This window comes from Heterodontus francisci, chromosome 6 (assembly GCF_036365525.1).
Source record: "Heterodontus francisci isolate sHetFra1 chromosome 6, sHetFra1.hap1, whole genome shotgun sequence".
NCBI lineage: Eukaryota > Metazoa > Chordata > Chondrichthyes > Heterodontiformes > Heterodontidae > Heterodontus > Heterodontus francisci.
In genome coordinates, this window is record NC_090376.1 from 56033677 (window position 1) to 56094624 (window position 60948).

A 60948-nucleotide genomic window follows, 5' to 3' on the forward strand; every position below is an offset into this window, starting at 1 on the left:
ACTTTTAAAATTGTTTTAATTGTAATTTTTTTTATCACACATATATACAGAAGGTCATGTTCATGATTTCAGCAAGATTGCATTAACTTCTTAAAGGGCACAGAAAGATCAACACTTTAAAGTTGATTCTTTCTTGGATAGTAGGCTGGTTAGATCACTCTGTTTTTAAAATATCTAATGCATAGTTATTAAACTTAAATGTTCAGTCATGAGTTTGGCATTAAGTTCTGCTTTCTAGATTGTGATCCAGAATATCTGAAGTTGTTGAACTGATTGTTATGGACATCAGCAATTGTACTTTTCCACCAAACGTTTTGCTATATTTCTGGACGATTTTTCTTTTCATTATTCTTTCCCATTATGAAATCAACATGAAGTTATAATTTTGCAAGTGGCATAAATAATAAATGAGTAATTTGAGACATGATACTTGGCACGTGTAGCATGCTGGGGAGGATCAGATGACTTTGGACCAATGGTTCCCCAAGCTCTTCACCACTGGGATTTTCCTTGCATCATGACTGGGTCTGTTGTAGACTAATTGATAGAGATTGATTACTATGATTCATCAACAACTCAATTATCATTGTATTGTGCGACTACCAGGAATGTAGAAGGTGAACGAGATGGACATTTATTTTCATCCAGCAATTCCTATTTCCTAAGCATCAACTTGAAATCCTAAATTTGAGAACACTCCTAGAAAATGATAACCAAGAAGCTCTTATGATACAAACTGCAAGTCCAATCTCCAGGTTAGAAAATGTTGTGGTTTCTTTAGTTATCTGAAGGGCAGGGCCCCAATTGAAAATTAACTTTTTTTGGAGGGGAAGAAAGTAGGCTGAAGTTCCAAATACTGAGAATTTTATCAGAAATGCACTAAGGGGATACTGTGGGCTAGATTTACTGAAGGTCTACTCCTGCCTGGAACAGCTACTATGAACAAATACGAGGCGGGTCAGGAGAAGTGACTTTAAAATCGGGCTTGAGAAAGTTTTTAAAGAAAAAAATGGAGAGGTGGAAAAAAACTTTTTAAGTAAACAGAGGTTGGAACCAAAAGCATATCATTTGTGTTTCCTCCTTTATTTACACTTTGTAAATAGAGCAGAGCAATTACACAAATAATGTGCAGTGCATATCAAATGTGTAGAATTCTGAATGGAATGCTTTCTTGTTACAATACTCGCCAGATTACTATATAGATGTCTAGTTCTCACAAAGTGCCCCTCCCAAAAAAACACTGTACAAATATGTTGATACTGTACTTATGACTACAAAAGTATTCCGTTAAAGCTAGTACAATGTGAGGAAATATTGCCGATAGGTCTCCCTTAAATGTAGGGAGCCTTAGCTCCCTTTAACTAGAATCTATTACAAGAACACAAGTGCACAAGAAATAGGAGCAGGAGGAGACCATATGGCCCATAGAGCCTGCTCTGCCATTCAATAAGATCATGGCTGAACCTTAGGCTTCAACTACACTTTCCGCCCGCTTGCCATATTCCTTGATCCCCTGAGAGACCAGAAATCTGTCTATCCCAGCCTTAAATATATTCAATGATGGAGCATCCACAACCCTCTGGGATAGAGAATTGCAAAGATTCACAACTCTGAGTAAAATAATTTCTCCTCATCTCAGTCCTAAATGATCGGTTCCTTGTCCTGAGACTGTGCCTCTGTGTTTTAGATTCCCTGACCAGCAGAATCAATCTGTCAGTGTCTACCCGATCCAACCTCTTCAGAATCTTGCATGTTTCATTGAGATCGCCTCTCATTCTTCTGAACTCCAGAGAATATAGGCCCAATTTACTCAGCATCTCATCATAGGACAACCCCATGATCCCAGGGACCAATTTAGTGAACCTTCGCTGTACCCCCTCCAATGCAAATATATCCTTTCTTAAATGTGGTTACCAAAACTGCATACAGTACTCCAGATGTGGTCTCACCAAAATCCTTTACAATTGTAGCAAGACTTCTTTATTCCCGTACTCCAATTCCCTTGCAATAAAGGCCAACGTGCCATTTGCCTTCCTAATTGCTTGCTGTACCAGCATGCTTACTTTCTGCATTCCTTGTACAAGCACACCTAAGTCACTTTGAACATCAACACTTACAAATTTCACACCTTTTAAAAGATATTCTGCTTTGCTATTTTTATGGCCAAAGTGAATAACTTCACACTTCCCTACATTTTACTCCATTTGCTATCTTGCTGCCCACTCACTTAACCTGTCTATATCTCTTTGCAGCCTCTCTATGTCCTCCCCACAGCTTACCTTTCCACCTAGCTTCATATCATCAGTAAACATAGGTACATTACTCTCTGCCTCTCCATCTAAGTCATTCGTATAGATTGTAAATAGCTGAGGCTCTGGCACTGATCCATGTGGCACTCCACTATTCACAGTCTGCCAACTTGAAAATGCCCCATTTATGCCCACTCTTTGCTTTCTGTCTGTTAACCAATCCTATATCCATGCTAATATATATTACCTCTAACTCCATGAGCCCTTATCTTATGCATTAACCTTTTGTGTGGCGCCTTATTGAATGCCTTTTGGAAATCCAGGTATACTACATCTACCGGTTCCCCTTTATCTACACTACTAGTTACATTCTCAAAAAACTCTAATGAATTTGCCAAACAGGATTTCCCTTTAGTAAAACCATGTTGACTTGTTCTAACCATACTGTACTTTTCTAAGTGCATTGTTAAGACTTTATTAATAATAGATTCCAGCTCTTTCCAGACGACTGATGTCAGGCTAACTGGCCTGTAGTTCCCTGTTTTCTCTCTTTTCCCCCTTTCTTGAAAAGCGGTGTAAAATTTGCCAACTTACAATCTGATGGGACCGTTCCTGAATCTAAGGAATTTTGGAAAAGTTCCAAAAAGATCCAAATAATAGTCAAAAAGCCCTTACTTAAAAAGGAAAATTGAAGTAACAATGATTTTATAAATTGTGAGCTACTTGGAGCCAAGTTTAATGATGTAAGTCGCAGGCACTTCTGACAAATGAAGCCGCCTTGCACCATAATTGGCCAGATAAGACTCACCAGTTTGTTTTAAATTTCCTTAAAATACATCATCTTAGAACAGTGAAAACTAACAGGTAACGACAGTGGCAGAAATATTGACTATTTTGCCTTTTTTTTTCACAGAGACACTCTAACAGGGTGACATTAGAAGAAGAGATCAAAAAAGATATCAAGACATTTAAGATAGATGGGAGGGAAATAATTGATAAAATGAACAAACTTAGAGAGGATAAAACCCTTTGCCTAGGTGGATTGCATCCACATGTACTCAAAGAATAGCAGAGGCACTACTATATATAAATCTAATAGAAAAGGAAATAGTACCAGAGGAATTGAAGTCAGTTAATGTTATTCCTGTATCCAAAAATGGAAATAAAACAAATCCAGGGAACTACAGACCTGTTAGCTTAATTTCAGTGGTAGGAAAATATTGGAATCTTCACTCAAAGATGCAATAGGAAAACATCAAGAAGCCAAAAATTATAGCAATGAACAGTCAGCACCAATTAAAAAGGGAAGGTCACGATTGACCAACCTTACTGAGTTCTTTGAAGAAATAACAGAGAAAACTAGCAAAGGACAATGCAGCGGATGTAAAATACATGCAAAGGATGGGTAAGGTCACATTGCCGCGGAACACTCCATCCAGTTGGACTGTGCCGTACCACCTATCCTTCGTGGAAAAGTTTGTGCAGGAAAACACCTTTGACCACCAATCCATCAGGCAGTGGTCTGCACGGAATGTCCTCAAGGCCGTATGGGAAAAGGAGATGGTGGATCCTATCGGATGGTTCCCCGAGCAGACTGCGAAAGTTGTTTGGCAGAATGCCTCATCACCAGAACTTTCCAACAAGCACCAAGACGTAGCTTGGCTGGTGGTGAGAAGGGCCCTCCCTGTCAGATCCTTCCTGCATGGTCGGAATCTCACCGCCTTCGCACGTTGCCCTCGAGGTGGCTGTGGTGGGGAAGAGACTGTTGCCCACCTCCTTCTGAAATGTTCCTTTGCCAAGCAGGTGTGGAAAGAGATGCAGTGGTTTTTGTCGCAGTTCATCCCAAGCAGCTCTGTAACACAGGAGTCTGTGCTCTACAGGCTGTTCCCAGGGATGCACACCGAGATAAACATCACCTGCTGCTGGAGGACCATCCATTCGGTGAAAGACGCTCTTTGGTCTGCCTGAAACTTGCTGGTCGTCCAGTGCAAAGAGTTGTCCACAACTGAGTATTGTAGACTGGCACATTCCAAGGTCCAGGACTACGTGCTGAGGGACGCACTGAAGCTTGGGGCAGCCGCCACAACGGCTCAATGGGGAAAGACCACTGTGTAAGGTCCTCCCACCATAGTGAACTGAGGGGCTGGACCCATGGGAAATCCCTCAGTCTGTATACACCAAATATGGTTTTGCTGTAAAATGTACATGGCAGGTAAAATGGAATGGAAGGGTTATGAGGCAACTCACTCCTGTATTGAAGAAAATTGATTTCCTTTGCACTTTCTGGAATGTCAACTTGGCACTGTTTTGTAATGTATTTTTGTTTTACAGATTTTTATGAATAAAGTATTTTTTTGGAAAAAAAGAATGTAAAATACATGGACTTTCAAAAGGCCTTTGATAAAGTACTGCATAGTTGAGTCACAATTTATGTCAGAGAATGTGAGATCGGGGGCAAGTAGCATAATGAATAGTAAACTGGTTACAAAACAGAAAACAGAGAGTAAGGTTTAAAGGTAAACTCAGAGTAGAGGGAAGTGGTATTCCGCAGGGACCACTGTTGTTCACCATCTATATGAATAATTTTGACTCAGGAATTGAAGTACAATATCAACATTTGCGGATGACACCATATTGGGGGGTTATATTTCATACTGAGGAAGATTGCAACAAAATACACAAAGACATTAACAGACATGCAGAATGGGTGTGGCTGTAGCAAATAAATTTCAATATATGTAAGTGTGAGGTGGTGCATTTTGGTAGGAGGAATCAGAAGGCTACCTGCTCAGAAAGCAAATGTGGTAGAGCTGCAAAGAGTTCTTGGCGTGCAGATTCACAAAGCAATAAAAGTAATAATCCTGTTTAACAAAGCAATAAAAAGTGTAAACAATGCACTAGGGTTCATTTCTAGAGGAATAGGATACAAAAGTAAAGAGGTCATGTAAAACATATAGAACCTTGGTTAGACTACACTTAAGAGCACTGTGCACAGTTCTGGTCTCCATATTACAAAAAGCATATAAAAGCACAAGAAGCTTTGGGAGAAAGTACTTAAAATATTACAAGTTTATATCAGAAATGAGTGGGCAAAACTATCAGGAATGACTGAATAGGGTGTTCTATTTTCTGTAGAAAAGAAAAGTCTGAGAGGTGACCTGACAGAGGTCTTTAAAATTATGAAGCAGTTCAATAGGGTAGAGGTGGAGAAGATGTTTCCATTTGTGGGGGAGTTCAAAGCTAGGGGCCATGTGGTTGGCATCTTCCATCTATGAAAGATGATGGGCACACAGCAAACAATCCATTTAGGTGGGGTGTCTTCTCTTGATGCACCTTTGCTGATAGCTGTGAAGGCCAGTCCTTGAGAGCCAGGTTCCACCACAAGTGCCGCACATGAAGCTGCCAAACGACACTGTGAGTTGTTATTTTCGGTGTTGGCACCTGTTGCCAAGCTTCTGTAGCCACTGATCATTGTGGTAGTGCACACTAGTCCACAGGATGTGTCGCCATTTTCCTCTTTCACCAGCTAGTGACTCCCAGGTGCGATAGTTGACAGTTAGGGCCTTCATGTCACACTTGCAAGTATCCTTGAAGTGGAGCTTTGGGTGCCCCACTGATCATCTGGCCCCAGCTACCTCACCATACAGAATGTCCTTGGGTATGCGACCATCTTCCATCCTGCAGACATGTCCAATCCACCGAAGCTGCCAATGTTTGATTAGTGCCAATACAGTTGGGAGCTCTCCCTTTGAGAAGACTGCCACATTTGTGATTTTTGTCCTGCCAGGATATACCCATAATGCATTGCAGACAGCAAAGATGGAAATAATTGAGTTTCTTTCCCTGGTAGCTGTAAGTCACCCATGTTTCACAGCCTTACAGCAAGGTGCTGAGAGGACAGGCTGAATAAACTATCAGCTTAGTCCTAAGGGTCAGCTTGGTGTTATCCCATGTGGGTTTCATGAATTGGCCAAAGGTGGTTGCTGCTTTCCCTATGCATGTAAAAGCTCTGCATCAAGGGACAGATTGTCTGTCACTGTGGACCCAAGGTAGCAGAATTTGCTAACCACTTCCAGTGGGGTGTTATTTAGTGTGATCAGGGGTGGAGATGCAACACTTTGTCCCATGACCACAGTGTACTTGAAGCTTATAGTCAAGTTACAGGTATGGGAGAGACAGTCCATGAGTCTTTTGTAACTGAGCAACTAGCACAGCATCACCACCGTAGAGGAGTTCTCTGATCAGGACATGATGTGTTTTTGTTTTCACTTTCAGCCTTGATAGATTATAGAGCTTGCTTTCTGAACCAGTGTGCAAGTAGACTCCTTCCATATATGCAGGGAAAGCGAAGGTCAGGAACATGGAGAAGAAGATGCCAAACAGACTGGGGGCTAGGACACAACCCTGTTTCACTCCATTCTTCACTCTGAAACTGTCAGAAGTGGAGCCATCAAACTGTACAGTGCAACCTATGTTGTCATGGAAGGAACAGATCAGACTGAGGATCTTCAGTGGACAGCCAATTTTTCCCAAAATCTTGTAGAGCCCTGCTCTGCTGATGGTGTTGAATTCCTTAGTGAGATCTATGAAAGCAAGGTAAAGGGGTATACTCTGTTCCCTACACTTGTCTTGTAGCTAGCACATGGAGAAGATCATATCCACAGTAGATCTGCCAGCACGGAAACCACACTGTGCTTCCAGGTACACTCGGTCTGCAAGTTGTCAGGCAAGCCCCCACCTGCCAAGAATGAGGAAAATTAATTTTGCCACATAAACATTGATTTTAAACAGTTGTTGATGAAGAAATAACTTGCTTTAAAAATACAATTGGAGACTTTGTCTGGAGAGAGACATTAGCATATCCACAAACAGTACTTCAAAGAACAATAGACTTTTGATTACCAGACAATGAAGGTGGAAAGGCTAGCATTCCAAGTTAATTGCTAAGGTGGCCGAAAAGACAAACAGACGTGCTCTGACCAGTTTGGTCACATGGCTGGCTGATTGTTGGAGTTTTTTGAATTTGAACTCCCAACAAGGTGTTTGAAAGGCAAAAAGCTGTTTTCTCCTGGACTGAGAACATCTCTCTCCTGTCTGCTCTCATCTCGCTCTCACCAGCTTTGGAAACCATTGAAGACATATGAACCCCAAGAGAGCAAAATCCCCCACAGTGAAGAAGGTTTAAGAAGAATACTGGGCCCCAACAAAAAGCAAGACTACCTACAAACAAGGATCCTACAGCGAGCTCGAAGCACAATAAAAAAACCCTCTTCAGAGATTGCATCAAACCTCTCCATTTTATTTTTCTTCTCTTTTCTGTCTGTATTTGCATGTGCATATCACGTGTGCATGTTAGAGTGGGGCGTGGCATGTATCTGTAGGCGTTAACCAAATTAGAGTTTAAGTTTAAGGTTCAATAAATTTCACTTTTCTTCTTAAAACCTAAGAAAACCTGGTGTGCTCATTTCTTTGCCTTATAATTGGAAAGTGGTGAACAAGGATTCACCAAGGGGAGCATTAAACACAGGGTGTCTAAAAAGCATAACCCCTGTTACAATAAGACCAGATGCAGACAGCAAAAGACCCCTCGACACCTTTTTCACTTGATTGTAACAAAGTAAATTGAGTCTTTTAAGTATGACCCTAGAAAATGTCTTCCCTGTGACGCTAAGGAATGAGATGCCCCTGTAGTTCTTGCAGTCTCCTCTGTCACCTTAGGTTTTGTATAATGTGATGATTTTGGCATCATGCATCTCCTTTGGAACAGAGCCTACTTTCCAGCAGAGAAAGAGGTCATAAGGATGGTGCAATAGATGGGACTTCCCGTGCTTGAGCAGTTCGGCTGGGATTCCATCCTTGCTGGGTGCCCTTCTGTTTGCAAGGTGGTTTATGGCCTTTTCGAAATCCATTGATGAGGGTCCTTCATCTAATTCATCCATGACAGGAAGCTGTGGGACAGTGTCCAGCGCAGACTGGGAGATGTCCGATTCACAGGAGTACAGCACAGAGTACTGTTCAGCCCAGTGGGACATCTGTTTACTTCTGTCAGTGAGTACTTCACCATCTGCTGACTTCAGGGGAGCAACGTTGGTGATGACAGGGCCAAGTGCCCTCTTGATCGCTTCATACATAGCTTGTAGATTTCCTTTGTCACATGCAATTTGGATTTCTTGACATAGGTTAATCCAGTGTTTGTTTGTGCAGTATCTCCCTCTCTTTTGCACGGCTGTCTTGGCTAATTTCAGGTCCGTGCACTGTCTTAGCTTGGGTTTACGTTCTGCATCATGTAGGCTTTGTTTTTTTGCATCAATGACACACATCATCTCAGCTGAGCAGGTCTCAAACTAGTCCTTGTTGTGGGTTCCACCTTTACCAAATGATGCTTCTGCTGGGTCATAGATGATTGATGACTTCCAAGCTTCATCGGTGCCAGCATCGGTGCTGCCCATTAAGATTTTCTTGGGTAGCAAGCATTCTAGAGACAGTTATTACGGCCAGGGGAGGAGGGGGTCTCAGGCTCCCCTTTTGCCCTTCCTCTTGTTTGATCACAACAGGGTTTATTCCTTTTTAAAAACAGTGGTTATGCTTACCACCTCAGTGAGTGTTTTACCTTTTTCCTCTAAGGTGATTGAAAAAGAACCAATCGGATAGGTTTTCTTGAGTTTAAACAAGGAAGAGGTAAGTTTATTATAATTAACACCCTAAGCCGATTTAAAAATACTAAAAATATGCTACACATTCACGTACACATTCACAAGAGAATCACACACACGCAAATAGATTACAAAGGGAAACAGATATGGTGGTTGGATTAAAGTCCAGAATAAATGGAACTTAATACAGTCTGTAAATCCAGTAGTCCTCAGCTGAAGCTGTATTCTTTAAGTCCTTGCTGGTCAAAGTACACTTTGGCTGGCTTGCTTTGCTCAGAGTTTTCCTGAAGGCAGGGTTTGTAGTTGATTCTCTTCCCCTGGTTCCTGGCAGTAGCAGTCTATAGCTTGGAGGGTTCCCCAGTCACGGCCGGTTCTTCCCTTGATATTTTTTGGGGGGGAAAGAGAGAGAGAGAGAGGGAGGCAAGGGGAGGGGGGCAGCCGCCTGCTTCACTGCTGTAGACTCAATTACTGCCTGTCTGCTGTCTGTGTGACAAAACTTCCAGTTTCTTCAGAGATGAGCAAGCAGTTACATGGTTCTATCAATCCCCTTTGTTTTTTTGAGGTCCAAAGTCTAAAAACCAAAACTCCTCCTCGGTGGTGTTGCTAGTTTTTACCCCCCGGAGGGATGTCTCCACTTGTGAATGCCTCAGGATGACAATGAATGGCTTGCTAACGAGGATCATCTGGCTAATCTACTCAGTTAGCCAAAGCATTACTCTGGCTGGGCTTCTTGTTAGAATTTTTGTCTCCAGTCCAATCTTCTGGTGTTTCAAACGTAAATTGCAGTGGCCATTTTGGCTGCTAGTTTTTTAAAAAGTTAACTTGTAGGATTTTTTCCCATTAAAAGTCTAAGGCAAGTTTCCAACCGATGAAATTGATATTCCTCTTTTGACATATAGGGTTTTTTCCTGACAGTGTAAAGTGCTGGAATTTGGCATCATTGCTTGTGCAAAGGATGTTGATATGTGGCAGACTGTCAGGTTTGGAGCTGTGTAATATTGAGAGTGCACCTTCACTCTGCTGTTGAAGAGAGACTTGTCAGTGTTGCAGCCTGCGCTGTGGTAGGTGTGGGTATGAAGAACACTGGGCAGATCACGCCTCCTCATGATGTCTCAGTCTCATTGTGGCAATGTCTGCCCTGGAAGAAGGTGTTGGTGGTGCAGAGTTCATTCAAGGCATGAAGCTCAAGAAGGCATTGTCTGTTATCATTGATCTTGTCCACCCCATGACGACTGAGGCACGTTGACCATGAATCACTGTCTGCCCCAACACGTGTTGAATAGCCTCTCGCCATTTGGGGTGCTCCTCAGAACATCACCTAGGGAGTTATAGAAATGCTCTTTATCTGAGGGGCCATAAATATAACACTAATAAATCCAACAAGGGATTCTGGAGAAACATCTTTACTTAGAAAAATGTTTAAAAATCTTGGAAAAATTAGACAATCCGGAACTAGTTAAATACTTGAGGAACAAAAGAATGGTTGATGTGGACAGGGTGAGATGGAGTCAGGCGAAAGCAGGTTCCTGTGGAGAATAAACATTAGTACGAAGCTGTTGGGACGAATGGCCTGTTTCTGTGCTGTAAAATTCCATTTAGTTCTATGTATCCTTGGGTAATATGCACAGCGCTGCTTTATGTACATCTGCCGTCTGAAAGGAACAGTAGAAAGGGCTGTTTAAACATTTTATTTAGCATTAATTTTGTATTTTCTCCCAACACAAGACGAAGTGTTACATCTGTAACTTCCTACTTTTGTACCATCGAACTCACCTTGTGAAGGTGAGCGAAGCCCCGGCTTTTCTTAGAACTGATTGGCGGCTGTCCGAGAGCTTTATCAATCGATTGGTCGGGGCCGCGTCAATCACAGCGCGTTTCCCTGGTAACGGCGATGTCAGTGGCAGTGAGGGAAGTGCTGTCATTCAGTGTGACTGAACCCGGAGAGCTGAGCAATTTCACCTGGGACTGAGCACCTCCGGCACTAGGTCTGCACTAGAGGGGCAATGTTTTACCGAAGGAACTCAAAGTCAAAGGATTCAGTGGATCTGAGCTTTTTAAACAATGAGGAAATGAGTGCGGTCCTGGACGTGCTGGAGCGGGATAAGGAGATTCAGAGGATGAATAATGAGAGGTTGAAGTATGTAGTTCCTGTGCTGCTTGTTCCATTACTTGTCAGTGTTCGGGAAATGTTGCAGAGCTGACATTGATAGCGCTGTCTGAAATTCCAGGCTTGTTGAACTGTGGAGCCAGGGCTGTTATGGTTCCCTCATAAATGTTTATGATCGTAGCTGTGTAAAGGAAAGTAGTGGATGGTTTATTTCAGCATGCTGTAAAGACTGGAACAATGCAATAACATATTAACTTTTACCTGAGAAGGGATTTTTAATATTTCCAGACTCTCATTTCTAAATGACTGATCTTGTCCACTTCGATGCACGAAATGTATAGAGCCAAAATTTACCGATAAAGTACAAACCAGCTTGGAAAGGAACTGTGTAAATCTACCATACAAAACCGCCGAAAGCATAGAGCAGAATTACCCATAACCGATGAAAGTTAGCGTGAGTAAACGTTGTAGGGAAGATTCTTATCTATGATTCAGACCAATACAGTACAAAATGATAAAGGAAATTTAATCTTGGGGCATCGCCAAACTAAAAAACATTGTTATAAAAATTACATGAATACAGGCAATATTACCAATGTGAATAATTTCACCAATCTGACCAATCTTCAGCCTGAGTAATGTACGTGTTAACAAATACCGAAGAAGGGTCACTGACCCGAAACGTTAACTCTGCTTCTCTTTCCACAGATGCTGCCAGACCTGCTGAGTGAATCCAGCATTTCTTGTTTTTGTAACAAATACCTGGCCGGTCTCCAAATATTTTCAGTTGTGTGGGGGCGTGGGCGGGGCGAGTCTCCACACCGAGAATGGCAGCTGCTGGATGCATTCAATTCTTTCAGTTCACTAACTCCTCCAGTGAGTGATCTCCCCACACCAGCACCATAAGATAAATGAAACAGCATTACAGCCACTGTTTCCAGAAAGCGAGTCCTGAATCTTTAAAAAAAAGTAATCGTTACGTAATTTGATTTTGGAAAACATTTCTCTCCCAATCGGAACTTATCGACAGTTGAGTGACAGTTTGTCGACTGATCCTTCCCTATACTGAGTTCTGTTGCTGTGCTAAAAGGTCAATTACTTCCATGTATGGCACAACGTTGGATACCAGGAATATTTTTTTAAATATCCAAAATATACTTTATTCATAAAAATCTGTAAAAAAAAATACATTCCCAAACAGTTTAAAACAGCATCAAGTCAAAAAATACAAACAGTGCAAAGGTGATCAGTTTCCTTCAATACAATCATGAGTTGCCTCACAACCTTTCCATTTCATTTGTCATGCCATTAACATTTTTACATTTTACAGCAAATGAAAATTTTTCCGATACAGTTCGAGGGGTTTCCCATGGATCGAGCTTGGTGGGGGGACCTTACACTGTGGTCTTTCCCCATTGAGCCTTTGCTGCGGCTGCCCCAACCTTTAGTCCTGGACCTTGGAATGTGCCAGTCTGCAACATTCGGTCGTGGACAACTCTTTGCGCTGGAAGACCAGCAAGTTTCGGGCAGACCAAAGGGCGTCTTTCACCGAATTAATAGTCGTCCAGCAGCAGTTGATGTTTGTCTCAATGTGCGTCCCTGGGAACAGCCCGTAGAGCACAGACTCCTGTGTTACAGAGCTGCTTGGGATGAACCTCGACAAAAACCACTGCATCTCTTTACCAGGAATATACTGATGTTCGTTACACCCATTGTTGCTGGGTTGCAAATGATGGGAAATACATAACATGCCATGATTCTGTCATTTGAGTCCGATGATAGTACACCTGCCCATGTTTGGACCCAATATCACCCTCAGCAGAAAAAGAGACTTGCATTTATGTAGCACTTTTCACGACCACCGGACATCTCAAAGCACTTTATAACCAATGTATTTTTGAATTGTAGTCACTGTAGCCTGGTGTTGCTGGAGGTGGGGGCACCTGGTGGAATGGCTCCATGTCTGATTTTTATCCTCTCCCCCCACCCCACAACCCCTCAGGTTGCAGCAGTTAAAAACATGAGGAAAATTGACCCCATTACATTTTGTAAGCAAATGTCTTTAATTGTGAGTGGTGTTTTAATTGCATCTTTTATGATGTATTTTGATTTCCAGGATATATGATAAAATACGCTAGGCTTTCAGTGCCCAGTTGTTTAAAAGTGATGCTTAAAGATAGCCAGCATGGATTTGTGAAAGGAAGATCATGCTTGACTATTTGAATTCCTTGATGAAGTAACAGAGAGGGTTGATGAAGAGAATGCAGTGGATGTTGTTTATGTGGATTTTAAGAAAGCATTTGATAAGGTACCACATAAAAGGCTGGTTAACAAAATTGAGGCTCATGGAATAGGAGGATCAGTGTCCAACTGGATAGAAAATTGGCTTAAGGACAGAAAACAGCAAGTTGTAATAAATGGTTACTTTTCAGACTGGAGGATGGTAGACAGTGGTGTTCCCCAAGGGTCAGTGCTGGGAACACTGCTTTTTTTGCTACATATAAATGACTTGTGTATTGGAATACAGAGTGGAATCTCAAAATTTGCTAATGACACCAAATTTGGAGGTGCAGTGAACAGTGAGGATGATAGGAACTGTCTGCAACAGAACATAGATAGTTTAGCGGAGTGGGCAGGGAGGTGGCAGATGGAATTTAATACTGGCAAGTGTGAGGTGATGCATTTTGGCAGACGAATAGGGAGAGGCGATATATACTTAATCATACAGTTCTAAAGAGTGTGGAGGAACAGAGGGACCTGGGTGCATGTTCATAGATCTTTGAAGGTGGCAGGACATATTGAGAGAGTGGTTAATAAAGTATATGGGATCTTGGGCTTCATAAATAGAGGCATTGAGTACAAAAGCAGGAAAGTTATGCTGAACCTTTATAAAACTCTGGTTAGGCCCCAATTGGAGTATTGGGTCCAGTTCTGGTCATCGCACTTCAGGAGGAATGTAAGGGTCCATGAGTGGGTGCACAGGAGATTTACCAGAATGGTTCCAGGGATGGAGTATTTTAGTTACAAGGTTAGGTTGGAAAATCTGGGTTTGTTCTCCTTAGAGCAAAGGAGATTGAGGGGAGATTTAATAAAAGTGTACAAGATTATAAGAGGCTTAGATAAGTTAGAGAAGGAAAAACTGTTCCCGTTAACAAATGATACAAGGAATAGGGGAGACAGTTTGAAAGTTTTAGGCAAAAGACACAGGGGAATATGAGGAAGCACTTTCTTACGCAGTGGGTGGTAATGACCTGGAGCTCACTGCCCACCAGGGTGGTGGAAACGGAGACGATCAATGACTTTAAGAGGAAGTTGGATGGCCACCTGAGAGAAATAGGCTTGCAGGGCAATGGGGATCGAGCCGAGGAGTGAGACTGACTGCATAGCTTCATTGAGAGCTGGCATGGACTTGATGGGCTGAATAGCCTTCTTCTGTGCCCTAAATGACTCTATGACTCTATAACATCACTTCTGACTGTCAGTCCTCAATAGCCAAGGAAAATTCATACAGTCCAATGATTGAAAAGCTGCAATGCTTGTGTAGAGGCCTGAAAATGACAGCCTGCATTGCTGGAGGCATTGTTTATCTTTTTACCACAGTGCAGCTGCCTCCTGAGGTGCTGATCTAAGCCATTTCATTTGGTGCATCTGAGCACCTTAGGAGACAGTCATGTTGCTTCATTGATCCTATGGTGCTCGTGCTGACGTCAAGCCATAAGAAACCAATAAAGTTTGAGGGTGTGAACCTTCTCAAATTTTTTTGTTGATCTTTGCTTTGTGTTTATCTTGAAGGTGTGCCAAGTCCTATTCCAGTACTTTGGTATTGACTGATAAGTCCAACATGCATTCTATTTATTTCCTAGAACAGAATCTGCAAATAATGAGTTCAGAAGTTCAGATATTGATAAACATTTTGTGTATAAACATGCTGAAAGCCTAATGGGAACCGAATAGTTCAACATTTCAGCCAATGAAATTTTGAATGCTACTCCTTGATTGTTTATTTCTTCAAGACCAATGGAAACCAGTGCTTTCTTTCCCAAAGTATTTATGTTCATTCATTGAAATGGCGCTTTAAAAAGTGTTTCCCTGAAAACTGGACACACATGAATAACCAGCCCCATGACTGCAATCCTTTTGTAAAGTAAGTAATCAACGGCTAAAGGCAAAGCTAAAGAAACAAAATGGCTGGTTCCATGGTGGAAATTGATTAAGGTGTTTCCTACGGTAAACATGGCTTCAAACAGTTGCTTTATATGGGCAGATTGGCTTATTTGAGTGGTATATTTTGAGGTGGCCTGGATGGATCCTGTTACAGAAATCAATGCCATGTGATCTTCACAGGTAGAGAAAGAGCCATCTCAGTCAGTAAATCTGTCCTCAGCAGTTGGCACAGCTCAGTCACTGTCTCTGAGTTAGGAATTCTGACATATACAGGTAGGAGTTTGTAAACACTGGTCCTTAGTTATTAATAGCAGCAAACATACAATCTGACCTGCAGATGTTGTTACCTTATGCATTGATCCTCCATATGAAATCACTAAAGCGATTCCCATACTGTCAGTTTTGTTCGGTAGACCTTTACTGCAGTAGCAAGTGGGAAGATTTCAGGAAAATGCGGTTTTGCAAACTGAAGACTTCAACATAAAGGCAGATGGATAAAAGGAATTAAAAGTATTAAAATATTTACTGCAGAAGTAAAGAAATATTTGCCAGCAAAAAGTATACAAACAAAACCACTTTAACATTTATATAGTGCATTTAACTTAGTAAAATGTCCCTAGGTACTTCACAGGAACATTATCAAACAAAATTTGACACTGAACCACATAAGGAGATATTAAGATCGATGACCAATAGTTTGGTCAAAGAGGTAGGTTTTAAGGAGCAGCTTAAAGGAAGAGAGAGAAGCACAGCAATTTAGGGAGGAAATTCCAGAAATTAGGGCCCAGACAGCTAAAAGTACAGCTGCCAATGGTTGAGTGATTAAAATTGGGAATGCGAAAGAGGCCTGAACTGGACAAATGCAGATATCTTGGAGGGTTGCAGGGCTGCGAGAGATTATAAAGATGGGGAGGGGTGAGGCTATGGACGGATTTGAAAACAAAGATGAGTATTTTAAACTTGAGGTGTTGTCGGAACGGGTGCCAATGTAAGTCAGTGAGCTCAGGGGTGATGGGTGAATGGCAGTGCTGCAAGTTGGGATACAGGCAGCAGAGTTTTGGATGAACTCAAATTTATGGAGGGTACAAGATGGAAAGCTGGCAAGGAGAGCATTGGAATAGTCAAGTCTAGAAGTAACAAAGAGATGAATTAGGGTTTCAGCAGCAGATGAGCTGAGCCAGCAGCGAAGATGGGTAACGTTACAGAGGTCGAAGTAGGCGGTCTGGGTGATGGCTTGGATCTGTGGTCAGAAGCTCATCTCAGGGTCAAATAAGACACCAAGTGTTGTGAATGGCCTGATTCAGTCTCAGACAGTTTTGAGAGAAAGGGATGGAGTCAGTGGATAGGTAACAAAATTGGTGTTGGGACCAAAGACAATGGTGTCAGTCTTCCCAGTATTTAGTTGCAGGAAATTTCTGCCCATTCAGTACTGGCAGTGTGACAATTTAGAGACAGTGGAGGAGTCAAGAGAGGTGATACCAAATTAGAGCTGGGTGTCGTTGGTATCCATGTGGAAACTGATGTGTTTATGGATGATGTCGCTGAGGGGTAGTATGTAGATGAGAAATAGGAGGGGGCCCGAGGATAGATCCTTAGGGGTCTCCAGGGGTAACAGCAAAGGAGCACATAAGGAAGCCATTGCAACTGATTCTCTAGCTATGACAGGATAGATAAGAATGGAACCAAGCAAGTGCAGTCTCATCCAGCTGGACGGTGAAGGAGAAGCATTGGAGGAGGATTAAATTCACCAATTTTAATCACTCCATTCGTGGCTGTGCTTCCAGCTACTAAGGACCCAGGACCTGGAATTCCCTCCCTAAGCCTCTCCGCCTCTCTTCGCCTTTAAGATTCTCCTTAAAATCTGCCTCTTTGACCACGTTTTTGGTCATCTGTCCTAGTACCTCCTTGTGTGCCTTAGTGTCACATTTTGTTTGATAATGCTTCGGTGAAGTAGCTTGGGACATTCAACTATGTTAAAGGCGCAACATAAATACAAGTAGTTATTGTTGTTTTGTTGTTGGAGTGCCTCAGGGTGGAGAGAAATTTGAATCCTACTCATTCTGTACTTCATTATGTTAATTAATTTTCTTGTGTGTCATTCCTGGACAAAGTATACTTCATGTGGTGGCTTTAAAAATCAAATTTAGGAGATTTCTTTCTGGAGAATGAATGAAGAATTGAGTTTATTTTGCTTTCTCTGTGTCTAATGGGACTGGGTGGGAACTTTATCTCCTTTTTAGCCTTTTGTCTTTTTTGCTTCGTTCAGGTTGCCTTTTATATTTTGGCACAGTGTTCTTTATTTGTACAATATGACAGCGTCCGGAGTATTGATTACCTTGAGAATGATTTTCTTGGAGTATTGATTACCATGAGAATGATTTTCTTGGAGTATTGATTACCATGAGAATGATTTCCTCAATTTAAAATGTTAAGAATACATATTTTGCAAGATAAAATAACTGTCAAATTAGAAAATGTGGCAGAATTGTCATTTTGCAAAGTTCTGCCTGTAAATTACATTAAACTTGCTGTAAAAAGTAATTTTTACATTTGAGAAAATGATAGCGAAGGTGAAAAGCACACCAGTCCAGCTGGTCACAGCACAATGCTGGGCAAGATGGAAAACATATTCTTCCCTTGCAGGTGGTTACTCTCTACTGTTAACCCTGCAGTGGTGTAGAGCAGTGCCACAGAACTCGTCGGACACAAGAAAACAAATCAGTGACGGAGATGCAAATGCAGAGGAATGCATGAAACAGATTGTGCACTGTAGGGTAGATTTACATTTAATTATTGCTCAATTTTTTTTTACACACAGTTTCATAGGTGGTGACAGAAAATGGGGTGGGGACCCATTAAACTGGATTGCCATGCATTCCTGTGGCTGTCTTACCACCGTCACTTCTGTGGCACATTGGGCGAGCACATGAGGCTGTAATGACATAGTGACATCATACACCCTCTTGCCATCACTAGCATCTGTTTTACGCTGGAAGTTAATCAGCCCATATAAAACAGGCATCCAGCATTGCTTAATTTGAAAGCATAAGTGAATTTAAAGGGCCACAGCAGGTATAGTAAAAAACATGGTAAAATCCTAATACCTAAAGACTCCTTTCTCTACTGGCTGCTGACAACTGAATTTGAGGCTTTTATTTTTGCCCCACTCCCACCTTAAGGAGGCCACAATGCTAATTATTTACTCAAAGGGAAATTCAGCACTGCAATTCCTAATTGTCATTGCCTTACTAAAAGTAGCTGCTACGTTTTAAAATTTAGCTTTATATACAGAGTCCTCATTTCACTTTGGAGGAAATCCTGGAACAGAGCTAAATAAACATGAGCTGTATATTTACACTTGACTCTGGGAATGCCTTCTTTTTTAACCCATTCTTCTCTCTGTACCTGGAAATGAGAATTGGTTTAAATATGAAGGCTCAAATTTGTTAACTTGACAGTTGTGCATAAACCATATCTGGTAACAATAATAATTCAGATCAGAATTTAATCTTATTCAGGTATGAACTTTTCTTCTGGCTGCTCTGCGAGACAAAGGGAAAAGTTGGTTATGGTGCTTAGATGATAATGAGACTCTTCGCAATGGGTTGCTTGATGCTGCTTCACTTCGTTTTCCTACAACTCATTGCTTGCTTTATCTTGTGTCTGGCAATGTCTGTTAACTCTCACATCCTGCCATTAAAAGCCAGCAATAGTGGTAGAATATAAAACCCCAAGTGACAAAACATAGCAATTTTAATCTAAGGTAGGGATAATTTTTTTAACTCCCAGCAGCATCCCATTGTGCCGATTCTGCCCAGACACACTTCTCCCTATCTCTGTAATCTCCAGCTCCATAACCCTCCAAGATATCTGCACTCCTCTAATTCTGGTCTCTAGAGCATCCCAATTTTAATCGCTCCACCATTGGTGGCCGCACCTTCAGTGGTCTCGGCCCCAAGCTCTGGAATTCACTCCCTACACCTCTCCGCCTCTCGACCTCACTTTCCTCCTATTTAAAAAACTCCTTAAAACCTACTTCTTTGACCAGGCTTTTGGTCATCTGACCTAAAATTGCCTTACGTGGCTCAGTGTCATATTTTGTTTTATATTGCTTTTGTGAAGCGCCTTGGGATGTTGAGGTGGAAATAGGCAGTCTTAGTGATGGCCTGAATGTGGTACTATCTGGATGTTATGAAAATGAGCTCTTCTGTTCTGATGTCCTACATCCACAGCAAGATGAAGAATTATTGAAACACATAATGAAGGTGACATGGATGATAGAAACTGTTCACATTTCTGGAAAGAACATTTAGCTTAAGTGGCAGGTCTAACCTTTTTTCTCTGTATTACTACTAATGGCTGATTTCATTTTTAGGGAAATCAAGAAGACAAATCAAGACAAATTATGGTTGAAAGGAGTAACAGGTCAATGGTTTGAAGAAATAAGGAAAGAAAAATTTAAAGATCAGATTGACTTAACCAAGATACTTAAAGTGTCCCATACCTGGAGTTTGAGAAAGAAAAGCAGGACAGGTTAGTAAATAATTTGTTATTGCCAAAAACTGATAAAGACCGAGAATAGTTTCTGGTTTAATCGAAGCATGAACATTTAATGTAAGGTAACATTTTCAATATTTGCCAGTCATCAAAAACTGTGTTTTTACAATCTTAATAAACTAGATTGTTCATTAAACATTTTTTTTAATTCATTCGTGGGATATGGGCGTTGCCCATATCCCACAAGGCCAGCATTTATTGCCCATACCTAATTGCCCTTGAGAAGGTGGTGGTGAGCTGCCTTCTTGAACCACTGCAGGCCATGTGGGATAGGTACACCCACAGTGCTGTTAGGAAGGGAGTTCCAGGATTTTGTCCCAGTGACAGTGAAGGAACGGCGATATAGTTCTAAGTCAAGATGGTGTATGGTTTGGAAGGGAACTTGCAGGTGGTTGTGTTCCCATGCATTTTCTGCCCTTGTCCTTCTAGGTGGTAGAGTTCGTGGGTTTGGAAGGTGCTGTGTAAGGAGCCTTTGTGCGTTGCTGCACTGCATCCTGTAGATGGTACACGGTGCTGTCACTGTGCGTTGGTGGTGAAGGGAGTGAATGTTTGTGGATGGGATGCCAATCAAGTAGGCTGCCTTGTCCTGGATGGTGTCAAGCTTCTTAAGTGTTGTTGGAGCTGCACCCATCCAGGCAAGTGGAGAGTATTCCATCACACTCCTGACTTGTGCCTTGTAGATGGTGGACAGACACTGGGGAGACAGGAGGTGAATTTCTCATAGAAACATAGAAACGTAGAAAATAGGAGCAGGAGTAGGCCATTTGGCCCTTTGGGCCTGCTCCGCCATTCAAAAAAGATCATGGCTGATCGTCTAATTCAGTACCCTGTTCCTGCTTTCTTCCCATATCCCTTGATCCATTAGGCATTAAGAAATATAACTATCTCTTTCTTGAATATATTTAATGACCTGGCCTCCACTGCCTTCTGGGGTAGAGAATTCCACAGGTTCACCATCGTCTGAGTGAAGAAATGTCTCCTCATTTCGGTTCTAAATGGCAAACCCCGTATCCTGAGACTGTGACCACTGGTTCTGGACTCCCCAGCCATCGGGAACATCCTCCCTGCATCTAGCCTGTCTAGTCCTGTTAGAATTTTATAGGTTTCTATGAGATCCCCTCTCATTCTTCTAAACTCTAGTGTATATAGGCCTAGCCGACCCAATCTCTCCTCATACGTCAATCCTGCCATCCCAGGAATCAGCCTAGTAAATCTTCTTTGCACTCCCTCCTTGGCAAGAACATCCTTCCTCAGATAAGGAGACAAAAACTGCACACAATACTCCAGATGTGGTCTCACCAAGGTCCTGTATAACTGCAGTAAGACGTCCTTGCTCCTGTACGCAAATCCTCTTGCAATGAAGGCCAACATACCATTCGCCTTCCTAATTGCTTGCTGCTCCTGAATGCTTGCTTTCAGCGACTGGTGTACAAGGACAGCCAGGTCTCATTGCACCTCCCCCTTTTCCAATCTATCACTATTCAGATAATAATCTGCCTTTCTGTTTTTCAAACCAAAGTGGATAACCTCACATTTATCCACATTATACTGCATCTGGCATGAATTTGCCCACTCACCCAACTTGCCCAAATCACATTGGAGCCTCTTTGCATCCTCCTCACAGCTGACATTCCCCCCCCTCCTCCAGCTTTGTGTCATCTGCAAACTTGGAAATGTTACATTTAGTTCCCTCACCCAAGTCATTAATATATATTGTGAATAGCTGGGGCCCTGCGGTACCCCACTAGTCACTGCCTGCCACCCAGAAAAAGACCCATTTATTCCTACTCTCTGTTTCCTGTCTGTCAACCAATTCTCAATCCATGCCAGTATATTACCCCCAATCCAATGTGCGTTAATTTTGCACACTAACCTCTTATGTGGGACCTTATCAAAAGCCTTCTGAAAATCTAAATACACCACATCCACTGGTTCTCCCTTATTTATTCTACTAGATACATCCTCAAAAAACTCCAGTAGATTTGTTAAGCATAATTTCCATTTCATAAACCCATGCTGACTTTGTCCAATCCCGTTTATGCTTTCCAGGTGTTCTACCACATCCTATATAATAGACTCTAGCATTTTCTCCACTACTGATGTAAGACTAACTGGTCTGTAATTCCCTGTTTTTTTCTCCCCCTCTTTTAAATAGTGGGGTTACATTTGCCACCCTCCAATCTGTAGGAACTGCTCCAGAATTTATAGAATTTTGGAAGACGACCACCAATGCATCCACTATTTCCAAGGCCACTTCCTTTAGTACTCTGGGATGTAGATTATCAGACAGGAATGAATAATTGTTGTAATTCATGCACACGTTCTTTAAATATTATCCATTGCCTATCCACCGTCAACCCTTTTAGTAAAGTTCCCCAATCTACCATAGCCAACTCGTACCTCATACCTCCGTAGTTTCATTTATTTAGATTCAGGACCCTAGTTTCAGATTCAACTACTTCACTCACCATCTTAATGAAGAATTCTATCATGTTATGGTCACTCCTTCCCAAGGGACCCCGCTCAACAAGATTGTTAATTAATCCTTTCTCATTGCACAATACCCAGTCTAGGATAGCCTGCTCTCGAGTTGGTTCCTCAACGTATTGGTCTAAAAAAACATCACATACACACTCCAGGAAATCCTCCTCCACAGTATTATTGCTAATTTGGTTTGACCAATCTATATATAGATTAAAGTCACCCATGATTACAGTTGTACCCTTATTGCATGCATCTCTAATTTCCTGTTTAATGCCAGCCCGTACATCTCCACTATTGTTTGGGGGCCTATGGACAACCCCCACCAACGTTTTCTGCCCCTAGGTGTTTCTTAGCTCCACCCATACAGATTCCACATCATGATTTTCCGAGCCAATATTCTTCCTCACTATTGCATTGATTTCCTCCCTTACTAACAACGCTACCCCTCCTTCTTTCCCTTTTTGCCTGTCCTTCCTAAATATTGAATACCCCTGGATATAAAGTTCCCATCCTTTGTCACCCTGCAGCCAAGTCTCCGTAATCGCAACTATATCATAACCATTTATATCTATTTGTGCTGTTAATTCATCTATCTTATTGTGAATGTTCCATGCATTAAGACACAATGCCTTTAGATTTGTCTTTTTAACATTGTTAGTCATCTTAGTTTTATTTTGCACTAAGGCCCCATTTGTTTCTCACCCTTGTTTTCTCTGCCTTCCAATTTTGCTTCTTACCTTTCTGTCTTTCATTTCTATCCTTGTTTCCCCCTCCTCTGTCTCCCTGCTCAGATTCCCATCCCCCTGCCATTCTAGTTTAAACCCTCCCTGACAGCACTGGCAAACACCCCTCCAAGGAAATTGGTCCCGGTCCTGCCCAGATGCAACCCATCCATCTTGTACTGGTCCCACCTTCCCCAGAACTAGTCCCAGTGTCCCAGGAATCTGAATCCCTCCCTCCTACACCATTTCTCCAGCCACATATTCATCTGATATATCCTGCTATGTCTGCTCTCGCTAGCACGTGGCACTGGTAGTACTCCTGAAATTCCTAACTTTGAGGTCCTACTTTATAATTTACGTCCTAACTCCCTATATTCAGCTTGTAGGACCTCATCCCTTTTTTTACCTATATTGTTGATACCAATATGTACAACGACAACTGGCTCTCCTCAGAATGCCCTGCAGCTGCGCAGAGACATCCTTGACCCTAGCACCAGGGAGGCAACATACCACCCTGGAGTCTCTTTTGCAGCCGCAGAAACGCCTGTCTGTTCCCTTTATGATTGAATCCCCTATCACTATAGCCCTGCCACTCTTCTTCCTCCCCTCCTGTGCAGCAGAACCACCCTAGTGCCATGAACTTGGCTCTTGCTGCTTTCCCTTGAGCCATCTCATCCAACAATATCCAAAGCGGTATATCTGTTAGAGAGGGGGATGGCCACAGGGGACTCCTGCACTACCTGCCTTCCTCTACTCTGCCTGGTGGTCACCCATTCCTTTTCTGCCTTTGCACCATTTGCCTGCGGTGTGACCACCTTGCTAAATGTGCTATCCACGACAATCTCAGCATCGCGGATGCTCCACAGTGAATCCACCCGCAGCTCCAGCTCCGTAATGCAGGTAACCAGTAGCTGCAGATGGATACACTTCCTGCACACATGGTCATCAGGACACGGAAGCGTCCCTGATTTCCCACATTGCGCAGGAGATGCATATCACGGGTGCGAGTTCTCCTGCCATGACTTACCTTTAGATTACTTAGTTATTCCCTTTAATTAAAAATATTAATTACGCTAGGGGCCTTGTTCCACTCCAAACACTACCCAATACAGTCTAACGTCCTTACCTTTACTTTTGAAGCTACTGATAAATCCTACTAAAAATCAATACAGTTCACTAGTTAAAATAAACCTTACTCAAAAAAAAGCGACTCACTTGTTCCTTATTATTAAGCTATTTGCACACGCACCCTAACACTGGTGTACTATCTCAGCTATTTAGAGTTATTCCCTAACAGCAGTTACTCACCAACCAATCACCTTGCAGCTTTCCTGTGACGTCACTGCTCACTTTGTTTTCAAACTCCGGCGCTCCTGGACTCCTCTCCATTGCTCTCCCAGAAGGTAAGTGCTCTAGGCTGCGATCCTTGGGCTCTATTTTTTCGCTGCTCGCTCTGTGTTCTTTCCGCAGGTCCACTCCTCTCCGCTGCTCTCCCGGAAGGTAAGTGCTCTAGGCCACGATCCTCTGGCTCTGTTTATCCGCTCCTCACTCCGTGTTCTTCCTGCAGGTCTGCTCCTCTCCACTGCTTTCCCGGAAGGTAAGGATTCCTAGCCTCTGACCTGCTCTTGTAGCCACGGTATTTATATATGGCTACTCCAGTTCAGTTTCTGGTCAATGGTAACCCCCAGGATGTTGATAGTGGGGGATTCAGTGATCGTAATGCCATTGAAAACAGAGTGCAGATTGCAAGCTGAGTGTGGAGATTCGAGTTTGGTGAGTGGGGATTTTAAGTGTTGTTATGTCCAAAAAATTCTGGTCTGCAGTTTCTGGGATTTACCCTCTAGTTAAAGTAGGGTTAAGAAAGTAAAGTATGTTTCTTACAGTTTTAGGCAGGGATAACAGGCTTGACTGCAGAGTAGCTGATTAGTTAAATAGCTGACCAGTCTAATCTGGTTGCTGCAGTTTTAGCTTCAAAAGGTATAAATACAGAGATAAAATCAAAATACTGGAAATCTGAAATAAAAACTGAAAAAGTTGGAAATACTCAGCAGGTCTGGCAGTATCTGTGGAGAGAGAAGCAGAGTTAACGTTTCAGGTCAGTGACCTTTCATCAGAACTGGCAACGGTTAGAAATGTAATAGGTTTTGAGCAAATAAAATGGGGGTGGGGCAAAAGATAACAAAAGGGAGGGTGTTGATAGGATGGAAGGTCAGAGAATAACTGACCAGAAGGTCATGGAGCAAAGGCAAAGAGTGTGTTAATGGTATGGTGAAAGACAAACGTTTGTGCAAAGAGAGTGTTAAATGACAGAATAATGAACAGCCCTGGCCAAAAGCACAAACATGAAAAAAAAAACAGTGGGCAGGCACATGGTAAAAAATTGTATGATGGAACAAACTAAAATAAAATAAAAATAATAAAAAATAAAACTAAAAATAAAAAAGGGGGGCCAATCATGCTCTGGAATTATTGAACTCAATGTTCAGTCCGGTAGCCTGTAGTGTGCCTAATCGGTAAATGAGATGCTGTTCCTCGAGCTTGCATTGATGTTCACTGGAACACTGCAGCAATTCCAGGACAGAGACATGGGCAAGAAAGCAGGGGGGGTGGGGTGTTGAAATGGCAAGCGACAGGAAGTTGGGGGTCATGTTTTCGGACTGAGCAAAGGTGTTCCGCAAAGCGGTCACCCAATCTGTGTTTCGTTCCCCAATATAGAAGAGACCGCATTGTGAGCAGCGAATACAGTATACTAAATTGAAAGAAGTACAAGTAAATCGCTGCTTCACCTGAAAGGAGTGTTTGGGGCCTAGGATAGTGAGGAGAGAGGAGGTAAATGGGCAGGTATTACACCTCCTGCGATTGCATGGGAAGGCACCCTTGGAAGGGGACGAGATGTTGGCTAATGGAGGAGTGGACCCGGGTGACACGGAGGGAGCAATCCCTTCAGAATGCTGAAAGGGGTGGGGAGGGGAAGATGCGTTTGGTAGTGGCATCACGCTGGACGTGGCAGAAATAGCAGAGGGTGATCCTTTGGATTTGGAGGCTGGTGGGGTGGAAAGTGAGGACAAGGAGAACCCTGTCGCGGTTTTGGAGGGATGGGAAGGGGTGAGGGTAGAGGTGCGGAAAATGGGCCGGACACGGTTGAGGGCCCTGTCAACCACAGTGGGGGGGAATCCTCGGTTGAGGAAAAGGGAAGACATATCAGAAGCACTGTTGTGGAAGGTTGCATCATCAGAGCAGATGCGTTGGAGATGGAGAAATTATATAGTATAAATACAGAGGTGTGGGTGCAGCCTGCAACCATGTGCAGATTGCAAGCTGAGTGTGGAGATTCGAGTTTGGTGAGTGGCGAGTTCGGTGAAGGGGAGGAGGTGCTCCATTTTTCTAGTTTTTTTTCTACTTTTTAAACCCTCCAGTATTTGGTTCTTGCTTTGGTGAAGTGGAAGGAGCTGTTTGGTGAGTAGCTGGTAAACTATTCTACTTATAATAAATAGTCTGTAAAGTTAAGGTATGGCAGGGTAGCTTTGCCGAGTGGAATGTACAGCCTGTGGCATGTGGTAAGTCATGGACACACCATGAGTCCTAGGCAAACACATCTGCAGCAAGTGTCACCGGCTGCACAAGCATGAGCTCTGGGTTCTGGAACTCGAATGGCAGCTAGAGTCACTGTTGTGCATCTGCGAGGCAGAGGACTACATGGATAGCATGTTTAGGGAGGTGGTCACACTGCAGGTTAGGAGCATTTAGGCAGCTAGGGAATGGGTGACTGCCAAGCAGTCTAAGAGAACCAGGCAAGTAGTACAAGAGTCCCCTGATATGATCTCACTTGCTAATCGGTTTTCCATTTTGGATACTGGTGAGGGTGATGGTTCTTCAGAGGAGTGCAGTCAGAGCCAAGTTTGTGGCACCACAGGTGGCTCAGCTGCACAGGAGGGGAGGAAGAAGAGTAGAAGAGCAGTAGTAATAGGGGATTCATTAGTTAGGGGAACGGACAGGCATTTCTGCGGCTGTAAACGTGACTCCAGGATGGTGTGTTGCCTCCCTGGTGCCAGGGTCAAGGATGTCACGGAGTGGCTGCAGGACATTCTTCTGGGGAAGGGTGAACAGCCAGAGCTAGTGGTCCACATTGGTACCAATGACATAGGTAGGAAGGGGGATGAGGTCCTGAAAGCAGATTTTAGGGAGCTAGGAAGGAGATTAAAAAGCAAGACCTCAAAAGCAGTAATCTCAGGATTACTCCCAGTCCCACATGTAAGTGAGCATAGGAATAGGAGAACTGAATGATTGAACATATGGCTGGAGAACTGGTGTAGGAATGAGGGCACCAGATTTCTGAGACATTGGAACTGGTTCTGGGGCAGGTGGGACCTGTACAAGATGGACGGCTGCATCTTAGCAGGACTGGGATGAATATCCTCGTAGGGAAATTTGCTAGAGCTGTTGTGGGGGGGGGGGGGGTTTAAACTAAATTGTCAGGGGGGTGGGAACCTGAGAGGGAGCTCAGATTGGAGGGGAGCAAAACTGGAAACTTGTCAGGGGTGTGGGAACCAGGAGCAAGTATCAGAGAGGAATACCAAGGAACACAGAATACTGGGGGAGATAGATAGCATGACAGTAGGGAATAGTAAGTTATTAAGTGGGGTCAGAGTAAGGGAGAAAGTAATAAAGTCTGAATCAAGGTTAATGTGCATGTAAGTGAATGCATGGAGTGTGGTTAATAATACTGGTGAGGTACAGGCGCAGATTGCCATGTGGAAATATGATGTTGTGGCTATAACAGAGACCTGGATCATAGAAGGGCAGGACTGGGTATTAAATATTCCTGGATACAAGGTGTTCAGGAAAGATAGGAAAGGGAAAAATGGGGGAGGAGTGGCGGTATTGATTAAGGAGAGCATTGCAGTGCTGGAGAAAAAGGATGTCCCAGAGGAGTCGAAGACAGAATCAATTCAGCTAGAGCTAAGGGACAAAAAAGATGCAGTTACATTGCTCGGTGTTGTCTATAGGCTACCAGCTAGTGGGAAGGACGTGGAGAAACAAATTTGCAAGGAAATTACAGAGAGGTGCTAATATTATAGGCTAGTTATAATGGGGGACTTTAATTATGCAAACATAGACTGGGATAATAGTAGTGTAAAGGGCAGTGAGGGGCAAGAGTTCCTAGGGTGTGTTCAGGAAAATTTTCTACAACAGTATGTTGCTAGTCTAACGAGAAAGGAGGCACTGCTAGACCTGGTTCTTGGGAATGAGGTCGGCCAAGTGGATCAAATATCAGTAGGAGAGAATTTAGGGGACAGTGATCATTGTATCATAAGGTTTAGGCTGAAAAGGACAAAGAGCAATCCAGGGTAAGAATAATTAACTGGGGGAAGGCCAACTTCAATGGGGTAAGAATGGAGCTGGGGCGAATAAATTGGAGTCAAAAGCTGGCAGGAAAACCGAATGATGAACAATAAGCTACCTTCAAAGAAGAGATTGTTCGGGCACAGTCAAGGTATGTTCCCTCGAAGGGGAAAAGGAAGGCAAACAAATCCAGAGCTCCCTGGATGACAAACAGGTAGAGATTAAAATAAAGAAGAAAAAGTGTGCTTATGACAGATGCCAGGTAGAAAAGACTATTGAGAATCAGGCTGAATATAGAAGGCTTTGCTAAGGGCATGGCTAGTTCTGGAGCACGAGTCTTCAGTACGATTGCTGGAATGTTGTCAGGGCCCATAGCCTTTGTAGCATCCGGTATCTTGACCCTCCCTCCATTGGAGGCACCGCATCATACCACGGAGTTCTACAAAGACAGGATATATGAGACCCGTGCCAGGTGACCAGCGGGCCTACAGAGCACTATCGATGCAAAGATGACCCTGCCTTGGCAACTGTGCCTTTCCTATTTCTTCTAGCAGACTCCCTGCTGGCCCTCAGTGCCCATCCTTGCCAATAGCCGACCCTCTCAACCAGCAGTCTGGAAACCTAAACCTCTCACCTAACAGTTTGAACACCCGATACAGCCCCCCAAAACCAAGCCCCACTTGCAGACCACCTGAGACCCTGCTCAGCTGGCACTCCCACCTGAGACCCTGCTCAGCGGGCACTCCCACCCGAGATCCTGCTCAGCTGGCACTCCCACCGGAGACCCTGCTCAGCTGGCACTCTGCTAGATGCTAGAACAATTGTAAATGTTAAATCTGAGATTTGTAGATTTTTGTTATTCAAAGGTACTAAGGGGAAAAGGTGGATATATGGAGTTAGGTTACAGATCAGACATGATCTCATCCATTGGCGGTACAGACTTGAGGGGCTGAATGGCCTATTCTTGTTCCTATATTCCTCTCCTCACTCAGACCAATACATTGACATCACTGTACTCTATGGCAGTTTCTTGCCTATTCCAACATTGTCATCATTACAAAATTCACAGACAAACTTTAAGAACCCAACAAAACTTTCAGCAGCTCCATATCATTGGCAGATCAAGGTTCATGAACTCTGACCGTACTATTCCGTTGGCTGGTTCCTAGGGTACAGCAACTGTGATTTGTTGTTGCTTGGTCTAGCTAGGGATTACTGAGGATCCAGTTTGGGGCTGTCACATAACTTTAGGAGCTGCCTCATAATGATCAGTTAGTCACATCATGTTCAATTCATCGGACCATCTTCACTTGCAATAAATTTAGAATCATGAGGTCCCACCATTTTTAAATCTATAATAGATATATAATTCTCATTGGTAATGAATAATTCTCAAATGTTAACTATTATACAAAACTTTATCCAAAGATTATGCAGTTTTGCTAATAGCTTTGTTTAGTCACTGGTCATAATAGTTTGTTTAAACTGTAATTTAATTGAATTTTATGCCCAGTTACATGTGAAGGATATTTCACATTTACAGAAAACAAATGAAAGCAGTTTTGTAATCCACTAATGCAGAGAGGCCTGTCTTTCCCTGAATTTCCACTTGCTTGTTTCTCTTCCAGCTTTAAGTGACTTGGAGCTTACACAATCAAAAAGCTGTCCACAGAGCAAAAATGGGATCAGTCATATAAATTTTTCAGATAATTCCAAGGGAGACAACGGTCAAGATCCTGTTTCCAGGCCCACTGCTTCTTCTGAATCTGCAAACCAAAACACAGAGCCTCCTTCAGAACAAAACCAGTAAGTTTACCTGATGGACTGTGTAGTTCTGGATCAGTGTGTTTGAAGTAGAGCCATAACTTTAAATAATAATTGTGAGTGCTGAAAGTCTAAAATAAAACTAGAAATCATAGGAATACACAACAGGTCAATCAGCATCTGAAAGAAAAAGACCAGCGTTTCAGGTGTAACTCATCTTTGTCTTCCAGATGCTGACTTACCTGCTGTGCATTTCGATCTACAGATTGATACTGGATCCAACCTTTCTGCTGCTGGACTGACCACCACTGCAGACACTTCCTGAAATTTATCCTTACTTTTGACTCCAATCCAGAACTAGGTCCTAAGAACATAAGAACTAGGAGCAGGAGTAGGCCATTCAGCCCCTCGAGCCTGCTCTGCCATTCAATAAGGTAATGATTGATCTGATTGTGGCCTTAATTCCACTTTCCTGCCTGCCCCTCATAACCCTTGACTTCCTTGTAAATATTTTTTTATTTTATTTATTTATTTAGAGATACAGCACTGAAACAGGCCCTTCGGCCCACCGAGTCTGTGCCGACCAACAACCACCCATTTATACTAATCCTGCATTAATCCCATATTCTCTACCACATCCCCACCATTCTCCTACCACCTACCTACACTAGGGGCAATTTACAATGGCCAATTTACCTATCAACCTGCAAGTCTTTGGAGGTGGGAGGAAACCGGAGCACCCGGAGGAAACCCACGCAGACACAGGGAGAACTTGCAAACTCCGCACAGGCAGTACCCAGAACTGAACCCAGGTCGCTGGAGCTATGAGGCTGCAGTGCTAACCACTGCGCCACTGTGCCGCCCAAATCAAAAATCTAACTCAGCCTTGAACATATTCAGTGACCCAGCCTCCACTGCTCTCTGGAGAAGAGAATTCTAAAGATTAACAATCCTCTGACAGATGAAATTCCTCTTCATTTCCGTCTTAAATGGGATACCCCTTATTTTGAAACTGTGCCCCCTAGTTCTAGATTCCCCCACGAGGGGTAACATCAACATCTAACCTGTCAAGCCCCCTCAGAATCTTATACGTTTCAATAAGATCACCTCTCAATCTTCTAAACTCCAATGAGCCTAGTGAACCTTCTCTGAATTGCTTCCAATACAAATATATCCCTCCTTAAGTAAGGAGACCAAAACTGTAAGCAATACTCTAGATGCAATCTCACCAATGTCCTGTACAGTTGTAGAAAGATTTCCGTACCTTTATACCCCCCCTCCCCCTTACAATAAATGCCAACATTCCATTTGCCTTCCTAATTATTACTTGCTGTAACTGCATGCTAACTTTTCGCAATTCATGTACAAGGGCTCCCAAGTCCCTATATACCGCAGCATTCTGCATTCTTTTCATGTAATTGTTACGACCGAGGCAGGATGAGTGCACTGTCAATTTAGTCCCACTTCTCCACAGGTCACAACACATCAATAAATTTTCCCACTTACTGAAAGAGCCAATTCGATACTCTATTTGTCCCCATAATAAAGTACACCAACCAGGTTTCTTTAATAAGCAACAAAATCATCTGTTTATTATAAAACCAAGTCTTAACCAATAATGAAGTAAATATATTCAGAAATTGAAATATTAAAGCTCCATATTATTTATATCCTAGTCCTCACACACACTCACATTCATCAGTTAACTGGGAAAAAAGGGACTTTTGTTTACAGCTGTTTCAAAGAAATAAAAAAAACTTTTACTGAAGATATAGAAGGAAGTCCTTTGCTTTGGTGAGGTGTCCCGAAGTCGAATAGTTGGATGCCACTCGGCGTCTTTCCAGGCGAGGTTGATAAACGGTCTGTTTGGGTAGGCAATCAGAGAAATTCAACTACAGAAGGCTTCACCTGGGTCTTCCATCAGATATCAGCAACAAGGATCTTCTTAAGTCTTACACATTGATGCAAAGTCCTTTTTTTTTAAGATGCAAGATTTCTGCAACCATTCAGGATTTCTTAAAATACAGGAGGCAACAGTAAAGCTTGATGCAGGGATTCTTCAGAGACAGGAGGCAATAGGAATCTGCCACATTTGAAATACATGGTTTCTTCTCAAGAGATGCAGGATTCCTTTTCGAAGAGAAAGGTGGGCAGGTTTTCTCCTCTCCAGGCAGACACAACAACTGACTTTTGCACAATCCAAAAGTGAAACTAAACTTCAACAATCAAGTCACATGACAATCATGAATCTTGGCCTGTCACTCCCTTGCTGAGTTGTTTGGATACAGGTACTTTGCAGTCTGTGTACATTTCCACTCAGTCCAAAACCACAAAGTTCAGCAATTTCTCCAAAATTGCAGATATATTGCAATATAACTGAAATCCTTTACAGTTTAAAAAAGTTTTAACAAAAATTGGAAATCCTCGTAATTTAATAATATTCTGCTTTTCTATTCTTCCTGCCAAAGTGGACAAGCTCGCATTTTCCCACATTATACTCCATCTACCAAATTTTTGCCCACTCACTTGACCTATCTACATTGCTTTGCAGACACTTTGTGTCCTCCTCACAGCTTGCTTTCCTACCCATCTTTGTATCGTCCACAAAATTGGCTACAATACACTCGGTCCCTTCATCCAAGTCATTAATATCGATCGTAATGGTTGAGGCCTCCGCACTGATCCCTGTGGCACTCCACCAGTTATGGTTTGCCAACCTGAAGATGCCCCATTTATCCCGACTCTCTGTTTCCTGTTAGTTAGCCAATCCTCAATCCATGCTAATATATTACCCCCAACACTATGAGCTCTTATCTTGAGTAGTAACCTTTTATGTGGCACTTTATCGAATGCCTTTTGGCACTACATCTATTGTGTTCCCCTTTATCCACCTTACTTGTTACATCCTCAAAGAACTCGAATAAATTTGTCAAACATGATTTCCCTTTCATAAAACCATGTTGACTCTGCTTGATTGCATTATGATTTTCTAAATTTCCTGCTACTACTTGTTTTATAATAGATTCCAGCATTTTCCCAATGACAGATGTTAGACTAACTGGCCTAGAGTTTCCAGCTTTCTGTCAACCCCCACCACCACCTCCCGGCAACCTCCCCCCACAAACCCCCCCCCCCCCCCCCCCACCTTTCTCGAGTAGAGGTGTTACATTTGCTGTTTTCCAATCCACTAGGACCTCTCCAGAATCTAGGGAATTTTGGAAAATCACAACCAATGCATCCACTATCTCTGCAGCCACTTCTTTTAAGACCCTAGAATGCTGGCTATCAGGTCCTAGAGTCATAGTCATTTACAGCACAGAAGGAGGACATTCGGTCCATCAAATCCATGCTGGCTCTCCACAGAGCTATGCTGTCAGTCCCACTCCCCGGCTTAATCCCCTAGCCCTGCAAGTCGATTTCTCTCAGGTGGCCATCCAACTTCCTGTTGAAGTCATTAATCATCTCTGCTTCCAGGGCTTGTGGGCACCAAGTTCAAGGTCATTACCACCCGCTGTATAAAAAAGTACTTCCTCATATTCCCCCTGCAGCTTTTGTCCAAAACTTTCAATCTGTATCCCCTAGACCTTGTACCATTTGTTAATGGGAACAGCTTCTCCATGTCTCACTTATCTAATCCTGTCATAATCTTGTACACTTTTATTAAATCTCCCCTCAAACTCCTTTGTTCTAAGCAGAACAAACCCAGCTTTTCCAACATAACCTTGTAACTAAAATAAATAAGTTGAGAGGGGAGGTGAAGAGGAAAATAAGACTGGCAAAGAGAGAATATGCAAATAGAATGGCAGTCAACATAAAAGGGAACCCAAAGATCTTCTACCAGCAGGTAAATCGTAAGCGAGTAGTACGAGAAGTGGGACCTATTAGGGACAGAGAGAGTAATATACGCTCAGAGGCATAGGGCAAGGCTAATATGCTTAATGAATACTTTGTATCAGTGTTCACTAAGGAAATGGAGGCTGACAAAATATCAGTGGAAGCAGAGAAAGTAGAGGCAATGGACAGGATAAAAATTGAGAGGGGGAAGGTACTAAAAAGGCTGGCTATGCTTAGGGTAGATAAGTCACCTAGTCTGGATGGCTTGCATCCCAGGTTGCTAAAGGAAGTGGGGATGGAGTCGTTATTAATGTATGACCTATTGATGTCTTTGATGTAAAGGAATAAGATTCCTTCTATTTCTCCGTATATAACCTTCTTGAGTTCGTACTAGATAAGATTGCTGTTGATTCTCGTCTTTCTGGAGAATTACCTCTTTCTATTTTGATCTTGTACCCATACCTTTTGCCCTTCTGACAACTTTGGTAGGTTTCTTGTACAGTACCTTCTGTAATAATTATAGTCTGTTTGTTTCGATACGACTTTTCTTTGTCTTGTACCTTCTGATAATCCTTGCTTTGCAATCCTTTAATTTCTTGGGTAGAATTGGAAGTTGCTTTCGAAGTTTTCTTCCCATTAAGAGTTCTGATGGCGATAATCTGCACAATAATGGAGTAGTTCTGTATGTCAGTAGTGTTAATTGGAAATCTTGACTTTTCATCAACATAGTTTTAATGGTTCTGACTGCTCATTCAGCTTCTCCATTTGATTGTGGAATCTTAGGAGATCTTATTAGGTGAACAAATCCACATTCTTCTGCAAAGTGCGTGAAGTAATCATTTGCAAATTGTGGTCCATTATCAGATACTATCTGATCAGGTATACCATGTGTTGCGAAAACTTCTTGTAAAACTCTGATGACTGCTTCAGTTGTTGTTGTTGTGTACATCCAATTGAGAAGTAATCAACTATAATTAGATAGAATCTTCCCTCAAAGAAGAATAAATCCATCGCCAACCATTCCAGGGTCTAGTTGGGAATTGGGTTGAAATTAGTGGTTCTCTTTGACCTTGTCTGTGTACCTGACAATTTTGTTGGACTTGCTTCTTCCCAAGTTTTCGGTCTGTAGCACTCCTGTAGGAATTCGCTGCATTTCTCTTTCTCGCTCTTGTAGTCTTTAAGCGGCATGGCGGTCTCTGCTGTGTTGTGCGGGCTCTCTGGTGGAATCCGGATGCTCTGCAGTGCTCAGGTCAGGTTGGGGGGCTTTCCTGCTGTTCCAGCTCCTGGATTATTCTTCTTCAACTTTCTTCAACCAATATGAAGGTCAATACAAGCTCTTCTACTTAAGAGTGAGAACTCCTGATTGCTTAGGACATACAGTGTTTCTAATATCTGCTTTCCCTTAAATTGAAGTGTTACTTGTAACTTCCCCTTTACTTCAATACCTCCAGAGCCATGTAACTGAGATTATGTTGGTTGCAATACGTGTGTTGAAAGCCACGGCTCTTTATCTGACAGGACCGTCACACTTGCTCCAGTGTCGAGTTTGTAATTCGTAATATGTCCATTGACATATATGTCTGCTGAGCAAAATGTTTGTTTCAGGTCATTGATCTCGCCCAGAAAATATTTTGATTGGTCTGCTGCAGGAGATTGCTTAACTTCATTTACCTCTATATTCTTAACTACTTTTCCTTTAGAGGTTGAGGTAGTTGAGATTTTATTTTAGCACATCTTACTGAAATGCTCTATTTTTCTGCATCACTGGCAGGGTTTAAAGGTGTCTTTTGCTCTCTCCCCATGGTGCCCCCTCCACCCCCAGTGTATCTTTTTTCCTGGTGCCTTTTGTTCTGGTGAAAGAACTGAACTGTTGCCGGAGGTTTCCTGTACCAAGGTCTTTCCTCACATCGCTGGATTGGTCTGTTATTCTAAGCCAATTGAAGTAGGAATCACAGGCTTTCAAGATTTCACCATATTTTGCTGATGTTTCATCAACACGTTGTCTTGCTATAATATTATTAGTTACAGTACCAATTAAATATAATGTATATTCACTTGCTCTGTTTCGGACCTGCTGTCCAATTTCAATGCAGTTCTATACCTTTTCCTCCATCGTACCCAGTTTTGAGTCTGATTGGATCTCTCATGACTTTTGAAACTCTCTGGCAGTCCCAAATTTTGATCCATTTAAAAAAAAAATGTTTTAGAGTGTTCCCCTTTAAGAAATTCTTCTTTTCAAGCTAGCTTGCTTTAATGGAATGTTGCAGGTGCTTGGAAGTGTAGCAGGTGCTTAAGAGCATTCTCACTTTTTTATAGGTTCTCTAGGGGTTTCCCCCTTGCTTAAGCAGTTCACTGAAATGTTTACACAGCTACCTATTGGAATTGGAGATGCTTTTTGAGAGATAGAGTTTATATATCTTCTTCAAGCTTGACTGTTTAATGTTTTTTTTCAACTGCTTTAAAGGCGACTCTGTTGTGTTCTGGGGTTTCCAGCTCTTTTATTTTGTTCTTCACTGTTGGACTTTTTTTCAGTTCACACACTTTTCAGGGTTTTTTCCCCTTTTTTTCTCTCTCTTGCTCACTTACAGCCTTTAGAAAATTAATTTTTTAAGCTCTTCAAAGGCTTTTGAACTCACAATTTCTCGATCATCGCACAATGACTCACCTAATCACTTGCTTTTCAGCCATGCTTCCGTTCTATGGAGTTTTACTCCGCCTTCTAAGGTCTGTAGTTTGTTTTTTCTCTTCAGCCACTTGTTTTAAAGTTTCTTCTCTTCTAGCTGAAGGATGATTGTTGCTTCATATTTTCTCTTCTGGGTAAAGGACTTTGATCCCAGCACTGTTCACCATGTTACAAATTTGGTTCTTTATGCTGCCACTGTATAGAGTCTAGCCAGAGAGGTTCTTAGACTGTAGTGTTTAAACATTATTCTTTATTATATAGTAACTATATACGCTCCACACTCGCCTGTGTATCTCCTTCAAAAGCCACGGTGTAACGGTTTGAGTCTCTCCCACATGATCTCTTACCTCATCCTGGTGGGCAGTAATCTTTACATTCTCTCAAGATTAACCCTTTGACACCTTTGTACTACAGATAGTTCTTGCACATCTCTGTATTTCGCTGCAGATTTATTCTTCTATCTCCCTGTTACTATTTGGAGGACTATAGAATATCCCTAGTAGTGTGATCATACCTTTTTTTGCTCCTCAACGCTAACCAAATGGATTCTGTCCTTGCCCCTTCAAGGACATCTGGACATCCCCCATTTCCAGCCTTCCCTAATCAAGACTGTTACCTCACCTCCCTTTTTTCCTTCTTTATCTTTTCTGAACACTTTATATCCTTGTATATTAAGCACCCAGTCCTTACCATTTTTAAGCCACATTTCTGTTATTGCCACGATATCATATTCCCACATTGCTATTTGTGTTTGTAGCTCACCAGCCATATTCACCACACTTTGTGCATTTACACACTTGCATTGTAATCCTGTCTTTGCATTCCTCGTAGTCCTTCTTAGTCCACTCCCATCTAATACGGAACTACTCCCTTCTCTAGGACTGTCTAACACTCTCACTCTGACCCCACCTAATACTTTGCTACTTCCTACTCTAGTCCAGGCCCTTTATCCTGTTAGTTTTCCTGGTACATTTTCTCTAGTGATAAATTTGTTAAAAGTACCTCCCTCACTTTTTCGTCTTGATTTTCTACTATTCTTGGGATGCTTTTTGTGTCTTCTCCTGTGAAGACAGATACAAAATACTGATTCAACGTCTTTGCCATTTCCTTGTTTCCTATTTTTAATTCCCCAGTCTCATCCTCTAAGGAACCAACACTTACTTTAGCTACTCTCTTCCTTTTTATATATTTGTAAAAGCTTTTACTGTCTGTTTTTATATTTCTTGCAGGTTTACTCTCATACACTAATTTCTCCCTCTTTTTTTTTAAAAGTCATCACCTGCTGGTTTCTAAAATCTTCCCAAACTTCTGGCCTACCACTAATCTTTGCAGCATTGTAAGCTTTTTCTTTCAATTTGATACCATCCTTAACTACCTTAATTAGCCTTGAATGGTACATCCTTCTCAGAGTCTTTCTCAATGGAATATGTTTGTTGACAATTATGAAATATCTCCTTAAATGTCTGTCACTGCTTCTCTACTGTCTTACCTTTTGATTTATTTTCCCAGTTCACTTTAGCCAACTCTATCTTCATACCCTTGTATTTGCCTCTATTTAAGTTTAAAACCCTGGTTTCAGACTCAAACTTCTCATTCTCAAACTGAATGCAAAATTCTATCATGTTGTGATCACTTTTGCCTAGAAGTTACTTTACTTTGAGGTCATTTATTAATCCTGTTTGACTACATATTACCAGGTCCAAAACAGCCTGCTCCTGGGTTGTTCCAAGAAACTGTCCCTAATACGCTCTAGGAACTCATCTTCCAGGCTACCTTTGCCAATTTAATTAATCCAATCTATATGAAGATTAAAATCACCCACGATTATTGCAGTACCTTTCCTACAAGCCCCCATTATTTCTTGATTTATACTCTGTCCGATAGTGTAGCTACTGTTAGGGAGCCAATGAACTACTCCACCAATGACTTCTTTCCTTTTTTATTTCTCATCACCACCCAAACTGATTCTACATCTTAATTTTCCAAACCAAGATCATTTCTCACTATTGTACTGATCTCACCCTTTATTAACAGAGTTACCCCACCTACTTTTCCTTTCTTCCTATCCTTCCTATATATCAACTACCCTTGAATATTTAGTTCCCAGCCTTGGTCACCTTGAAACCACATCTCTGTAATGGCGATCATATCATACCCATTTATTTCTATTTGTGCTATTAATTCATCCATCTTGTTATAAATGCCGTGCGCATTCAAACAAAAAGCCTTTAATTCTGTCTTTACCATTTTTCCCTATTCAGACCTTATTTTCTGGCGAACTCTTATTTTTGTACGCTCTGGTCCTTCCTGTCACACTCTGATTATCATTATCTTTATTGCTGTCCTGCACCGTTGTCCTTTCTCATTAACTTGCTAAATTTCCCCTCACCTGAATCTTCCCCCTGACTATTTAATTTAAAGCCCTAGCTACAGTCTTAGTTATATAATTTTCCAGGACACTGGTCACAACTAAAAAAAAAAACACAGTTCAGATGAAAGCCATCCCAGTACTGGTGACAGTGCCCCATGAATCAAGACCCATGAATCGAAACCCATTTCTCCCACACCAATCTTTGAGCCACACATTCAACTCTCTGATCTTATTGACCCTATGCTAATTTGCTTGTGGCTCAGGTAGTAATCCAGAGATTATTGCCTTTGTGGTTCTGCTTTTAATTTAGCCCCTAACTGCTCATACTTCATCAGTGGAACCTCTTTCTTAGTCCTATCTATGTTGTTAGTACCCACATGGACCCTCCCACTCCAAGTTCCTCTCCATCCCCAAGGAGATGTCCTTCACTCTGGCTCCGGGCAGGCAACACAGCCTTAAGGACTCACACTCTCGGCTGCAGAGAACTATATCCGAGGAGCCGTTCCTCCCCCAAGAATAGTCAAACCTACACTTCCAGCCTCTGTCTGGACCTACATCCAAGTTAGAAGTTGGCAGAAGTGCAAGCCTCATTTATTGCAAATCATAGCTGGCATTTAACAAGGAGGCAGTCGCCCTGCCCACCAGCTAGAAAACCAAGGTGAGCCTGCCTCCAGGGTCCAGGGCCTACTGCAATCCCAGCAGTGGCCATCGCTCCTAGCAGTGCTGCTGGGACTGAAGAGGTACCGGCCCTCTGATTGGCTGGGAGCTCTTAGAGGCAGGCCATCCTGTTGGGATTGCAGTAGGCCCTGGACCCAGCCAGCAATGGAGGTCGGAGAATGAGCTAATTGTGGTCTCGGCTTGCTGGGGCCAATCAGCCAGGCCCTGGTGAGGGGGATCGATCATGAGGGCATGGTGGGGTGGTATTCTAACAGGAGTGGCCTGTACAACTGGGAGGCCTTCTGTGGGGCTCAAGCTGTCCTATCAGGTGGGACCCCCTCTCTCCACCCCCCCCACCCCCCCACCGAGCATGCAAGGAGGCTGCCAGGTTTTACTGGACAGCCCAGCCAGATTTTACTGGGCGGTCCAGCCAGGTATCAAAGTGCCAATCTGCCGCTAGCAAAATACCAGCACCGGCAGGAAGAGGCCCTTAAGTGGCCATTAATTGGACACTTGAGGACCACAATTGGCCTATGGGCAGGCAGGCTGCTTGCCTCCTCCCCTGCTGCTGGTAAAATACCAGTGGAGGTGGGTAGGCAACTGGGATGGCACCCCTGCTATCCTACCTGATTTTATGCCTCCTGCTTCCCAGCTTGCTTCAGAGGGTGGGGGACAGGGAGTGCAGGGTGACGTAAAATTCTAGCTCATGGGTCAGACAAGAATGTTCCAGGGAGGGTAGCTATGAGGGTGTCATAGCGACTGTGGGATTGTAATGGCTCCTGCCTTTGTGAAGATGTAATGGGGGTAGAGCCGCCTGCTTGCTGTATGGTGGCACAGCAGCAGAACCAAGAACAGAGCCTACACAAAGAGGAGATTCCTGACACATCCTCTTGTTGGCTGTCGCAGCCCACAGCCTCATCTACAAATGACATTCTGGACTGGGTCTCATTGCTAAAGGTCTATAATCAAATTACAGGCCTGTAGCTTTCTTTTTGTTTACTTTTGGCTGAGTTTCCTGACCATGCAACCACTTGGTGGCGCAGTACTTGCACGTGCAGATGCAGCCTCATGCACTGAAACGTCACTGTCTGTGACGTTTTAGGCAGCTGCCAGGATTAAAGATGGCACTGCCCAGTTTATCACAAAAAAAAATTCAATCGCTGCAATCCACTCCACCTCTAACAATATCCCGCTTCCCGTCCCCGTCGCTGCCTCCTGTGCCAGTCTGCCTGCCGCTTGCTCCCAGCCTCACTGCTGCCTTCCCTCAGCCACACAATCTCTGCTTCAACACCATCACCCCCCACCTGTCGGCCACTCGCTCCCCCTTGCCGCTTCCTCCCCGTCAGCCGCTCACTTGGCTCACCGATTCAATCGCATCCCACCCCGCCCTTCGTCAGCCACTCTCTCCAGACCTTGCCGTTTCTGCCCACCGCCCCCCCCCCACCCCCACCGTCCTCCCACTTCTCCACCCCCCCCCCAATCCCCGCTCCTGCTCCCCATGGGGGATGTGGGGGGTGGGGGGGGAGAGAGAGAATGGCAAGATAGGGATAGGCAGAGGAGGGGAAGGAGACTGCGAGTGAGAGACTGGGGGAAGAGGGGGAAGTGGGAAGAAGCTGGGGGGGAAGTTTGGGAGGTGGGAGTGGGGTGGGTGGAATAAAGAGGCGAGCTGGAGCGGGTGGATGACGGGGGTGGGGTTCGAAGCAGTGAGCAAATCGAGGGGGAGCGAATGGCCGACAGGTGGTGGGGGGGTGGGGGGGGGGTGGGTGGCTGTTGCAGCGGGGAGCGTGTGGCTGAGGGGAGGCAGCGGCAAGTCTGTGAGGGAGTGGCGAGTAGACAGGCGCAGGAGGTAGTGCCGGGGAAGAGAAGCGGGATGACGTTCCAGTATGCGATGACGTTTTTGCTCGCATGCACAACTATTCCTGGAAAGAACAGAGGCTGCACATGCGCAGCACCTTACTGACAGCAAGAGACTGTTCTGCACATGTGCACAGCTGGGAGCGCTCTGATGACGTCAGGGCGCTGGATGCATTGTCAGGAATCACTTTGTTTTCTTTTCGTGTTCAATAAACATTGCAAATTGAAAGACTGGCAAGGAGAGGTGGTGAAAAAAAAGTTGAATTTTGAACCTTACTAATTATCTGTAACTCTATTTTGTTGACATGTTAATGCTGATCGCTTACACCCGTGATGCAAATTCTAAAGGGGAGAGAGAGAAAAAATTCAGTTAAGACGAAGGCAGAAAGGCAATTTGTTTCCTTATTCGAAGTTGATTTCTCTTGAAAGAAAAATGTTGAATTTTGAAAGCAAAGAATGACTTCTTCAGGGAAACAGATAGATGAGGACAGAACTGCAAGGGAGTTTCTAGCTGGTCACCAGGTGCGTTAGTGGGAGTGAGTGAAGAGTGGATGGAGGACTGCTTCAGACAAGTGACAGTCAAGCAAGGGAGAGGATACAGAGTTCAAGAGGGAAAGGATGCATGTGCAGATGTGGTAAGAAGGGAAATGCGTAGTGAGATAAGGAATGGGGAAGGAAGGCACTGAAGGCCACATTTTCTCTATAAACACCACTCCAAATGCTGCCTGCAGCCAATTGGTGACTGTATTCTCATGAACATCACTACATCACCGAGTTCAATGGGTGGATGCAAGAGATCCCATGGCACTGTCTGAAGAACAGTAGGGGGAGTTGTCTCTCTGTATCCTGGCCATCACTTATCCCTTAATGAACACAAACAAAACAGATTAATAGGTATTTTTTTCAATTTGTTTTTTGTGAGCCTTGCTTTGTGCAGATTGGCTGCCACATTTACCTGACCACACTTCGAAAGTGATTCATTGCTTGTAAAGTGCTTTGAGACATCCTGAGGCTATGAAAGATGTCATACAAACACAAGTTTGTTCTTAATACGTATTTATTTTGATAGATGCAGTAACTACAATTCATTGCCATTGGAATCACCAAACATGAATCAGCAATTCCAGGTATGTATTTTATTAATATTTTCAAATAAGCAGGACAATCACTAGACCACAGTGAACCCTGTTGGAATTCTACCTTGGTAAGGTCCAATGTTTACATAGTCATTTAATATACTTAATCTCCACCCATAATTGAACATTTCCATTTGACTGCTACTAAACAAATAAGGGCATGAATGGGGAGGGGGGGGGTGGTAAAGGCCTGCTACCCGACCCGAACCCGACAGGACCTGACGACATGTGTCGGGTTCAGGTTGGGTTGGGCCGCTCTTCCAGGTCCTGCCTTCGGGCTCGGGTCAGGTTGGGCCGGGTCTGGGTCAGACACACACAGCATGGTAAGTGTTAAAAGTTAAAAACTTACTGAGCTGCGAGTCTGGGACGTCAAGCAGGGAAACTGGGTCTGCGCATTGAGCGTCTCTATGACGTCATCACGCTTATGCTGCAGCTTCCGGCAGATTGGGAGTCAGAAGGTAAGTGAAGGGAACATTCAGGTGGTTGGGTCGAGCTTGGGTTGGGTCGGGCTCGGGGGCGAAATTGGAGGGACTCGGGCCGGGTCGGGCTTGGGTCCCATGTGGTTTCATCAGGTTCAGGTTGGGTTTTTTTTTGGTGACTTGAGCAGGCCTTTAATGGGGGGCACAATTAGGCAATGATTCCAGACAGAACCTGAGTCTAACAGGTTTCCACCTCTCTAAAGTTGTCTTGACAGATTGCCCTGCCATGAGAGGAGGAAGAATTCTGCCCTCCCTAACATGTTGGAAAACAGTTTTGAGGCTGTTTTTATGTAGTGTTCCAACTTCTTTGGGAATTCCACACAATACTTCCCATAGGCTGTAAGTCAAGCAGGCATAGATCATTTTTGGACCTAGTGAAGATCCCAAGAGTGAAAAACACAGAGCAAAGAATTTTTGTTTTAAGGTTTTGCCTGTGAGCTGATCCAGGCCTTGACCTCCCCATTCCAGACTGGTCGGGTGCTTCTCCAGGTTTCTGGTTGGGCTAGTTTACATGCACAGGAATCTGCCCCAACAATTTAAGTAACCCCGTCCCCAGGATTAGGAATGGGGCTAGCAGCAGGTCAAAGCAACAGGTGGAGAAGCCATCCCATTCAACTTTGAGCAGGCACAACAGTGCCTTGGAATTTCTGTCCTTTTTACTGTTACCAAAATTGGAAGCCTCAAATTCACTAAGTATTAAAACTTGAAGTACATATAAATGTAAAATGTGCAATGATAAAAGACCAATAATATAAACATGTGCAATTAATAATGAGATGGACTCCCTGTGCACTTTGTTTAATCTCCTGAGGAAAATATAAAACCATGGGTAGCACTTTCAAGAAGAGAAATGTCTGCCAATTTCCTTCCTGATTCTGAAAGCAATTGAGTGGAAAACTCTAAGAAGTCAATCTAATATTATTCCGCTCTCTATATTGCATTCCCTAAATAACATCCTTGTGGCCAGACTGGGACTGGTGTCTTGTATTCTGTAGATTATATGCTTACCTATGCTTATACAACCTCTACAACCTTTAATACCTTTCACATTTAGATATCCATGCGATTTTTACAAAATAGTTAATCAATGAACACATATTTACTACCCTGTGAGGGAAAATAAACTGAGCAATGCCCTTCACTTAGGTGAAATAAACCCATCTTTGATATCAGTGTTATGGAGAAGGATTGTATTTGAGAATTCTTAAAACCTATTCTCAAAGATTCAATAAATTAAGCTTTATCATTTTATTTTTTCAAAAGCACGGGCCCCGAATTGGGACTGTGTGCCCCAACCGGGAGGTCTGAGACCAACTGCATAGGGAGGTTTTTACAACGAAAAATTACTCAAAAACTTAATGTTAGTTGATAGCTGCAGTGGCTGCTGAAGAATTCTGAGTGGCGCAGGCCCAACTCAATGATGTCTGTAGATAACCCCCTCGGATGCTGGGGTAAAAGTGTCAAAGCAGTCAGATACACAACTCTTTTCTTTTCAAGCAAAGTTATTTATTTCTTCAGGGTACAGAGTCTATATAGCATGCATAGGCATATGCAGAGGCTAGGTGACTGCAGAATCACGTACACACTCACTCAGTCACCCTTCCTTATACCCTTACTGTGGATCAGAAACTATCAAAACCCACTAAACCAATCACTGGCTTACAAACAAAATCACATTACCCAGTTGTAAAAGTGCCACATACGCAGGGTCTTAAATTGCTTAGCTTTCAATCCAATGTCCCTCGCACATCATATTTTTTGTCCATTGGCCCCTTATCAGGGTAGCTGTGACTACACCAGAAAACATATATCTGTACCAAGGAGACACAGCATTTCTACCCCTTAGGAGGCACACACTATCCTGCCTCCCAGCAGATTATGACCTTCTTTATTTGCTTACCAAATTCCAGTCGAGAGGCCTAACCCTGGTACCCAGTACATTCAGCACTTCTGTGTGTGTCTAATATCCATCCTTAGCATACACCTATGCATGCTATGTAGACTCTGTACCCTGAAGAAATAAAGAACTTTGCTTGAAAAGAAAGGAGTTTGTATCTGACTGTTTTGACACGTTTACCCCAGCATCCGAGGGGGTTATCTACAGACATCATTGAGTTGGGCCTGCCCCACTCAGAATTCTTCAGCAGCCACTGTAGCTATCAACTAATAACACTTTCCTAGCCTAAATATCTAATATTGCCTGACTACCTTAGTAGCCTAACTTATCGGTCTCACACGTTCCAAGACTCATCGATGCTGAAATTCTCTGACGGGACCTATAACAGCTCTTACATCACTCATTTACATATTTAAGGGACCTAATGCTAGTTTTAGGCGGCCACCAGGGATGCTTGGAAAATGGCCTGATCCAATTTTGCATTGAACATTTTTTACTTGTTCTAGGGGTCCCTAAAATTGGGCCTCATTGCATCCATTTTACACCATAAAAAGGGCACAATGAGGTCCAATTTCCCATCCCATATCTTTTAAGAAGAAGGATAACTATTGAAAGAAAGAGAATACTTCCTTTTTTCAGTAATTTAGCAGCGGTATTGAATGAAAGAATAAAGTTTAGAAACTTAGGAGTATGTTATGCGCTCTATAAAAACATTTGTGCTGTGTTTTATGCTATCTATGTATTCTCCCTTCAGGGTATTAATTCTGCCACTTAAATTGTGAATTCTATGAATAAACAGCATTAATTAAGAGAATGTAATTTACCTCAGGTAAGGTTGAAGGCAGCGGCAGTCCCCCATGTTGAAAGAAAAATATATGTGTATCGTGACTTTGGTAAACAAATGCATTCTAAAGTCCTTGGTCAAGATCTGGAAACAAAGACCATCAGTAGTAAGTAAACAGCAGTTATGATATTTTATAATTATAAAATATAATTTTAGTATGTCTCCAGGACACACATTATTCATCAGCTAAGTAGGTGAAACAAAGTCTTTTTCTAAGGCATTTGCCAGTATCAATCTTGCTTTAGTATATTGCAAAGCGCACCTAGGAACATAGGATTTAGGAGCAGGAGTAGGCCATTCCGCCCTTCGATGAGACCATGGCTGATCTGGTTCTGGTCTCAACTCTGCTTTCCTGTCTGTCCCCCATAACTCTTGACTCCCTTGTCTATCAAAACCTATCCAACTCAGCCTTGAATAAATTCAATGTCCCAGCCTCCACTGTTTTCTAGGGAAGAGAATTCCACAGACTAACGACCCTTTGAGAAAAAAAAATTCTCCTCATCTCCACCTTAAAAGGGAGACCTCTTATTAAACTGTGTCCCCTAGTTCTAGAGGAAACATCCTCCCAGTATCCACTCTATCAAGCCCCCTCAGGATCTTATATGTTTCATTAAGATTACCTCTCATTCTTCTAAACCGCAATGGGTATAAGCCCAACCTGTTCAACCTTTCTTCATAAGATAAGCCCTTCATCCCCGGAATTAGTCGAGTGAACCTTCTCCGAACTGCTTTTAATGCAATTATATCCTTTTTCAAATAAGGAGACCAAAACTGTGCACAATGCTCCAGACGTGGTCTCACCAAGGTCCTGTTCAGCTGCAGTAAACTGTCTCTACTTTTATACTCAATTCCCCTTGCAATGAACACCAACATTCCATTTGCCTTCCTAATCCCTTGCTGTATCTGTTTACTAACTTTTTGTGATTCATTTACCAGGACACTCAGATCCCTATGTACAACCAAGTTCTGCAATCTCTCTCCATTTAAATAGTATACAGCTTTTCTATTCTTCCTGCAAAGTGGACAAGTTCATATTTTCCCATATTATACTCCATCTGCCAGATTTTTGCCCACTTACTTAACCTATCTATATCCCTTTGTAGACTTTTGGTGTCGTTGGCAGATTTAGCTGCCATACATTCGGTCCCTTCATCCAAGCCATTGATATAAATTGTAAATAGTTGAGGCCCCAGTACTGATCCCTATGGCACTCCACTAGTTACAGCCTGCCAACCCAAAAAAGACCTATTAATCCCTACTCTTTTCTTCCTATTCGTGAACCAGTCCTTTAATCATGCTACTATGTTACCCCCTACACCGTGTGCACCTATCTTGTGTCGTAACCTTTGATGTGGCACCTTATCAAATGTCTTTTGGAAATCCAAGTACACCACATCTACAGGTTCCCCTTTATCCACTTAGCTTCTACTACCTCAAAGAACTCAAATAACTTAGTTAAACACAATTTCCCTTTCACAAAACCATGTTGACTCTTTCTATTATGATTTTCTAAGTATCCTGCTACAACTGCCTTAATAATGGATTCTAGTAATTTCCTTATGACAGATGTTAGGAAACTATAGGCCAGTTAGCCTGCTTTCTTTCTCCGTATTTTCTTGAATAGAGGTGTTACATTTACAATTTTTTTCCAATCTGCTGGGACACATTCAGAATCTAAGGAATTTTGGAAGATTATAACCAAAGCCTCCAATATCTCTGCAGCCACTTCTTTTAAGAGCCCAGCATGCAGGCCATCTAGTCCTGGGGACTTGTCAGCCTTTAGGTCTAATAGTTTTCCCAGAATCTTTCCCATGGTGATGGTAATTATTTTAAGTTCCTCCCTCCCTTTCACCTATTGACTTTCAAGTCTCTTTGGGAAAGTTTCTAAATCTTCTACAGTGAAGACAGACGCAAAATACCTGTTCAACGCCTTTGCCATTTCCTTGTTTTCCATCATCAATTCCCCTGGCTCACTCTCTAGAGGACCAACTCCAGCTTTAGTTACTCTTTTCCTATTTAAATATTTGTAGAAACTCTTACTATCCATTTTTATATTACTAGCTAGTTTTCTCTCATACTTTACTTTCTCCCTCTATTATTTTTTCATCACTTGTATAGTCAAGTGTTTTATCTTTATGTAGATAAATATAATGGTGCATTATGTTCTCTGGTTACAGTTCATACTTATTTTTATTTGTTATTAATGCTTTTTTTTGATCATTTTGTAATTGTAGTGGGTGAACATGAAAAGATCTTGGGAACTGAAGATTTAAGTAATTCTGAGTTACAAAAAAGCACCATAGATGAGGAAGGTGTTAAAAATTACAACCACCTAGCAATAAAATACGGAAATGACAATAAAACGAACATTTTGCTGAATACTTCTGAGTTAAGTGAAAATGCCGGGGGACAGTCGCTGCCAGTTGGGTGCAACATTGAAAATGTGAAGCACACTCTTCTGTCGAGCAACGTTCATGCTATTCAGCAAAAAGGAAATGATTGTGCTGTTGTTGAAACCGGTCACTCCAAAACTGACAATGCAATATCAAATTCAGCATCTGGCCTACAGTCTTCCATTATTGAGCCTAAAGATATGTGTCAAAACTATCCAATGGACTGTACTAATGACATTCTGATAACACATACTGATGGTTATTTGTCAAACAGCAAGCATGAAAACATCAGAGCATCATTACTGAATCTGTTATCCAAATCACGGTCTCTCCCAGTTGTTGCCAAGAGCAATAAAAATAGGCAACAAAGTTACTCATCAAACAATATTTGTGTCCCTTCACAAAGAGACAAAGGTTATTCACAAAACAACAGTGAATCCTCATCATTAAGCTCAGTTACGGGAACAAGAAGTCTTAACGTTTGCAACAAAGGTGTGCTACAACAGGATTTGTCAGATTGTTCACTTAACTCTTCACAAAAAGGTGACAGTGCTTTTTTTTTAAAAGGCAGAAAATTAAAATCCATCCCTACAGTTTCATCACCGGTTCCAGTACATACTCCACATTCTCCTCTGCTTTCCACATATACTGACAGCAAATGGAATACTAATACACAAAATTGTGATAATGCCACTTCCCAAAGAGGCAGTATCAATGAATCTTTGCAAATCAGTCAACATAAACTCAATAGATCACTTTCATTGTCAGAACCAGTGAGTCAACCAAGAGCTACTTTATTTATCACGATTAGCAACAAAAATAAGCAGCAATATTCTAAGTCAGACAACATGAACATTGGTACACACAGTAAATGTAATGATAGCTGTAGGGATGGAAAGGAAAGAACTCCTTTGTTTACAGAAAAATTTTCAGTCGTTCCTATCGCATTGAGTGAAACCAGAACGGAACCTGCCACAGTAAGAGATGCTGACGGCCCTTTGCCAGAAAGTGAAAATAACAATTGGAAACACAATTGCGAAGATAAGGGCAGAAGTATGTCTTTATTACCAACCAAGCTAATTGGTTCACAGCTTCCTACATGTGTAACAACATGCATGGACAGTAATGTGTTACAGACTTGTGCGCCAAACCGAACAAATGCTGCCTTGCAATCAGGTGGTAATGGTTATTTACAAAAAGTTAAACATGGAATGAGTCATGAGCTTTCAGCAGATCCAAAAACTGCACCACAATGTGTAACAAATGTAATTTATTACAAGAGTGCAATACAGAGCAATCATCCAAAAAATGATGATGTCACCTTAGAAAATATGAATAATGATTCTTTACAAAATGATGAATCAGAAACAAGTAGTGCAACAGGAATGACAATAACACAATCTCCAAACTATACTTACAAAGCATTTGCTTCCCAAAGCCCATCATTAACCAGCAACGACCTTCATTTGGATAGAAATTCTAACCAAAATTCCAAACAGGCATCTGTCATTACACTATCAACAGATCAATGCCTTAGCTACAAGTTTCCTGTACCTTACAGCTACAAGTACCATTTACTGGGTCATTTAGCTAAGAGTACTGACATAACTGCAGACAGAACAGGTAATGAGCATAAATCTGATCCAAATTGTGTACTTCCATTACGAGACTCAACAAAAGCACCTCCTTCAGAAACCAAAAATAGCATGAAAAATACTTTACAGAATTACCCATCACACACAATCAATAGCAATTTGCCCAAAATACCCTGTGTTGATAACATTCAAAATTATAAATCTGAAATGACAAGCGCACCATCATCAGTTGTAGTGATGCAACACTTGTCTATAAATACCAACAAAGGCAAGTCATCAAAAAATCACTCAAACAGTGGAAACAACAATAATGTACAGAAAAACACATCTGAAACAGTAAATGATGAACAGTCTTCTACAACTATCACACATATGCATCATAATACTTCACTGACATATTCCTCCCTCAGGGGAGGCAATGAATATTTACCAAAGGATAAATCTGAAACCAACAGTAAACTATCAGCACAAGATTTACTGAGAGGCCAAGAGTCTCCTACAAATTTCAATGACAGCAACCAAGATAAATCATTAGCTAATTTCCCACTCGGTGATAATACCACTATGGTTCCAGGAACTATTAAGAATGCAGAAAATTACCAATCTGAAAAAAATATTCCAATTTCATCACAAGATACACTAACTGGCCAACAATCTCCTACAAATACTCATAGCAATGTAGACAAGTTACTGATTCATTCCCCAGTGAGATCAGGCATTATCAAGAATTTAGAAAATGATCAACCTGAAAACTACAGAGTTGTTTCATTACCAGGTACAACAATTGATTCAAAGACTCCTTCAGATATTATACATGGTACCAAGAGCACACTTCAAAACTGGGAACGAAACAATGCTGGCATCACTATGATTAGAGGAATTACTAAAGATTATAAACAAGTAGATACATCTAAAATGGATATTACTCTTTCTGTACTGGATCCAGTTTCTAACCAGTTGTCTCTTATAGATAACACACATTGCAATGAACAGAAACCAGTGAGTCATTCTCCAAACAGAGCTGATATCACAGGGAACAGAAAAAGTCACGGCTCTTTGCAAAATTGCAATTCTGAAATCAGCACTGCAATTGTATCAAAGAAAGTGACTCATCAACTGCCTCCTATGAATATCATGTACAACAAAGATAAGCGACTGAATTATTTTCCAAACAGTATTGATAAAAAGAGAGAAGTTAAAGATCTTACAGAACAGGAGAAATCTGAAACTACTTATGCACCTTCATCCCTGGATCCAGTAACCAGCCAACCGTCTCCCGTAAATATTACACACAAAAATAGATATGAGTCACTGAATTGCTCATTCAACAATTCTGCTTTCACTGTGGATACTGGATTTAATAAATATTTGCAAAAGGACAACCCAGAAATCAGTCTAGGTCCTTCAACAGATTCTCTGAACAATGCTTACAAAAAGCAATATTTGCAAAAGGATAAACCTGACTGCAACAGTACAGATCCCTCACCAGATCTGCTGGTTGTTGAAGAATCTCCTACAGTTATCGCAGATAAAAGGAAAAATGGACTTCCACATTATTCAGGAAGTGTATCTGACATTTATTGTGATGAAGAGCCCTGTGATCGATTCAAATCTGAATTTTTGGGCAACACAAATAGTGCATTCTCATCACCACCAAATACCATACATAACCACCAAAACAAACCACTGATTCATCCCTTACTCAGCAATGACATCTATGTGGTCAGAGAAGGCAATCAGTTTTTACAAAAGAATAAATCTGAAAGCCATACTGTAGATCCATCATCAGAAATATTAACTGGCTTACAGTCCGTGACAATGAACACAGATATCAAGAAAGGTGCATTGCAGAATTATTCATCAGAGGTAACGGAAATTGCACATGATAAGAAATCTTGTGATACATTTACGTTCAAAAAATTGCATGAAACGAACAGTGCACACTTACCACCACCTCCAGTGACCAGTCAGTGCTTACCTACAATTCTCTCACACAACAACAAAAGCCATTCACGGCCTCATTCCCCACTGAGTGGAGATGCCATGTTGGACATGGGAGATAATGCGCGTTTACAAAAGGACAACAGAGAACTTTCAACACCAGATTCATTGACTGACCAACAGTCTCCTACAAACATCACACATGACAACATAAACAAGTCACTCACTCATTCTCCATTCATTGATGACATCTCTATGGGCCCAAGAGGTGTCAAAAATTTAGAAAATTATCAATCAGAAAACCATGGTGCAATTTCACCAGGTGGTGTGACTGGCCAGAGGACACCAACAAATTTCACACAGGGAGGGAAAAATACTCTGCAGAACTTGTCCCTAAATAATGATGACAACGCTTTGGGTGGAAGATTCAATAAAGATAATGAACAACAAGACCGTTCAGAGACTACCTATATATCTCCAGCATTGGATTCAGTGATTGCGCGACAGTTTTCAACTAATATCCTACACAGGAGTAAATATGAGTCACTGATATATTCACCAGACAGTCCAGTTGTCATTGCGGACGGAGGAAGCAATGTGTATTTACAAAAGGACAACACTGGACCTACACTGCCGGATTCATTGACTGACCAACAGTCTCCTGCAAATATACACAACAAAGTCAAGTCTGTGACCCATTTCCCACTCAGTGATGACACCGCTCTGGGTGCAGGAGTTACCAAGAATGCAAAAAATTACCAATCAGAAAAAAGCAATCCATTTCTATCACAAAATAAACTAACTGGACAACAGTCTCTTACAAATAAACACAGCAACATAGACAAACCATTGACTCATTCTTCAGAGAGTGGTGACATAGAGGTTAAAGAGAATTTACAAAAGTGTGAACCTAAGAGCAGCAGTGTCACTTCACCAGTATATCCATTCACTCCCCATAGCTCTGCTGCAAGTATTACAGATGTGAAGAAAAATACTTTGCAGCATTATATAACAAAGGTAACTGACATCTACCATCGTAAGAGACCTTCTGGTAGATTCAAATTAAATGCTTTGCTTAAAACTAAAGGTGCATCCTCAACATCATCTGCAATGACCAGCCAGTGGCTCCCTGAAAATATCTCAGGCAGCAGGAACCAGGACAAATCAAAGACTCTTTCACTGCTCAGAAATGACATCAGTCTGTTAGCAGGTATCGAAAATGCAGAAAAATACCAATCTGAAGAGAGCAATATGGTTTCATCAGCAGATAAATTGAATGAACAATGGAATAATACAAATATCACACAAGGCAGGAAAAATACATTACAGAATTGTCCCCCAAATATTGACAGCATCACTGTGGACAGAGAAGTTAAGAATATTTGTGATGAACGAGACAAATGTGAGACTAAGTGTATGCCTTCAGCACCGAAGCCAGTATCCAGCCAGTTGTCTTCTACAAACATTGGGCGTCGCAATGAACACAAGCCACTAAGTCATTTCTTAAACAGTGCTACTGTCAATGTACACAGAGAACGTCCTGACTATTTGGAAAAGTGCAAATATGAAACTAAAAGTGCACTTTTATCAGGGGATAAAGTAACTCAACAAAAATCTTCCACAAGTATGACACATAGCCACAAAGACAAGCCACTGAATCATTCAGCAGTTACTACTGATGTCAACGCGAGCAATAGAATTAATCAGGATTATAACCAGGACAAATTTAAGACCAACTGCATACATCCAGCACAGGATCCAGTGACCAGCCAACAGCCTTCCAAGAATATCACACACAGCGATAAATGTAAGACGCTCCTCAACAGTGCTACTGTCACTGCAGATACTGGAGTCAATGAAAATTTACAAAAGGACACACCAGAAACTAACAAAATTCCAGCAGGAGATTCACTAACTGGCTTACAGCCCACTACAACTATCAGAGGTATCGAGGAAGGTGCATTTCAGAATGATTCATCAAAGGCAATTGCAATTGCACATGATAAGAAATCTTTTGACATACTTAACTTTAAATTATTGCATGAAACAAACAGTGTACAGTTATCACCACCTCCAGTGAACTGTCAGTGGTTCCCTACTGATGTCACACACAACAACAAAAGCCATTCACGGCTTCATTCCAAACTGAGTGGAGTTGCCATGTTGGACATGGGAGATAATGAGTGTTTACAAAAGGACAACAGTGAACTTTCAACACCAGATTCATTGACTGACCAACAGTCTCCTACAAACATCACACATGACAACATAAACAAGTCACTCACTCATTCTCCATTCATTGATGACACCACTGTGGGCCCAAGAGGTGTCAAAAAATCAGTAAACCACGGTTCAATTTCACCATGTGGTGTGACTGGCCAGAGGACACCAACAGATATCACACAGGGAGGGAAAAATACTCTGCAGAACTTGCCCCTAAATAATGATGACATCACTTTGGATAGAAGATTCAATAAAGATAATGAACGACAAGACAAATCAGAGACCACCTATATATCTTCAGCATCGGATTCAGTGATTGGGCGACAGTTTTCAACTAATATCCCACACAGGAGTAAATATGAGTCACTGATATATTCACCAGACAGTCCAGTTGTCATTGCGGACGGAGGAAGCAATGTGTATTTACAAAAGGACAACACTGGACTTGCACTGCCGGATTCATTGACTGACCAACAGTCTCCTACAAATATACACAACAAAGTCAAGTCTGTGACCCATTTCCCACTCAGTGATGACACCGCTCTGGGTGCAGGAGTTACCAAGAATGCAAAAAATTACCAATCAGAAAAAAGCAATCCAATTCTATCACAAAATAAACTAACTGGACAACAGTCTCTTACAAATAAACACAGCAACATAGACAAACCATTGACTCATTCTTCAGAGAGTGGTGACATAGAGGTTAAAGAGAATTTACAAAAGTGTGAACCTAAGGGCAGCAGTGTCACTTCACCAGTATATCCATTCACTCCCCATAGCTCTGCTGCAAGTATTACAGATGTGAAGAAAAATATTTTGCAGCATTATATAACAAAGGTAACTGACATCTACCATCGTAAGAGACCTTCTGGTAGATTCAAATTAAATGCTTTGCTTAAAACTAAAGGTGCACCCTCAACATCATCTGCAGTGACCAGCCAGTGGCTCCCTGAAAATATCTCAGACAGCAGCAACCAGGACAAATCAAAGACTCTTTCCCTGCTCAGAAATGACATCAGTCTGTTAGCAGGTATCGAAAATGCAGAAAAATACCAATCCGAAGAGAGCAATATGGTTTCATCAGCAGATAAATTGAATGAACAATGGAATAATCCAAATATCACACAAGGCAGGAAAAATACATTACAGAATTGTCCCCCAAATATTGACAGCATCACTGTGGACAGAGAAGTTAAGAATATTTGTGATGCACGAGACAAATGTGAGACTAAGTGTATGCCTTCAGCACCGAAGCCAGTATCCAGCCAGCTGTCTCCTACAAACATTGGGCGTCGCAATGAACACAAGCCACTAAGTCATTTCTTAAACAGTGCTGCTGTCAATGTACACAGAGAACGTCCTGACTATTTGGAAAAGTGCAAATATGAAACTAAAAGTGCACTTTTATCAGGGGATAAAGTAACTCAACAAAAATCTTCCACAAGTATGACACATAGCCACAAAGACAAGCCACTGAATCATTCAGCAGTTACTACTGATGTCAACGCGAGCAATAGAATTAATCAGGATTATAACCAGGACAAGTTTAAGACCAGCTGCATACATCCAGCACAGGATCCAGTGACCAGCCAACAGCCTTCCAAGAATATCACACACAGCGATAAATGTAAGACGTTCCTCAACAGTGCTACTGTCACTGCAGATACAGAAGTCAATGAAAATTTACAAAAGGACACACCAGAAACTAACAAAATTCCAGCAGGAGATTCAAAAACTGACATACAATCCACTACAACTATCACAGAGTTCAGGAAAAATACCAGGCAGAATTATTCATCAAAAGTTACTGAAATTTATCATGATAAAATACCTTACAAAAGGTTAAACCTTAAAGTTTTACATAAAACAAATAGTGCTCCCTCATCACCGCCTAAGGCTCAATGGCTCACTACTAATATTATTCACAACAATCAAGATAAGCCATCAACTCATTCCACATTGAGTGGTGAATTTATAATGACCAGAGGAAACAATTTGTGTATACAAAGGAACAAATCTGAAAACATCAATGAATTTTCATTACTGTCTTCATTGGCTGGCCAACAGCTTCCTTCAAATATCATAAAAAGCAAACAAGCCATGTCACAGGCTCATTCTCCAAATAGAGGTGACTTTGTAATGGACACAGCAGATATCAAGAATCTCCAAAATTGCCAAACTGAAAAAAACAGAGGTGCTTTATTTCAGACACCAAATGACCAGTTTCAGAATTGGTTTCCAAACAATGAAATGTCTTTGAGTAGAAGACGTGGTGTTAATATGAAGCACTATAAATCAAAAACTGACATTGCTCTTTCATTACCGGATCTACTGATTGATGAAGAATCTTTGATAGATGTCACATGCAGCAAGAAAAGTAGGTATTTGAGAGAGTCATCAAAAAGTAGTGATATTACTTTGGATAGAGAATATAATGACAATTGTGAACAAATCAATAAGCGTTTAATCAGCAGCATTTCTTCATCACCTGATTCGGCACCCGCTCTTCTGTCTCCTACAAGTATTATACATAACAACAGGAATGTGATTTGGGATCATTCATCAAATAGTGCTAACTTCCCTTCACAAGACTATGACATTGCTAAAGAAGATGACAAATTATTCAGAAATAGAAGGAAACCATTCTGTGAAGAAATGTTTCAGAATAGGACATTGGGAACGTGGATGAAAAATACAAATGTTTCTAACTCCTTGCAACAAAGTTCTCCAGAGGAGAACCAGATTGATTCAGGTATCACAGATATTAATAACTTTCGTAATAGGTTAAATGCCTACAGTGATTTTTCTCGATACAGAGCAAGTTCCTCTAGTATTGATGAAGATTCTACGGTAAACAATAACTACCCGACAGGGACAGCCAGATTCTCAAAAGATTACTCCAGGTTTACAAGTTCTTTGATGCCCAATCCTCAGAATATACAAAGCAGGTATGGTACTATCTATAAGGCAAAAAGTTTGAAAGATATTATTTCAAATTGCAACCAGTCCTCTTTCCAAGATCATGAAAATGTATTTTCCACAAACAGCTATCATAATTCTAAACTAACTGTTCGAAACAGGCAAGTTAACCCCATTCACCAGTTTTCAAATCGTATAAAATCTAGCAGACTTTATCGATCTTATTCTGATCTCCCTTTTTCTAATGGGAATGAGTCTGACTATGACAACTGGACTTCAGACCATGGCAGTAAATTTAACCCAGCCAACCGTGAATTAGTAAATAGAAATGACAACACAAGAAATGTTTCTAAAGAAGAGAAAAAGAAAGAAACACACCTGGAGAACATGAAAAATGTGTTGGTAGTGGATAGATTATGGAAACCTGGATATCTTCACAAGAAAGCCTCATCTCCAAGAAGTGAGGATGTTTTCAATCGACTTACCAGTGGAGTAAATCAGGATCCAGGGGTGAATGAGGTTACTGTGCAGAATGATGAGTATTTTCCTGTAGACATTAAAATATTCTGGCCCAAGGAAAATCCCACAGATATATTAAGACTTTTGAGTTCATCATCCACAGGGAGTAAAATATCAGAGGACAGTCTTTCACCACAGCAACACCATACACCAGCTGTGACTGACAAACGGAACTTGTCTTGTTACTCGGATACAAACTCAGACACCACTACTGATGATGAGTACCTCTTGGATGGCAATGAAATTGTAAAGGAATCTGCATTATAATACTGTTCACCATATATAAGACTGAATGGCTGTGTATTTTATTGATTTGTAACAAATCACGTTTTATGATCTCCTGTTGGTGGCCATGGTCATCCCAATATGTGTTGATATGCTTTGAAGTATGATACTAAAATACTTAGTAATATTGATAGTATTTGTTCTGTTTTTTCAAAGTTTATAACATAGTTGTCTCTTTCAGTTATCTTTGGCAGTTGTGTGACACATTTTCTAAAATGGGAACTAGCTCTCTTAATTCTAGAAACATTTATATTTTACATTTTTAGGAGGACTTAATTCATACCTGTATACTAGTGATGAAAAGTGCATATTTAGTAGCAGTTGTGTACATTTATTTCAATGTGCACAGAAGGCCATCTACTCTAAAAGTGTAAATACATGGGATTTGGTTAAAAAATTATAGGTTAACACTTTAGGTAAGATCTTTCATCAGATTTCTGATGCAGGATCACATCTGAAACGTTAACCTATTTTTCTCTCTTATACTGATGGACCTGTTGTGCAATTCTAGTCTTTTCTGTTTTCATTTCAGATTTTCAGCTTCTGCAATTTTTCTTTCAAAGTGATTCCTGACAACACAGCCGGCCACTAACATCATCAGGCTGTGCCAAAATGCGTACATGCGCAGACAGGCTCCTGCTTTCTGCGCGTGTGCTGTGTTCCGACTTGCCAGGACTGGTTAGCACATGCGCCGATGACATCACCGCGTGACGTGTGCGTCTTCGGGCAACGCGCCTGGTCGGCCTCTGCACTGCGCTTTACGCGTACAGCAATGCAACGCCAACGGGTATTCACCCATGCGTCAAGCTCCGCTCCCCCCACCCTCGCTGCTCTCTCCGGCCGCTCTGCTCCCCCCCCCCCTCGCTGCTCTCTCCAGCCGCTCCGCTCTTTCAGTCACTCTGCTCCCCCCCTCGCTGAATCTCTCCGGCCGCTCCGCTTCCCCCACCCCCCCCCTTGCTGCTCTCTCCGGCTGCTCCGCTCTTTCGGCCGCTCCACTCCTCCCCTCGCTGCTCTCTACCGGCCGCTCTGCTCCCCCCCTCGCTGCTCTCTCCAGCCACTCTGCTCCCCCCTCCTGTACCCGGCCCGCTCCACTCCCCCCTCCCGTCCCCGGCCCGCTCTGCTCCCCCGCCTCCCCAGCATGCTCACTCACTCGCTCTCTCCCTCCCACCATTGTGTGCTGCCATGTGTTTAGGTTAGGTTGCCTTCGTGTGATTATTTGAGCAGCGCCATCTTTATTCCTGGCAGCTGCCTGAAGTCGCAGACTGTGACGTTTTAGTGGCACATGCTGCATTTGTGCATGTGCCACTGCAGCGCCACCTAGTGGTAGCGTTGTCAGCAAAAGCAGCCTTTTTCTTTTTGATCAAATGGGATTTCAAGTCTTTGTTGCTACAAATCCTATGATCTATTCATGTCTTCAAAAATATATTTAAGGGTCTCACCAAAACATTTTACAATAGAACATGCTTTGATCATAGACTTTGTACAGTATATATAACCTAATACTGTTAACCAAATAGATGTTAAAATACTTTTATAAGAAATTATGCTGCTAATAAAATAGTGCCTTTGTTTTTGCATTTGTATAACATTTCAAATATTTGGGCCTTAAACAAAGTACTTGTACAATTTGTCAGTGAAAATGTGAACTTCCTCTTTCTCTATTTTCCTGTCTATAAACTATGCATAAATAAATAAATTCAGAAAACAAAGTTTTTTGTTGTTGAGACTATGAATGTAATTAGAGGACACACAACAACTTTAATAAGTATACAAGTTTGGGAGATTTTTATTTGAAATAATATATCTCTAAATATACGAGAAATACAAATTTAGATTTTTTTTGTGGTAAAATGCCTTGCATACTAAACAAGGTGAATAATAAAGAAAGGAAAAACTTGCATTCACATAGCACCTTTAATAAACTCTGGATGCCACACAGGGTTTCACAGCCAATGAATTACTTGTGGAGCATAATCAATATTGTAATGTAGGCAAATGTGACAACTAATTTGTGTACAGCAATGTCCTTAAAACAGAAATGAGATAAATGACCAGATAATCTGTTTTTAGGTGTTGGTTGTGGAACAAATGTTGGGTAAGGCACCAGGAGAACTCCCTTGTGCTTTTTTGAATAATCCCCTAAGATCTTTTACATCCACCTGAGAGGACAAACTGGGCCTTGGTATAATGTCTTATTTCCTCAGTAGCGCATGGAAGTGAGTTAGTAACATATTATCTATCATATTTGAATTGATTTAGTATATGGCAACTGAGCAAGGTATTTGGCAGTGTTGATCAACTGATTATATTCAGTATCTGGAAAATGTGGCAAAGCATGTAAAAAAAAAGATAAAATGCCAGAATCTATAGCCAGTGTAGTATATGTATATGCTGGCACAGACACGATGGGCCAAGTCACCTCTTTCTGCCATAAACTTTCTATGATTCTATAGTAAGAGTATAAAGCTCCAGATGTTATACTGGGGTTTTACAATATACTAGTTAGACCATCCTTGGATTAGTATGTTCACCACACCACAAAAAACATGTACAAGAATCAATGACAAGACAAGGAGGAGGAATAAAACAATCCCAGATGTAAAAAGAATAAGCCATGTGAAAAAAATTGAAGAATTTCAAGCTCTGCAGACGAAAAACAAGTGCATTTTAAGACTCCGTCTTCGATGTAGGCAGTGGACATAAAGAAAATGTGGCCTGTGCGCACAGGGACCATGTCACGGAGCCGCCGCAATTTAAAACGTGATATGAAAGGAGGCCGGCCTCAACATCCAGTGCCATTTTAAAGGGCTTGCAGCCCAGAAAGAGTTTTTAAATTTTTAAAGAACCAGTAACTTTAAAGTTTGAAAAATCAACGCACAAGTCTTCCCATGCATTCTCCCACCCCCCACCCACCCCAATGGCATATTATGACATTCCTACCCTTTCCCCTCCCCCCCAGAATACAGATATTGAAAATTTGACCTTCCCCCCCCCACCCCCAACCAAAGTTTGGCACCTTTGTCCTTTACTCCTTCCCATCACATTCCCCCGCCCCGACCAATCCGCAGTGTTGTAACCCCGCTCCCCCCTCCCACACAGAGAAAATCCCATCCTCCCCCTCCCCACTGGTGTCGCGCCTCATTTCCCTGAACGGGGATACGAAGGCGTGGCATTGGTGGCTGCCCGAATAAAGATTGGAACATGGTGGCTGAATCGCTGCAGCCTACATGGTAAGTAGGCATTAACATATTTTAATGCAGGTCCTGTCGCCGAAT

The 60948-nt window shown here is 42.0% G+C and overlaps 1 protein-coding gene across 3 annotated transcripts; it reads left to right on the forward strand.

The window, feature by feature from the left end:
* The first annotated feature begins 10840 nt into the window (after nucleotides 1-10840).
* LOC137371321 (serine-rich adhesin for platelets-like) lies at nucleotides 10841-59314 on the forward strand. Of its 3 annotated transcripts, XM_068033712.1 has the most exons (6): nucleotides 10841-11039; nucleotides 19549-19706; nucleotides 29908-30085; nucleotides 42512-42569; nucleotides 45784-45904; nucleotides 48033-59314. In XM_068033712.1, exons 1-6 carry the CDS (start codon nucleotides 10906-10908, stop codon nucleotides 57653-57655), a joined length of 10272 nt encoding a protein of 3423 aa, XP_067889813.1. In that variant the 5' UTR covers nucleotides 10841-10905; the 3' UTR covers nucleotides 57656-59314. The 3 variants fall into 3 exon arrangements, with proteins under 3 accessions (XP_067889813.1, XP_067889815.1, XP_067889814.1); XM_068033713.1 differs by lacking the exons at nucleotides 10841-11039; nucleotides 19549-19706 and adding an exon at nucleotides 32029-32189 and having other exon boundaries at nucleotides 30023-30085; XM_068033714.1 differs by lacking the exons at nucleotides 10841-11039; nucleotides 29908-30085 and having other exon boundaries at nucleotides 19618-19706.
* Nucleotides 59315-60948: the final 1634 nt, after the last annotated feature.

What these genes read in the sequence shown, in the direction of transcription:
- LOC137371321 (XM_068033712.1), top strand. Translation starts at nt 10,906, where the DNA reads ATGTTTTACCGAAGGAACTCAAAGTCAAAGGATTCAGTGGATCTGAGC. An exon ending in GAGAAAGAAAAGCAGGACAG is followed by an intron (nt 19,707 to 29,907) that starts GTTAGTAAATAA and finishes TTTCTCTTCCAG; the next exon opens with CTTTAAGTGACTTGGAGCTT. An exon ending in CCTCCTTCAGAACAAAACCA is followed by an intron (nt 30,086 to 42,511) that starts GTAAGTTTACCT and finishes TTATTTTGATAG; the next exon opens with ATGCAGTAACTACAATTCAT.